The following is a 71,705-nucleotide window of genomic DNA, read 5'->3' on the forward strand; positions in this document are numbered from 1 at the left end:
CTTGAGGGAAAGTAGAAAGAAAAGTTAAATATGCAAAGCAGATATCAGTTACTGATTGGATAAACCAAAATCAAAAATACTCATGGCTTTTGAAGATTATAGAACATAAAATATGTGTTAATATAGGTGGCCATACAAATCTTTTAAAATAAATGAGTAACTAAAACAAATTATGTTGAGTTATGAAATGTTTTTGAGAAATGAGAATCCTACAATATCTCCCTATCCTTATAAGAAACCTACACAAGGACCCGAAGCCAGACTCTGAACAAAACAGAGTTAAGCAGAGTGATTCCACATCACTCTTGTGAGACAAAAATGAGACAAGACTGTATACTCCCTTTGGCAGCATTCCAAGTTTCAACCCCAACAAAAGAAGACTCCGAGGCTGGCAATTCCTAAAAGTTCCATTTTATTAGAGAAGTCATATTGACACATCTGGGAAAACCCAAATCTGAAAGCTTCCAGTTTTCCTCACCCAAAAGAAAGTCAAAGTTCCATCCCCTTCACCCACATGTCCATCACATGATCCAATCAATTCACTGTCCCAACTGGAGACAAACCCCCGGGCACGCCCATCCAGGTGCAGGCTGATTGTCCTTGGTTCCCAGAGAAAGGAATGTTGTTATGGCTAATTCTCCACCGACTCCTTGAAATCCCCCATCCCGTTTTCCCAGGCACTAAATGTGACAGCTCAGAAGCTCTAAAGAAAAAGATGGCTTCCAGGGCTGACATCCTTCTTATTTATTCAACTTGTATGCTGAATGGATATTGAAGAAATGTAGATTGGAAGACAAATAACATGGTTTTAAACTGCTGGAAGAAACATCAATAACTTTCCTATGCTATTTATTGATAGCAAGATTAATCACATGGAAGAAAGAAAAAATTCTTAGAACAAATACCAAAAAATTTGCAATTTTGCAATCTTATTGCAATTTGCAATGTCTTATTTTATTTTAGCTACCATTTGGATAAAAACAATAATTGCCAAAATCAAGAGCTCTAGTTGTTTTTCATCATTAGATGCTCCTTCATGTTCAAATCAGGTCTCAGAATGATGACGTAACATTTGGGGACAAAGATGCAGCCCAGTAAGCCCAGGCTGGAAGTCAGGATGGAGAAGATCTGCACAGCCACCATGTATTTCCCTTTGGTGCTCAGGTAGGTGGGGACAAAGGAGACCCAAACACTGCAAAAAACCAACATGCTGAAGGTGATCAGCTTGGCTTCGTTGAAAGAGCCTGGCAACCTCCGGGCCAGGAACGCCACCAAGAAGCATATGGCAGCCAGAAAGCCCATATAGCCAAGGGCACTGTAAAGCATTGTAACTGAACCTTCATTGCATTGCAGAAGGATCTGTCCTTTTTGGGAATAGAAGTCAGAATCTGGGAATGGGGGAAAGATTCCCAGCCATATGAAACAGATGCCCACCTGAACACCAGAGCAGGAGAAGATGATGAAATTGGCCAGAGATTTCCCCAGCCATTTCCTCATCCTGCTGCCTGGCTTTGTGGCCAGAAATGCCACCACCACCATGATAGTCTTGGCCAGCAAGGATGACACGGCAACTGAGAAAACAACACTGAAGGCAGTTTGTCGAAGAAGGCAGGTCGCTTTCTTGGGTTGACCAATGAAGAGAAGGGAAGTCAAGAAGGAAAGCAGGAGAAAGATCAGCAGAATGTAGGTGAGATCCCGGTTGTTGGCTTTGACTATGGGAGTTTCTCGATATTTAATAAAAATTCCTAGAACTGAGGCAGTGATTAGAGACAAAAAAAGGGCAGAGATAGCCAGAACAAGACCTAAGTTTTCTCTGTAGGACAGAAATGTCATAACTTTGGGAACACACAGATCTCGTTTGTTGTTGGAATGGTGGTCATCTGGACACTTTTCACAATGGGCTACATCTGGAAAACACAAAATACTGTTTTTTAACAAGTGATTGAGTGACATTCAGCACATCATTTTATGCTGCCCAACTCCCAAGAGTCCCTTGGGAGTTGGGCGGCATAGAAATGCAACAAAATAAATAAATATTTGCCACCAATAGCCTCCCACTGGCCAGTACGCTCCCACAGAGTGGGCCTCCTCAGGGTGCCGTCCGCCAGACAATGTCGGCTGGCGACCCCCAGGGGGAGAGCCTTCTCTGTGGCGGCGCCCACCCTCTAGAACAACCTCCCCCCAGAGCTACGTACAATAACAGACCTCCGGATTTTTCGTCGGGCCCTAAAAACCCATTTATTTCAACTAGCTGGGCTGGCTTGAGTCAAATTTTAAACGGATTTTAAATTGGAATGTTTTAATTACGGCCAAAATTATTTAATTATTTTAAACAGATTTTAGATTTTGTATGTTTTGTATGTATGTCTTGTTTTTACTTTGGCTGTTCACCGCCCTGAGTCCTACATTGGAGAAGGGCGGTATAGAAATTTAAACAAATAAATAAATAAATAAATAAAATAAAATAAATAAATCATAGCCAACTTTTCAGATATAGGATGTACACATTTATTGTTATATGATTTGTTTATTATGCAATTATATTTATAGACCACCTGTAAAACATTTTGCAGCAGTTTCGCCTTAAATTATGACTTGGGAGTGAATTTTCTATATTTTTCTTTTTGAAAACTCTTCTCATTTTTGCATTAGGATTATTCCTTTGATGTCTTGCATCCATTTTATCATACAAATGTTTATTTTTTCCATCTCCATGTTATATTGCAAAAACAATTTATATATGGCTCTAAATCATAAATCTTATTTTGTATGAGTATTTCAAATGCTGTCATCTTTCTCAAGGTCTCTCAATCTTTTTCAAGATGGTTTGTTATTGTTTCAGCAGTTTGTGAAAAAAATCCACCACCGTGAATTCTATCTTCACTGAAGTGATTTTAGTCTGCTTCCTGAGTCTGGATGTAGCATATCGGCATATGACATCAAATCTTGGTAATACCAGAACGGTGGTAGCACAGTGATTAGAATACAGTATTGCAGGCTAACTCTGCCCAGAGCCTGGAATTCAATCCTGATCAGCTCAAGGTTGACTCAGCCTTCCTTCCTTTTGAGGTTGGCAAAATGTGGACTCACTTTGTTGGGGACAATATGCTGACTCTGTAAATAGCTTAGAGGATGATATAAAGCACCCTCTAAGTCTAAGTGCAATTGCTATTGCTAATATATTGTCCTTAAAATATATGGTGCTCCTTCTTTGTTCTTGAACTACCAACCTTCCTGCACGGAGATGGTTCCTTCCATGCATGGAGAACAGTCATAACAGCAAAGTGGTTCTCCCTCCCTCAAGAGCTTGGTATATCCTGGGAGGCAACTTTCAGTACACCTAGAAAAGGGGGCCTTCTAAACAGAAAGGAAGTCAGAGAAACATAGAAATGAGGGGGTTACTTCTAGAAATGGAACTGAGCACCAAAGTGGGTTCAGGAATTCAAAAAGATACTTTCAAGATCTTTTTCCAAATATAATGAAAATAATTTTCTCTTAGTGAAAAGTCTTCACTAGCTGTTTCATTTCAGCAGGCTATGATCCCAGAGTCCCCTTAATGTTCAGAAAAGGCTGTTGATTCTCCAGTCCAGGCATCATTATCCTTCTGGGATTTTTCTGCATTTGAACTTCAGATCCCATCAGATTCAGCCAACTGGTCAATGACACAAAACTGTGGAAACTGTAGTCCAAAGCATGGAAACCACAGGGTTGCTCTCTCCTATCTTAGCAATTGCTAGAACACAATCTATCACAACATGTCCTCTGGCTTCTTTCAATATGCATTTGTTAGATCTCAATTTCCTATCAACTCAGTCTCAAAGCAGACTCTAGTTGTGAACAAACATTGGATAAGATTCAATAGAAGAGAATCTCTGTAACGCAGGATTGAACTGTAAACTCCTTGATGCTCTCTCAGTTTGGTTGTCTGCTTGCATTCATTTGACTAGATAACATTATCAGTGCTATCATCAAGCACATCAGGCATTGACGATGTTACTTAGTTCAGTAAGCAACCAATGAAATACCTGCAAACAGCAACCAAGCTCAGAGAACACCAAAGATTCCATTAACTAAGTGCCTCCAACCCCAGAACAATGCTGATATTCCCACCATAAGCAATAGATCTTTTGAGAGGTGCAGGAGAAATAGTAGTGTCTCCTTCAACTGCCTTTTTACTAGTGTAGGTCCTCCATTATAGTGAAAAGGCTGAAAAACCATAAAATCACATGGATATACAGTATAGGAATAGATAAATAATAAAACCCAAAAAGAGGCAGATTTGGTTACCTGGTTAAAAGACGTTGGCCATATGATGGCACTCTCATGGACAGAGACCTTGATATCTGAAGAGACTTCTTCTTTTCCAATATTCCCAATTACCACCCCAGCAGCAGATTTGTTGGGAAATACTGCCCAGTCCATGATATCAAAGTCGGCAGTAGGAATTCCATTCTCATCCAAATAAACATCATTTACAGAAAAATTGTAAATCTGGAAGTTTCTTAGAAAAGGATGGAGCTGAAAAGATATGGAGAATCGCACTTGCAATGTATACGTTCCCATTTCAACCCTAAATCAAAACAGGGATACTTTACCCCGGTGTTTCTGTCTGCAAATGTGGTAGGAAGATTATTTTTTCTCTCTGTAATTCCCTCTCTCCCTCTCTTTCTTTCCCACTCCCACTGTCTCTCTCTCACACACCCACATACACATACACACAAACCTTCTTCAGTTTAATATTTTTCGCCTGCTTTATGAAATTGGTAATCTCAGATTCCAAACATATTATGACTCCGGCAATCTCACCATATTCCTATGGTAGTTTTCCCACTAATTGTATTGGTATTACAAAAAGGAGTGTCCCAATTTTGCTTGACTAGAACATTAACTCCATCTTGGCTTTGAGTCAAGATGGTTGGTCCTAAATTTTCAGTCTCCTTTGGCCAATGTCCTAAGGCACCCCTGCTGCTTCCCCTTTGTTGCAAGGTTCTTGCCTGCCTCCCTGTGTCCAAGTCACCTGCTGGAAGGAAACATGCACTAATCTAGGTAGTGTGAGAAAAAAGTGAGAAAAGGAGATATATGCAATGCCTGTTAAAAAAAAGAAAGGATGGGGTTTCCATCACACTCTTTGGAAGAGAAAATATCACAAAATGAAACAGTGAGGTTTAGAAAAGCCACTAGAAATGAGAGCTAGTTATACAACCAGATGTGACATCATGATGCAACCTGACTTTCCCCCCACAACGTTGTGAATGGAAGTTTTTTTTCCCCTTATTAGCTGATATGTATCACAGTTGGAAAATTGCACAGCCAGAGAAATCACTTCTGTTCTGATGTCCTGGAAACATGGAAGAACAATGGAGGCATTTGGAAGTGAATAAAATGGTCAATAGAAACAACACATTCCTTACCAATGTATTATTATACGCTCTTTCTAAGCTCTACAAGTTTTATTCTTCTATAGTAGCTTTATGGAACCAACAGTTGGTGGTGGAATGTGAAAGGATTGGGAGAAATGATTGGGTTCGAAACAGGAGTGCTATTCAGCAGGTTCTGACAGGTTCTGTAGAACCGGTAGCGGAAATTTTGAGTAGTTCGGAGAACCGGCAAAAACCACCTCTGGCTGGTCTCAGAGTGGGGTGGGAATGGGGATTGTGCAGTATCCTTCCCCTGCCACCCCCACCAAGCCATGCCCACCAAGCCACGCCCACACAACCGGTAGTAAAAAAAATTGAATTCCATCAATGGTTCCAAATACTAAGATTTAATTTTCAAAAGAGAGGAAAAGAATCTTGGGAGATGGCAAACACAGAAGAGAAAATTGCCAGGCTATAACAAGGAAGCTGTAGTGTGCTTTCTGTAGCTTCAACCTGAAGATGGTAAGAGGAAGAAAGATTTGACTCCTCTTTGCATGGCAGGACAGGAATTCAGAACTACATGAGGCCAATGTTAGATCTTCAAGAGAACATGATGGTTTTGGTGGCATCCTACTGTTTATTTATTCAGCAATTGTGGAAAAAACCTTCCAGTTTTTCAGACATCATTGCCTATTCTCAGAAGCATCTCTTGTTTAGTCTGGAGCATTCACCAACACAATCTCTCTCTCTCTCTCTCTCTCTCTCTCTCTCTCTCTCTCTCTCTCTTTTTTTTTTTTTGTCTCCCTCCCTTCCTCTCTCTCTCTCCCTCCCTCCCTCTCTCTCTCTCCCTCCCTCCCTCCCTCCCTCCCTCTCTCTCCAAATCTCCTCATCTGCTCAGAAGAAATATTAGAAACTGGCAGTTTTTGTTGGGATCCGCCCCTCCCCCCATCAATCTCTGCTTATCTTTATCATAGCATTTAAGAACTGAAAGGGAACCATCAGCAAAATTTTGAAAAACCATTACATGACACGGCTGTACCATCTGGTTATCCCAAATATGCATCTTCCTCTTACTCCTTTGGGAGGAAAAGGCAGCACTGAGGGCCCAGGCCACAACCTGGATTGCTGTGGAAATACTGGAGCCATCCTCAGACAGGATTCTTTCAACCAGATCCTGTTGCAATATTTTCAGGATCAGACTCAATAAAGATAATAGGAGTTAGAGCTTTAAATATATTTCTTTTTAATTATGATAGGCATTCTATATTCACTGAATATTCAAGGTAGAAGCAGCGAGAATGGTGAGGGTGGCTCCTTATATATACAAGGGGTGGAGCTAGGAATGGGAGTGGTAAGTTATGAATACATTAAAGTCCAAAGAATAAGTTAACCTCTGATGTTCCATATATACATTATTTACACATTGGAGAATAAGGCATTTACATCTGACAAATCCCCCTCTAAATGCCGGTTCGTTACACAACACCAATTACATTCTGATTCAGGACAATATAATACATATAATTTAGAAGTTAAATATTTGTGTTGTTTAGAAGGTAAGGGTTTTGTTAATATGTCAGCTAATTGTTCAGAAGTATCGCAATGTATTGCTTTAATGAATCCGTCTTGGGACAGTTGTCTCACATGCTTAAACTTTATATCAATATGCCTGGACCTTTGTCCAATTGCATCGGATCTGGATATTTCAATGGCCGCTTTATTGTCTTCATGCATAATAAATGGTAAAGTGGGTTTCTTCCAAACATCAGTGATCAGATCATTGAACCATATAAGGTTATTTGCAGCCTTGGACAAACAAACATATTCCGCTTCTGTAGTAGAAGTGGCTACTAGTTCTTGTTTACCAGTATACCAGTAAACTGGACAATCATTCAATAGAAAAACATAACCAGAAGTACTCTTTCTGCATGATGTATCACCAGCCCAATCTGCATCAGCATAACAAGTAATTTTTGGTTCTCTGTCATTATTGGGTTCCAGCATTAAACAAAAATCTAATGTACCCTTCAGATATCTTAGAATTCTTTTGACAGCTTCCCAATGATACAAGGTTGGTTTACTAACATATCTTGACAGTAGATTGAGAGGTAATGCAATATCTGGCCTAGTCCAATTAGATATATAAAGGAGTGAACCTATAACTGATCTGTAAAATGTGTTGTCTTTAAACTCAGGGGAAGATTCATCAGTGTTTCTAAGAAAATCAGTTTGCATAGGGGTGTCACAGGTTTTGGCATTATTTAAGTTACATTTGTTTAGGAGTTCGATGATTTTATCTTTCTGTGTAAGTTTGAATCCCCTTTTAGTTTTGTTAATTTGCACACCAAGGTATTTATTCACTTTACCCAGAGATTTCAGTGAGAAGTGTTCATTTAACTTATTTACAAAGATTTCCCTGCTCTCTTTATGCTTTCCAATGTATAAAATATCGTCCACGTAAATTAATACAAATTCAATATGATCATTACTCTTTTTTACAAAGAAACAGTTATCAGCAGTGGTGGCGTTGAAATCCATGGTCTTAAGTACTTTTACCAAGCAATCGTACCATCTTTTGCCGGATTGCTTTAATCCGTACAGACTCTTATTTAATAACCAAATTTCGTTCTTATTAGTGTATTGACTGTGTGGTGCTCTTACATATATTTCCTTATCTAATTTTGCATGTAAGTATGCGGTCTGTATGTCATATTGGAATACGTCCAGATTGAGTGCAGATGCTACTACAAGGGCTGTTTTGACACTCTCTGTTCTCACTGTGGGTGAATATGTATCAGTATAGTCTTCTGGATATTTTTGTGCATAGCCTTGTGCAACTAGTCTAGCCTTGTATAAGGTATTGCCTCCTTCTAAGTTCTTAATTTTATAAATCCACCTGGTACCTATAATTGTTTTATCCTTAGGTGCGATCGCAGGTGTGAATACATTTAATCCTTGTAAACTTTCCATCTCTTTTTCCATAGCTAGTTCCCATTTTTCTCTTTCTTCATGTGGAAGTTTCAATACTTCTTCATATGTATTAGGTGTTATTTGTTCTCCATTCATATGCATTATGTAATCTTTGTATTTATTTGGTATTTGGTTTCTATTGTTTCTAATAGTTCTTTCAGGCTTGCTATGGTTATCATGCAAATATCTAGCTTCCTTTTTTGTTAATGTGTCTGTCTTTATTTTATGCTGACTATTAGTCCAAGTTTTGGTTTTGTTCTTACTTTTGTTAATATTTTGATTTTCTGTTGTTCCTTCCTCGCAAGATATCGTATCTTTACATTTATTAGGAAATATTTCATTAAGGTGCAATTTTGACCAATTGGCCTGTTCATGGAACACAGCTGTTCTGGATACTATAAATTTGTTATTACTATCAATAAATCTGTACCCTTTGGTTCCAGTTTCGTATCCCATGAATCTTAATCTCCTGGATACGTTTTCTCCCTTTCTCCTCAATTGTTTAGGTATGTGTACGTCTGCAGTGACTCCAAATATGTGCATGTGTGATAATTTGGGTTTTCTATTGTACATCACCTCATATGGTGTCTTATTCACAATACTGGACCAGGTTCTATTTTGAGTGTAATTTGAATAATGTAATGCCTCTGACCAAAATTGTTTGCCTAAACCAGCATCCTCTAATGTGCACCTAATCATGGTTTGTAGTGTGGAATTTTTCCTCTCTGCAACTCCATTTTGAAATGCAGAAAAAGGATTGGACGTGAAATGTAACATTCCTCTATCCTTTAACCATTGGGAGAATTCTTTAGACATGAACTCACATCCCCTATCTGTCATAATTTGCTTTATTCTGATATTATGTTGTGTTTCTATACGTTTGCAGAATTCCTTAAATTTCTGAAATGTTTCATCCTTGTGCTTTAATGTGTAAACAAAACCATATCGGCTGTAGTCATCCACTATTGTTAGGAAGTAACGTTTTCTATAGGTAATTGAGGGACTTAATGGACCAACTAAGTCCATATGTACCAAATCAAAAATATTGTTAGTTGATCTGTTAGATTTTTTTGGTCTGGGACTGGTTTTTAGTTTGGTGGATTTACATACTGAGCATTCCAAATAATTTTCACAATTTTTTATTTTGACACCTTCTGCGTGTTCAGTCATTTTTTGTACTACAGGAAAGCTTGCATGTCCTAACTTCCTGTGTAAGATGTGAGCACACTCATCATGAATTGGTTTACCTATTTTTGGTTTCTTTTCCTTGTATGTATTTTTGTGATCATGGGTTATTCTACACTCATCATTGTCACTGTTACTGACATTTTCATCATCTGCTTCAATACAATCTTCCATATTTGAATCAATGTTATGTAAACATCTTTCTTTAGTTATCAGATAGGGTAGACCTCCTTTTATCATTACAGTACCTACATTTGTTTTGTTCTTTTCTATAGTTGCTTTCCCCTTTGAGAAAACTATATTGATATCAGATTCTCTGCTTAATTTTATGGCACTTAGTATGTTGTGAGGTATTTCTGGGATTAATAATACCCCCTCTATTTTCCCTAGACCAGGCAAGGTCACATTTCCTTTGCCTAGTACTTGAACCTTTTCTTGATTAGCTACCTTTATCACAAACTTATCTTCTATAAATGAAGATAATATACTTTTGTTGGTGGTGGTGTGATTTGTTGCACCAGAATCAATAAGCCAATTGTTATTCTCATCCTGCTGTGTTCTGGTGCTGTCTTGTTTATTTAGCCCATTCAGTGACCCAGATTTCCTCTCTTTTGAATTTTCTCTACCCCCTCTACCTTCTTTGTAATTTGGTGGACTTCTATATTTGTGTCTATTTGTGGAAGATTGTCTGTAATTATATTTGCTCTTATATTCTGGCCTATGTCTCTCTCTTGAGACTTTGGGGCAGTCTCTTCTACTATGTTCCCTGGATCCACAATTGTAGCATCTAAAGGCCTCATTATGTTTATCTTGAAAGACTACTTTCCTAAAAGGTTTGTGGTCTGTTTGGTTACTGGATCGATTTTTTCTTGAATTGTCTTCTGCTATCAATTTGTTAGATAGGCTTTCTATGGATAAATATCCCAAATTAATGGTATCTAAGTGTGACATAAAGCTATCCCATGATGGATCAAGTGAATTGATAATAACACTTTTCATTGTTTGATCTGAAATCACTTCCCCCCTCAATTGTAGCTCAGCTCTTATTTTGTTTAGATTTATCAAATGCTCACTTATAGAAACCCCTGGTTTTACTCTAGAGGAAAAGAAATCCTTAGACATTCTTGTGGTTGTAGCTACGCTATCGCTGTGAAATAGATTAAACATGCATTGAATTATTTCTGATACTGTTAGGTTTGGTTTGATGCTATGATACATTGCAGGAGACACGCTAGATATTATTATGAAAAATGCTCTATGATGTAAACAATCTATTTTTAAGGTCCAAGGTCTTCTTGGAGGGCTAGTTATAAAGAATAGTAAATTTTCTTTCATGAAAATAACCTGAAGCTGTTGATACCACTCTTGTAAATTAATGCCATCAATTCTAAGTTTTGGGAAGTCACTGGGTAAGTTACCTACATTATTCTGTCCATTACTTACAACCTGGGGCAGTCCGTGATCTCTCAAGTGCAGGAAATTACAGAACGGCATTGGGATGCTTGCAATGAGTCTGCGCGGTTCTCTGGCCAGTTCAAGTCCTTCTGGGTCGTCTACGTAGTTTCGCACATGCGCGTTGCTCATTTCTTCTTTGGTGGCGTCGTGGAAGGTTCTCTCCCTTTCAGCTCTCTCGATCCGCTCCTCCTCAGATGAGTCGGTCTCTGGCTCGGTTTTTGGGGTTCTGGTGGTGGCGACGGTTCTTTTCTTCTTTTTGTGTGCGTTGGCATTCGATCTTGTCTGTGGTGTAGGGCGAAATCGGCATGGCTCTCTGGGCTCGGGCGTCGTCGCTTTCGAAGTCAGGATGGGAGCGTGCAGGTCTTGAGTCGCCGGTTTGATTTCTTGCTTCTTCGTAGATGTCTTGGTAATTTTCAGTCTTGGCCCAAAAGCAGCAAAAAGCGTTTTCATTGCTGATTTTACTTGAGATTTTGTTAAATCGTCTTCACTTTCTGATTTTGAATCATCTGAAGAGTTTGAGACTTCTTTCTCACTTTCTTCGTCTGATAGTGTTTTTCGCGCCAGAAATTTTGAACTGAGCGTTTTGATTGGCTCTGCTCCATTCTCTTTTGAAGTTCGTTGAAACCAAGATGGCTGCCATTCAAAATTTCGCGCGGGATCACATCTTTTCTTTTTAACAACTATTTTCTCAGTAGTCATCTCACTTACGGTTTTTTGATCTTTGGGTTTTTCTTTAATGACGTTTTTCTCTCTCACTGCTCCGCTGTTCTTCAGCATCTCCTGGAGGTCCGCGATGAGATTTTCATCATTCTTTTGGCTTTTTAGTATCTTTAATATCTCTGACCTGAGTTCGTTATTTTCTATTTCGATTTCTTTCTGGTCATTATTTTCACTCATTAGTTCTTCTTCTTCAGTGGTGTATTCTTCGGATTCTCTCGAAATCGCATTGGTGGATTCGTTGGTCATCTCTTGATCAGTTTCTATTTCTTTGCTGTAGGCCCTGGTGTTGGGCCTATCTTTCTTGGACATTTTTAATTACTTATTGAGTCAATTAACCATCCTCTGCTACCAGCTTGTTGCAATATTTTCAGGATCAGACTCAATAAAGATAATAGGAGTTAGAGCTTTAAATATATTTCTTTTTAATTATGATAGGCATTCTATATTCACTGAATATTCAAGGTAGAAGCAGCGAGAATGGTGAGGGTGGCTCCTTATATATACAAGGGGTGGAGCTAGGAATGGGAGTGGTAAGTTATGAATACATTAAAGTCCAAAGAATAAGTTAACCTCTGATGTTCCATATATACATTATTTACACATTGGAGAATAAGGCATTTACATCTGACAGATCCTGGGGTGGGATTTCCCAGCTCTCTTTCTCCAGGCATCTCTTCCAAACTTTCTTAGACAACAAGGGGATTGAATAGGAACACTGAAATGCTGCCTCGCCAAACTTCCCTGCAGCAGAGTAATGTGAATTAAAATCATAATATTGTGTCCTTTTCTTTGATTGAATTGAGAAGGATAATATAAGATGGTTATGCTGGAGATTAACAAACTGGTAAAATAATCTCACATTGATATCTGACAAAGCTGTAGCAATCCATACTTTTTCCTTAAACAGGATTTGATTCTTTTCAATGTGTTGTATTAACACTGCTACTATTAATGTGGTCTGAGAATCCAACTGACAAACAATACTTTTCACTCTACTGTCACTAAAATATTGAAAAAATTGCTTATCCCTCCCTATTCTAAGAACCACAGGTAAGCTTTCAGAGAAGGCAACACAGAGGCCTTTCTTTAGGGCTTCTGGCACAAAGGTTCTTCTGAACTTTTCTCCAGTTTCATTGTCCGGAGCAGCGAGGCCGATCCACGTCCATCGGAAATGCAGGAGCAGTTGGACAATTGCCAAGTGAGGAGGTTCTTGCTTTGGACTCACCCGGTAGAAAAAAGGAAAATGGTGTTTCTGCTCTGGAATGTGGCTGATGACCCCATAGTTGATCTAAGATGTAAGAGAAAAAATATGGTCAATTGTTTTGCTTTTCAGGACAAAAATAAGTCCTTACCTCAAAGGGCTTTTTTTTTTCTGATGCTAACCCTATACTCACACATCAAGTGGTCAAATATATTCACCAAGTTATACTCAGTGGCTAAGACACTGAGCTTGTCGATCGAAAGGTCGGCAATTCATTGGCTCGAATCCCTAGTGCTGTGGAACAGAGTGAGCTCCCGTTACTTGTCCCAGCTTCTGCCAACAAAGCAGTTCGGAAAGCACGTAAAAAATACAAGTAGAAAAATAGGGACCACCTTTGGTGGGATGGTAACAGACATTTGAATGCCTGATGAAAATATAGTATTTCAGGTGTCTTTAAAGCTCTGTCATCTGACACATTTTATTGATCATCTGATCCCTTTTTGACCATCAGTAGACTTTATAAAATGAAATTAGCTTCAGTATTCATTCTTACTTGTGGAATTTTGTAGGTGCCTAACGTAGTTGAAATGTAATTAAAGAGTTCTGAATCAGTCTCTTCAAACACAGCCAAAAGATTCTTTTGTCTTCCGCAACTGTAGTTTGGGACATTCTCTTGCCCTGTAGACAGCAAGTCCATCATGAATTCGGATGTGATCCTTGCATTGAAAAAGTTTTCATAGATGCTGTATCCCAGGGTGATGTTTGGTAACAGCTTTGGATTCTGGTTGACCTCATGAATGGCAAAGAAGAAGGGCAGGACGTGCCAGAAGCTCATATTCTTTATACTGCAAAATAAGAGAGTGCAGTTGGTTTTCATCCTCAATTTATAAAATGACATCATATTACCTGAAGCTGTTCCTTTATGACATTTAGCAATCAGTTGGATTGTTGTCTTATGAGACTAGCCTGGAAATTTAACAATCTAAAAATCTTAAATTAGTTATAGAATGTATCCCTAATATATGTCTAATTGTGTTGCCCAGGATGATGTTTGATAACAGTTTTGGATTCTGATTGATGTCATGAAGGGAAAAGCAGGAGGGGATCAGACCAAAAGCTCAATTCCTAGTTTTAATGATAGACTGCTAATATCACAGGTGTCAATATTAAAAGTTAAAACATAAAATTTTAACATTCATATCAGCTAACCATCCCCATTAAAAGAAACACAGTGGAAAAGATAAAATTAATCACTAGCGTTCAGGACACATCAGGAATTACCTTACAAATCTGTGGTTTGGAGGCTTAAAGAAGGTGTATGCTTGAAATACAGCGCTAGATGTAGATATGATTCCACTAATCAGGAAATCTCCTGTCTTGTAGTAATGAAATTTATGTTTGTCATCTTTCTGCACATTTAATGGACATTTGGTCATCAGCGTCCCACATGGAAAATGGGACACTAAGAGAAGCAGCAGCAGCAGCATTTCAAATATCACAATGAAGATCTTCTGTAGTTCTCTGAGACAAGACACCACTGTCTTTAGTTTCAGGGAAATCTTTAGGGGAAGCACAGCTCTCTTGCCAAAGGACACAGATACACTGACTTGATCAAGCAAGATAAAATTTAATCTGGCACATTAAAAGGACAGAATTAAAATTCGGACCTGTACAGTGTGCCTACAGGAGTCTCACCATGTGTTCTTTGTAATCCTTGAGATCCTTGTGGACCAGATCTTCAGATTTTTATAAGAATTACAAAATACTTATGAAATCTGTTGATGAGGGTTACTAAATATCTGTACCTCTGTTTCAAAATAACTGTGGGTGAGGGAAGACCCCTAGGCTATAGTGGAAGATGAAGTAATAATTGTGATTTTGATAATTATACAGGAATTTGGGAATCACAGTTGATTCTCTGTATGACTTCATTCACAAGTGTACCTGAGGGGAAAAAACTTTGCATGACTTATGGACCTAGTTAGAATTTAATCATCAAAATAACAACTGCAAACTTTTTATTCCTATTATTACTTTGGAGGAAGCAGAATATTATGGTCCTGTTATATTTGGGTTTCATGTTGAGTCATAGCACAGAGAAAACACAGATTTTTCTTGTGAATTAACTCTGGTGGACCCTGAATTAGGTGGGGTATTCATCCTGCCTCTGCTGGGTCTCTCATCAGCTTTCAATATTTGAAACACAATATATAGGTAGTCCTCGGCTTACAAAAAGTCATTTAGTGACCATTCAAAGTTACAGCATCATTGAAAAGCATGACTTACAAAAAGTCATTTAATTAACATTAAAAGTTACAGCGTCATTGAAAAACATGACTTACAACCGTTGCATCTTCCCCATGGGCACATGATCAAAATTTGGATGCTTGGCAAGTGGTTCATATTTATGACGGTCGCAGTCTCCCAGAATCACGTGATCCTCTTTTGCAACCTTCTGACAAGCAAAGTCAATGAGGAAATCAGATTCACTTATCAACCAAGTTTCTATTTTAAAAACAGCAGTGATTCTCTTAACAATTCTGACAAGAAAGGTCATAAAATGGGGCAAAATTCATTTAATAGCAACAGAAATTTTAGGCTCCATTGTGGTCATAAGTTGAGGACTCTAAGCCAATTGAGAGGGTTTGGAATGAATTTTCCCCTCCCCCAAAAATTATCAGGTTCCTCTACTCAGTCAACTCTCTTGTGATTTACAAATAAAGAGCACTGGGGAAAGTCTTTGCCACATTTCTCCCTGTGTGAAATCCCATATAACTCACTCAAGAAATTGAGGACAATGTTGCTTCTCGTATTCTAAACTTTGTAATTAAATTACAAAGTTACTATGGCAACTGTGATATCTTTGGGAAAGAAATTTTGAAAGTATGCCTTCATAAATTGAGTAGATTTTTAGCAGGCCAATTTTTTTTATTTTATTTTTTTGTATTGATATGAAAGAGTATCACACTTTCCTGATGGAAATGAACTGGTCTCCTTTCTTTCCTAATGCAAAAGGCAATTCTTCCAAATGTTCAGCTTAATCCAAAACAACATGTCCTTGAATTAGTTGTCCACATGTAAAGCATTCCTGGCCTGCTCTTGAGTTGCCATAGGCAGGAGTGGGGTGGGGGAAACCGATGGAGCAACCAGAAGCACATTCCACGCATACCTTCTCAAGGCCACAGCCTAGGTTACCAAGAGTCAGCTGGAGAGGCATGTTCTCTATGGCCCGCGAAAGTGCTCCGTTGGAGAATGTGATTTATGACACACCCTGGGAGGAGGGAGAAAACAGGGTCATAGTTGGGACGTAAATTACGTGAGGCAGAACTGACTCCATTTGGGTATGTGCCGATACGTTGCTCCTAATTAACAACTGGTACTTGGCTCGAGGCTCATGAATTAATTAGGGCACCCATCGGAACCCCGACATTAGTGCCTTCATATCAGCACTCAGTATTTTCACATTAACAATCAGGAGAGTCTAGATCACAGGCGTCAAACTCAATCGCATCACAGGCCATATTATGATGTATCATGTTTTATGCCTATGCAGAGCCTGGATGGGTATGGCCTACACATGATGTCTCCAACCAATGGGGCATCCGTTTTTTCAGACCTGGCTCTAAATCAGAGGTGTCAAACTCGTGTCGCCACAGCATCTTCAAGTGATGTATTGCGACTTTTTCCCCCTTCGCTAAACCAGGCATGGGCATGGCCAGCGGGTGACACATCCGGCCTGCGTGCTATGAGTTTGACACCCCTGCTCTAGATCACCTGAAGAAAAGAGCAGAAGGGAATGAAAAAATAATATCCCCATGAACAAATAACTAAATAAGTAAATCAGAGGTGATAATTGTCCAACTATAGAAGCTTAACAATATGAAATGAAATATGACAAAACAACTCACAAGGAACCCTCATCATCAATCAATCAGAATAGAGCTGGAAGGGACACTCGAGGTCTTCTAGACCAGCCCCCTGCTCAAGCAGGAGACCCTATACCATTTCAGACAGGTGGCTGTCCAGTCTCTTCTTAAAGACCTCCAGTGATGAAACACCCACAACTTCTGAAGGCAACTTCTGTTCCACTGGTTAATTGTTCTCACTGTTAGAAAGTTTATCCTTAATACTAGTTTGCTTCTCTCCTTAATTACTTTCCATCCATTTCATTTATTATCTTGTCTTCTGGTGCTTTGGAAAATAAGTTGACCGCCTCGTCTTTGTGGCAGTTCCTCAAGTACTTGAATACTGCTATCATGTCACCCCTAGTCCTCCTTTTCTATACACCAGCGATACCCAATTCCTGCAATCGTTCTTCATATGTTTTTGTCTCCAGCCCCTTAATCATCTTAAGTGCTCTTCTTTGCACTTTTTCCAAAGTCTCAGCATCTTTTTTTATAATGTGGTGACCAAAACTGGATGCAGTATTTGTGGTCTTGGAAAGTTTTTATACAGCGGTACTAATACTTCATGTGATTTTGATTCTATTCCTCTGTTTAGGCAACCAAGGTTTATATTAGCTTATTTGGCTGCTGACACACACAACTGGCTCATATTTAAATGATTGTCCATGAGGACTCCTAGGTCTATCTCAAAGTTACTGATTTTGAGCCAGGTACAAGTCTCTACTTGTAACTTTGGTTTTTCTTGCCTAATTGTACAACCTTGCTTTTCTCCGCATTAAATTTTATTTTGTTGGATAGGACCCATTGTTCAAGTCTGTCATAATCCTTTTGGATCCTGAACTTGTCTTCCGGGCGGTTGGCTATTCCTGCCAGCTTTCTGTCATCTGCAAATTTGATCAGTTCTCCTTCTATTCCCTCATTTAAATATTTTATGAAAAACTTGAAGACTACGGGATTTAAGATGAAAACTTGTGGTACGCCACTGCTTACTTCCCTCCATGTAGATGTACTACTATTACTACTCGCTGAGTATGGTTTGTCAGCCAATCTGTTGGTTATGCTGTCTATCCCATATTTTTCCAGCTTATCAAGAAGTAGATTGTGGTCTACTTTGTCAAATGCCTTATTGAAATCTAAGTATATTATGTCCACAGCATTTCACTCGTCTGCTAATTTAGTTACTGTCAAAGAAGGAAATAAGCGGGGTTTGGCATGATCTGTTTTTAACTGGCTCCTACTTATAACTTTATTTGTTTCTAGATGTTCACAGATCTATTTTTTGATGATCTTTTTCAGGAACTTCTCAGGTATTATATCAGGCTGATTGATCTGTAGTTTTCTGCGTCTCGTTTTTTTCATCATTTTTCATCATTTTTTTCATCATGATTGGCAAGAGATTTGTATCTCATCTAAAAATTATATTAAAAAAAACTCCCTGACAAAACTTCTCTAAATTGGTTTCAGAAACTTGTTTCTGATTTTATTTGCCTGGCATTTTTGTTATTCTGCTGCTGTGAGCCAACCTTTGTAGTGAGTAAAAGGAGAAAAAGCAATTCAGTTTTGATTTTTGAAGGTCAGTTGTGTTGTCATGAGGGCTGATGAACTGACCTGATTGCTGATTTTGGAGATAGCAGTCCCACTGGGCCAGCTAGTATGTAGGTGTCAGCAACTAGAAACCTGAGGGAGATCATATACTCATTCTCCTGTTAAGAACCAGAATTCTGAGGAAGTGTGAGGACCAGCTTCCCCACCCCCCTTCCAAGAAAGTATGAACTTTTGAGAACTTTGTATTTCAAAAGGAGTCTTTTATTGAAAGAGATGAAAGCAAGTCAAAACTCAAAGCAGGCTCTGGGGTCCCTCAGGGTGTGCAGTTCAGGATAAAGGAAATTAGGAACCCCCTCCCCACCTTCCGATGTGGATTGTGACCAATCCACTAGTATGAATACGAATTGCACTAGCCTCTCTGAGAAACAGATATTAAGAGCTTCTCCGGGTCATCATGCAATCAATTAGTCCCCCCTCCACCTTCCCTTTCCTTTCCTGAAGTGTGAGAATATTCCAGGTATTCCTGGCGCCAGGCAACGGTTATAAATCAGGGTAAATTCATACAAAGAGGATCAGGCAGGAAATAGGATACTTAGGACACATAGGAAAAGAACTAAACGTAACAACTCCAAATCCCCCCTCCCCTCTTCTTCCATGAAGAATGGCAGATACACAGATCTAGCAGGGAGATTCCTATCCCCACTCTGTTTGTCTAGCTTAATTTTTCAAGAGAATGGGGGCAAGAGGAGAGAAATATATGCATATTGGCAGAGTTAATGGACTGGCTGGAGGGAAAGTGGAAAGAAAAGTTAAATACGGAAAGCAGATATCAGTTCCTGATTGGATAAACAGAAAACAAAAATACTTGTGAAGATCATGGCTTTAAACAGAGTGATTCCAGATCAGAAAAGAAATGAGACAAGACTGTATACTCCATGTTTATTCAACTTGTATGCTGAATGAATATTGAAGAAGTATAGTTTAGAAGACAAATAACATAGTTTTAAATTGGTGGAAGAAACATCAATAAGCTTCCTTAGGCTATTTATTGATAGTAACATTAATCACATGGGAGAAAGAAAGAATTTTTAGAACAAATAATAAAAGGTTTTCAATTTCTTATTTTATCTTAGCAATAATTTGGATAAAAACATAACTGCCAAAATCAAGAGCTCTAGTTGTTTTTCATCATTAGATGCTCCTTCATGTTCAAATCAGGTCTCAGAATGATGATGTAACATTTGGGGACAAAGATGCAGCCCAGTAAGCCCAGGCTGGAAGTCAAGATGGAGAAGATCTGCACAGCCACCATATATTTCCCTTTAGTGCTCAAGTAGGTGGGGACAAAGGAGACCCAAACACTGCAGAAAACCAACATGCTGAAGGTGATCAGCTTGGCTTCGTTGAAAGAGCCTGGCAACTTCCGGGCCAGGAAAGCCACCAAGAAGCAGATGGCAGACAGAAAGCCCATATAGCCAAGGGCACTGTAAAACATTGTAACTGAACCTTCATTGCATTGCAGAAGGATCTGTCCTTTTTGGGAATAGAAGTCAGAATCTGGGAATGGGGGAAAGATTCCCAGCCATATGAAACAGATGCCCACCTGAACACCAGAGCAGGAGAAGATGATGAAATTGGCCAGAGATTTCCCCAGCCATTTCCTCATCCTGCTGCCTGGCTTTGTGGCCAGAAATGCCACCACCACCATGATAGTCTTGGCCAGCAAGGATGACACGGCAACTGAGAAAACAACACTGAAGGCAGTTTGTCGAAGTAGGCAGGTCGCTTTCTTGGGTTGACCAATGAAGAGAAGGGAAGTCAAGAAGGAAAGCAAGAGAAAGATCAGCAGAATGTAGGTGAGATCCCGGTTGTTGGCTTTGACTATGGGAGTTTCTCGATATTTAATAAAAATTCCTAGAACTGAGGCAGTGATTAGAGACAAAAGAAGGGCAGAGATAGCCAGAACAAGACCTAGGTTTTCTCTGTAGGACAGAAATGTCATAACTTTGGGAACACACAGATCTCGTTTGTTGTTGGAATGGTGGTCATCTGGACACTTTTCACAATGGGCTACATCTGGAAAACACAAAATACTGTTTTTTAACAAATGATTGAGTGACATTCAGCACATCATTTTATGCCGCCCAACTCCCAAGAGTCCCTTGGGAGTTGGGCGGCATAGAAATGCGACAAAATAAATAAATAAAATAAATAAATCATAGCCAACTTTTCAGATATAGGATGTACACATTTATTGTTATATGATTTGTTTATTATGCAATTATATTTATAGACCACCTGTAAAACATTTTGCAGCAGTTTCCATTTAAATTATAACTTGGCAGTGAATTTTCTATATTTTTCTTTTTGAAAACTCTTCTCATTTTTGCATTATGATTATTTCTTTGATGTATTGCATCCATTTTATCTTTCAAATGTTTATTTTTTCCATCTCCATGTCATATTTCAAAAACAATTTATATATGGCTCTAAATCATAAATCTTGTTTTGTATGAGTATTTCAAATGCTGTCATCTTTCTCAAGGTCTCTCAATCTTTTTCAAGATGGTTTGTTATTGTTTCAGCAGTTTGTGAAAAAAATCCACCACCGTGAATTCTACCTTCACTTAAGTGATTTTAGTCTGCTTCCTGAGTCTGGATGTAGCATATCGGCATATGACATCAAATCTTGGTAATACCAAAACGGTGGTAGCACAGTGATTAGAATACAATATTGCAGGCTAACTCTGCCCAGAGCCTGGAATTCAATCCTGATCAGCTCAAGGTTGACTCAGCCTTCCTTCCTTTTGAGGTTGGCAAAATGTGGACTCAGATTGTTGGGGACAATATGCTGACTCTGTAAATAGCTTAGAGGATGATATAAAGCACCCTCTAAGTCTAAGTGCAATTGCTATTGCTAATATATTGTCCTTAAATATATGGTGCTCCTTCTTTGTTCTTGAACTACCAACCTTCCTGCACAGAGATGGTTCCTTCCATGCATGGAGAACAGTCATAACAGCAAAGTGGTTCTCCCTCCCTCAAGAGCTTGGTATATCCTGGGAGGCAACTTTCAGTACACCTAGAAAAGGGGGCCTTCTAAACAGAAAGAAAGTCAGAGAAACACAGGAATGAGGGGGTTACTTCTAAAAATGGAACTGAGCAACAAAGTGGGTTCAGGAATTCAAAAAGATACTTTCAAGATCTTTTTCCAAATATAATGAAAATAATTTTCTCTTAGTGAAAAGTCTTCACTAGCTGTTTCATTTCAGCAGGCTATGATCCCAGAGTCCCCTTAATGTTCAGAAAAGGCTGTTGATTCTCCAGTCCAGGCATCATTATCCTACCGGGATTTTTCTGCATTTGGACTTCGGATCCCATCAGACTCAGCCAACTGGTCAATGACACAAAACTGTGGAAACTGTAGTCCAAAGCATGGAAACCACAGGGTTGCTCGCTCTCATCTTAGCAATTGCTAGAACACAATCTATCACAACATGTCCTCTGGCTTCTTACAATATGCATTTGTTAGATCTCAATTTCCTATCAACTCAGTCTCAAAGCAGACTCTAGTTGTGAACAAACATTGGATAAGATTCAATAGAAGAGAATCTCTGTAACGCAGGATTGAACTGTAAACTCCTTGATGCGCTCTCAGTTTGGTTGTCTGCTTGCATTCATTTGACTAGATAACATTATCAGTGCTATCATCAAGCACATCAGGCATCGATGATGTTACTTAGTTCGGTAAGCAACCAATAAAATACCTGCAAACAACAACCAAGCTCAGAGAACACCAAAGATTCCACTAACTAAGTGCCTCCAACCCCAGAACAATGCTGGTATTCCCACCATAAGCAATAGATCTTTTGAGAGGTCCAGGGGAAATAGTAGTGTCTCCTTCAACTGCCTTTTTACCAGTGCAGGTCCTCCATTATAGTGAAAAGGCTGAAAAACCATAAAATCACATGGATATATAGGAATAGATAAATAATAAAACCCACAAAGAGGCAGATTTGGTTACCTGGTTAAAAGACGTTGGCCATATGATGGCGCTCTCATGGACAGAGACCTTGATATCTGAAGAGACTTCTTCTTTTCCAATATTCCCAATTACCACCCCAGCAGCAGATTTGTTGGGAAATACTGCCCAGTCCATGATATCAAAGTCAGCAGTAGGAATTCCATTCTCATCCAAATAAACATCATTTACAGAAAAATTGTAAATCTGGAAGTTTCTTAGAAAAGGATGGAGCTGAAAAGATATGGAGAATCGCACTTGCAACGTATACGTTCCCATTTCAACCCTAAATCAAAACAGGGATACTTTACCCCGGTGTTTCTGTCTGCAAATGTGGTAGGAAGATTATTTTTTCTCTCTCTAATTCCCTCTCTCCCTCTCTTTCTTTCCCACTTCCACTGTCTCTCTCTCTCTCACACACACACACACACACACCCATACACATACACATACACATACACATACACATACACACAAACCTTCTTCAGTTTAATATTTTTCGCCTGCTTTATGAAATTGGTAATCTCAGATTCCGAACATATTATGACTCCGGCAATCTCACCATATTCCTATGGTAGTTTTCCCACTAATTGTATTGGTATTACAAAAAGGAGTGTCCCAATTTTGCTTGACTAGAACATTAACTCCATCTTGGCTTTGAGTCAAGATGGTTGGTCCTAAATTTTCAGTCTCCTTTGGCCAATGTCCTAAGGCACCCCTGCTGCTTCCCCTTTGTTGCAAGGTTCTTGCCTGCCTCCCTGTGTCCAAGTCACCTGCTGGAAGGAAACATGCACTAATCTAGGTAGTGTGAGAAAAAAGTGAGAAAAGGAGATATATGCAATGCCTGTTAAAAAAAAGAAAGGATAGGGTTTCCATCACACTCTTTGGAAGAGAAAATATCACAAAATGAAACAGTGAGGTTTAGAAAAGCCACTAGAAATGAGAGCTAGTTATACAACCAGAGGTGACATCATGATGCAACCTGACTTTTCCCCCACAATGTTGTGAATGGAAGTTTTTTTTCCCCTTATTAGCTGATATGTATCACAGTTGGAAAATTGCACAGCCAGAGAAATCACTTCTGTTCTGATGTCCTGGAAACACGGAAGAACAATGGAGGCATTTGGAAGTGAATAAAATGGTCAATAGAAAAAACACATTTCTTACCAATGTATTATTATACACTCTTTCTAAGCTCTACAAGTTTTATTCTTCTATAGTAGCTTTATGGAACCAACAGTTGGTGTTGGAATGTGAAAGGATTGGGAGAAATGATTGGGTTCGAAACAGGGGTGTTATTCAGCAGGTTCTGTAGAACCGGTAGCGGAAATTTTGAGTAGTTCGGAGAACCGGCAAATACCACCTCTGGCTGGTCTCAGAGTGGGGTGGGAATGGGGATTGTGCAGTATCCTTCCCCTGCCACCCCCACCAAGCCATGCCCATCAAGCCACGCCCACACAACCAGTAGTAAAAAAAAATTGAATTCCATCACTGGTTCCCAATACTAAGATTTAATTTTCAAAGGAGCAGGAAATGAATCTTGGGAGATGGCAAACACAGAAGAGAAAATTGCCAGGCTATAACAAGGAAGTTGTAGTGTGCTCTCTGTAGCTTCAACCTGAAGATGCTAAGAGGAAGAAAGATTTGACTCCTCTTTTCATGGCAGGACAGGAATTCAGAACTACATGAGGCCGGACTTCCGGTTTCCTTGTCTTCGGCGACGGCGGCGCTCTTTGAAGCTCCGCCAGCCCCGCCGCCTGTAGAGCCGCTTCGCGATCGAGAAGCGGCTCGAAAACTTCAAAATCCTGAGGATTGTTGGAGGAGAGATAGCAGGGCACAGGTCGAGCCCCTGTAACCCCCCAGGGAATTGTTTCTGGGGAGGAAACAGGCGCGGCTCCCTTCCAACCTGCTGAGACTCCGGGCGGCGTGGGACGATTCTGCTTCTGCAGAACAAGCCGGCTGCAGGAAACTTAAAGCGAAAGAACCAGCTTTAATAAACAGCGAAACTACCTGAATCCTGAAATTTGGAAACGCAAGTATTAGCACTTTGTTGACTTTTCAATCTGAGAAAATGCAAATGAGTGAAAGTGCTTTGAAAAAACATGGCGCCTAGCTTCAGAGTTAACGAGCCAGCGAGTGTGGATTGGTGAAGTTACTTTGTTTTGCTACAAAGTTTCCAAGTTGCTACTAAGCTGCCTTGCTTGTTATAAGAGAAATAACTGGGAAATTTTTTCCCTTTTCAATATTGGACTTTGCTTTATTTTAACCCTTGTTTGATCAAATCTGGGGGACTTTTTTAGAAGTCTTTGTGCAGGAGGGAAAGGAAAAGGAACCTCCCTCTTTAGAAAAACTAGATCACGAGCCAGGATGGCTTCAAAGAAGCAGGAAGGGAAGGCATTAGGGGGGGGATCCCCCACACACAAACAGCAAACGCAACTTCCCCCTGCTCAACAGTTACAAACTCAGAAAAAAGAATTTGATGTGGCAGATTTAAAAGAATTTATTTCTAAAACTTTGGATGATAAATTTCAAGAATCACAACAGGAACTTCAAAAATCACATCAGGAATTTTTGCAGGAAATTAATGAAATTAAAGACATGGTGAAACAGAATCAAATTATGGTGACCAAAAAAATATCAGAAGTGGCGTCTGGCCTGGCAGATTTTATTGGGAAAGTTGATTTTAAAGTTGAAGAATTTAAATCAGAAGTTAATGTTAGGATGAAAGACAATGATTATAAAATTGATGAAGTTGACAATAAAATGCAGAGAATTGAAGATGAGATTGTTATGATACAATTCCGGGCGATGGAATTTGCCATACGGCTTCGGGGAATTCGAGAGGAGGAAAGACAGGACTTGAGACAAGTTTGCTCTGAAGCCCTGGCTAAGATTCTACAAGTTAATCCTGATTTGGTATTTCATAAAATAGATAAAATTTACAGAGTGAACTCTTGGGTGGCCAGGCAAAGACAATTACCCAGAGATGTGGTCATATACTTTACTGAGAGAGAAATTAGAAATGATATCCTGCAAAAATCTTTCCACACCTCTATACAAGTGGGGGGCTCACGGCTTGTAATTTTTAAAGAGTTACCTCCTAAAATGCTGAAAGCTAGAAAAGAATTTGGTTTTCTTGTTAAGGAATTGAAAAATTTACAGATACCCTTCCGGTGGGATGCACCAGCTGGGGTAATTTTCAGATATAAGGGAGAAGGATATCGGTTGAATACCGTGGAGAAGGCGCAACACTTTTACAGTACTATTCTTATGGAAAGAACACCATCTCCACGTACATCTACAGTTTTGGAGATTAAGGAGAGTGAAGAGAGGCAATTGAAAGAACAGTCTAAGCAGGAATTAGAAAACGTGCAAGGTGCAGAAGGAGGTATTCTGAGTGAGCCATCGCTGGATTCTTCTCCAATTTTGGATTTGATTCAGTTGACTGAAGTTAAAGATCAACGTATAACTAGAGCTCAATCCAAGCTACTTAAACAGAAGCAACAACAACAACAGGAAAGACAAGACAAGAAGGCAGTTAAGAGCACTGCACAAGAGATTGGCGCTATGGGAGGAGCGAGATCGAAGCTTGTGGATGAACTTCAAGCATATTGCTCCGCGCTCCATGAAGAGGCTAATGACCTTTAAGTGTTTATCTTGGAATGTCAATGGGTTGAATTCAGCACAGAAAAGGAAAAAATTATTTACATATTTGAAACAATTTAATAATGATATAATATGTTTACAAGAAACGCACATTACAACTCAAGATCAAAAATATTTGATAAACTCAAAACTAGGAGCACATTATATATCTTCAACTTCGCAGAAAAAGAATGGTGTGGTTATTTATGTAAATAAAAAATTAACAGCAAAAGTTATAGAAGTAGATCAAGATGGTAGATTTGTAGCAATTGAATTGTTTACAGTAAATGGTCAAATTCTTTTGATTGGAATTTATGCTCCCAACCAACAACAGGATTATTTTTACAAGATGTTACATACTAAAATATTGCAATGGGACTACAGATCTATTTTAATTATGGGAGATTGGAATGGAGTAATTGATTCTAAATTAGATAAAAAGAGCTTGGCAAAGTTTAGAATTAGATTACCACAGACCTTTTTTGATATGAAAGAAGATATGGAACTAAAAGATGTTTGGAGAATACATAACCCAAATGAATTGGATTACACTTTTTTTTCTGATAGACATAGATCTTTTTCTAGGATTGATTTTATCTTGTTGTCAAATGATCTACTTGTTAAGACAAAAAGAACAAAGATTTTTCCAAGAATTTTGACTGATCATAGTCCTGTATGGATAGAAATCGAGATGGATAAGGTTGAGAGACGTTCTTGGAGATTAAACGAGAACCTGTTTAGACATGAAAAAAATATAATAGAACTTAAAAAGCATTTGAAAGAATTTTTTGAAATAAATTTGAATAAAGGTACCCCAGTTGAAATTGTTTGGGATGCAAGTAAAGCTTATATGAGAGGGGTACTTATCTACATGAACTCTAAACATAGACTGTTCCGACAAAAGAAAAGATCTGAGTTGGAAATGGAAATAAAGAATAAAGAACAGTTACTTATTAAAAACCCAACAGATGAAAGAATACGAAGTGCTATAAAACTTTTGAAAGACCAATTCCAAATGCTTATGGCGGAACAAGTTGCAACAAGTTTACAATACGCGAAGCATAATACATTTTGCAATGCTAATAAACCGGGCAGATGGTTGGCTTACACATTGAGGAAAAAACAAAGTATACGGACTATTGATAGTATTGATATTGGAGGGAAAGAAATCTTTCAACAAAAACTAATTAAAGAAGCTTTTGTGGATTATTACACTAAACTATATGCCAAAGATGAGGTGCAGAATGGACTTATAGAAAAATATTTAAAGGATAAGAGAGTTACAAAAATTACTGATCAACAAAAGGAAAGAATGAATTATCCTATAACAGAGGAGGAGATAACAGCAGCAATTAAACAGCTAAAAACAGCCAAAGCTCCTGGCACGGATGGTTTGACTGCAGTGTATTATAAAACTTTACAAGCTGAAATGGTGGGACAACTTAGAGATTTATTTTGCAATATTCAACAAGGGGGTAAAATACCCCCATCCTGGACAACTGCTTATATATCTTTGATACCAAAAGAACAAGTTGGTCCTAAAAAACCAGAGAACTACAGACCAATATCTCTTTTGAATACAGACTATAAAATTTACGCGAAGGTATTAGCCAACAGGTTGATGCCAGTAATCCAAAAGGTGATTCATGAGGACCAAGCGGGATTTATTGAGGGTAGATACATGAAGGACAATGTAAGGCAAGTAATAGACTTATTGGAATATCTTGATAAGAATAAACAGATTTCTGCAGTGCTGGTCTTTTTGGATGCGGAGAAGGCCTTTGATAGAGTGGATTGGAATTTTCTACTAAAGACTTTAAAAAAGATGGGCTTTGGGGACCAGTTTACACAGGCAATTTCAGCAATTTATCAAGAGCAAAAAGCACAGATTATTATTAATGGAAGTTTGACGACAGAGTTTAAAATTGAAAAAGGAACAAGACAGGGATGTCCGTTGTCCCCACTTTTATTTATTTTAACATTGGAAGTCTTGCTAAATACAATACGGGACTCAAAAATTTTGAAAGGCATAATGATAAGGCAAGAGGATTATAGAGTAAAGGCATTTGCAGATGATCTGGTGGTTACCCTATCACAACCAATGGAATCAATAATCTTGATGAACGACATTATACAAGACTATGGTAGAGTTTCAGGTTTCAGAGTGAACTCAAAAAAGACTAAAACGATAGTCAAAAATATGACACAAGATCGTAAACATGAGTTTGAAAGGAGGGCAGGTTTTGAAATTGTACCTAAGGTAAAATATCTTGGAGTTCAGGTTGCAGAATCAAACATGAAATTGTTTCAAAATAACTATGAGGTGTTGTGGCGAGAGGTTCAGAAAGACATGGGGACTTGGAAAAAGCTGCAACTGTCTTTACTTGGAAGAATAGCAGCAGTTAAGATGAACATTTTGCCAAGATTTCTGTTTTTGTTTCAAATGATTCCGGTGCTTAAAAGTGATAAACAACTGAAAGTTTGGCAAACTGGACTTAATAAGTTTGTCTGGAACGAGAAAAAGCCGAGAGTGAAATTGAAAATTATGCAAGATGTTCCAGAAAGAGGAGGCCTTAAACTTCCAAACCTACAGTTATACTATGATGCAGCAGCTTTAACTTTAACAAGTGATTGGTTTGGAAGTAAAAAGGCTGGAATATTGAATGCAGAAAGTTTTGATCTTGAATTTGGATGGCATGCTTACCTATTTTATGATGACAAAGTTGATAAAGTATTTAAAAGTCATATACTTAGAGACTCTTTGATGAGAGTTTGGAAGAAGCACCGACTCAAATGGGATTATAAAATACCGCTATGGCTGGATCTTGGTCATACCTTGTGGAATACAAATATAATGTCACTCGGGGGGTTTTTATACAAAGAGGTTCTTTTTACAGATGCGGGCAGATGGCAGTTGAAGACATTGCAGACACTGTTGGACGAAGGGATTAATTTAACCTGGTTACAATATAATCAATTACAATTGAGATGGAAAGAGGACCAAAAAACTGGTATTATGTTGCATGAGGAAGAATTGGTTAGACATATAAGAGAGAAAGGTCCAATGCATATTAAAAGGCTTTACAATGTTTTGCTAGAAAGGGATTCAGAAACGGAATTAGTTAAAGATTGTATGATTAAGTGGGCACAAAATTTTGAAGAACCAGTGATGTTGGAAACATGGGAAAAAATTTGGGTTCAGAATGTTAAATTTACACAGTCGCAGAATTTGAGGGAAAATTTTTATAAAATGTTTTATAGATGGCATCTAGATCCTAAAAAGCTGTCATGTATGTACCCTAATGTTCAGCCAAAATGTTGGAGATGTGAATGTTTGGATGCTACGTATTATCATGTTTGGTGGACCTGTAGGAAAGTTAAGGCTTTTTGGATAAAAATATGGTGGGTCATGCAGAATGTTTTGAAGAAAAAAATTCAAATTTCTCCACAATTGTTTTTATTGGGCATAGTTAAGGGTTTTACACGGGATGAAACAAAATTAATATTGTATATGATAACAGCAGCAAGATTGTTGATAGGTAAATATTGGAAGAATGAAGCTTTGCCTACTATCGAGGAATGGACTTCGAAGATGGCTAGCTTTGCAGAGATGGCGAAGATTTCAGCATATTTAAAAGATTGTTCACAAGAGACTTATGAATGGGAATGGAAAAGGTGGATAGAATATGTTCAGAACAAATACCAAATTAGAAAGTATCAAATAGCTTTTATTTGAAAACAATGTATTAGAAATATTTTAATATAAAGAGACAAAGAGGGAAAATTATGTAGGGGGAGGGATGGGTTCAGGTATATATATCAGTGTTATTAGTTATGAGTACATAATAGGGAAGTCTGGGGGGGGAGGGTTAGGGAGGGTTAGGGAGGACGGGAAGTTTGGGGAGGGAGGTGGGGGGGTGAAAAAAAGGGGTGAAAATGTAATTGTAAAACTTTTGCAATAAAAAAAAAAAAAAGAACTACATGAGGCCAATGTTAGATCTTCAAGAGAACATGATGGTTTTGGTGGCATCCTACTGTTTACTTATTCAGCAATTGTGGAAAGAACCTTCCAGTTTTTTCAGACATTATTGCCTATTCTCAGAAGCATCTCTTGTTTAGTCTGGAAGATTCACCAACACAATCTCTCTCTCTCTCTCTCTCTCTCTCTCTCTCTCTCTCTCTCTCTCTCTCTCTCTCTCTCTCTCTCTCTCTCTCTCTCTCTCTCTCCCTCCCTCCCTCCCTCCCTCCCTCCCTCCCTCTCTCTCCAAACCTCCTCATCTGCTCAGAAGAAATATTAGAAACTGGCAGTTTTTGTTGGGATCCGCCCCCTCCCCACATCCATCTCTGCTTATCTTTAACATAACATTTAAGAAATGAAAGGGAACCATCAGCAGAATTGTGAAAAACCATTACATGACACAGCTGTACCATCTGGTTATCCCAAATATGCATCTTCCTCTTACTCCTTTGGGAGGAAAAGGCAGCACTGAGGGCCCAGGCCACAACCTGGATTGCTGTGGAAATACTGGAGCCATCCTCAGACAGGATTCTTTCAACCAGATCCTGGGGTGGGATTTCCCAGCTCTCTTTCTCCAGGCATCTCTTCCAAACTTTCTTAGACAACAAGGGGATTGAATAGGAACACTGAAATGCTGCCTCCCCAAACTTCCCTGCAGCAGAATAATGTGAATTAAAATCATAATATTGTGTCCTTTTCTTTGATTGAGTTGAGAAGGATAATAAAAGATGGCTTTGCTGGAGATTAACAAACTGGTAAAATAATCTCACACTGATATCAGACAAAGCTGTAGCAATCCATACTTTTTCCTTAAACAGGATTTTTTCAATGTCTCGTATTAGCACTGCTAGTATTAATGTAGTCTGAGAGTCCAACTGACAAACAATACTTTTCACCTTATTGTCACTAAAATATTGAAAAAATTGCTTATCCCTCCCTATTCTAAGAACCATGGGTAAACTTTCTGAGAAGGCAACACAGACGCCTTTCTTTAGGGCTTCTGGCACAAAGGTTCTTCTGAACTTTTCTCCAGTTTCATTGTCCGGAACAGCAAGACCGATCCACGTCCATCGGAAATGCAGGAGCAGTTTGACAATTGCCAAGTGAGGAGGTTCTTGCTTTGGACTCACCCGGTAGAAAAAAGGAAAATGGTGTTTCTGTTCTGGAATGTGGCTGATAACCCCATAGTTGATCTAAGATGTAAGAGAAAAAATATGGTCAATTGCTTTGCTTTTCAGGACAAAAATAAGTGCTTACCTCCAAGGGCTTTTTTTTTTCTGATGCTAACCCTTTACTCACACATCAGGTGGTCAAATATATTCACCAAGTTATACTCAGTGGCTAAGACACTGAGCTTGTCGATCGAAAGGTCGGCAATTCAGTGGTTCGAATCCCTAGTGCAGTGGAACGGGGTGGGAAGGTAACAGACATTTGAATGCCTGATGAAAATATAATATTTCAGGTTTCTTTTAAGCTCTGTCATGACACATTTTGTTTATCATCTGACCCCTTTTGGACTATCAGTAGACTTTATAAAATGAAATTAGCTTCAGTATTCATTCATACTTGTGGAATTTTGTAGGTGCCTAACATAGCTGAAATGTAATTAAAGAGTTCTGAATCAGTCTCTTCAAACACAGCCAAAAGATTGTTTTGTCTTCCGCAACTGTAGTTTGGGACATTCTCCTGCCCTGTAGACAGCAAGTCCATCATGACTTCGGATGTGATCCTTGCATTGAAAAAGTTCTCATAGATGCTGTATCCCAGGGTGATGTTTGGTAAAAGCTTTGGATTCTGGTTGACCTCATGAATGGCAAAGAAGAAGGGCAGGACGTGCCAGAAGCTCATACTCTTTATACTGCAAAATAAGAGAGTGCAGTTGGTTTTCATCCTCAATTCATAAAATGACATCATATTACCTGAAGCTGTTCCTTTATGACATTTAGCAATCAGTTGGATCACTGTCTTATGAGGCTAGCCTGGAAATTTAACAATCTAAAAATCTGAAATTAGTTATAGAATGCATCTCTAATATAGCTCTAATTGTGTTGCCCAAGATGATTTTTGATAACAGCTTGGGATTCTGATTGACCTCATGAAGGGAAAAGAGGAGGGAATCAGACCAAAAGTTCACTTCCTGCATTATAATGCAGGAAATATTCTCAGAAATTCCTTCTTCAATTAAACAAAGTCAGATGATTGTATGAGTCAATTACGGGACCTTGCCAGGTGATTGGGTGTTGCTCTTAGAAGGATAGTCCTATTGACTACAGAGGACTTTCTTTCCAATGCTTTTCTTTGGGCTCAAAATCATCCCAACTGGAAATTCTAGATAGTTTTAATCATAGACTGCTAATATCACAGGTGTCAATATTAAAAGTTAAAACATATAAAATTTTAGCATTCATATCAGCTAACCATCCCCATTAAAAGAAACACAGTGGAAAGGATAAAATTAATCACTAGCGTTGAGGACACATCAGGAATTACCTTACAAATCTGTGGTTTGGAGGCTTAAAGAAGGTGTATGGTTGAAATACAGCGCTAGATGTAGATATGAGTCCACTAATCAGGAAATCTCCTGTCTTGTAGTAATGAAATTTATGTTTGTCATCTTTCTGCACATTTAATGGACATTTGGTCATCAGCGTCCCACATGGAAAATGGGACACCAAGAGAAGCAGCAGCAGCAGCATTTCAAATATCACAATGAAGATCTTCTGTAGTTCTCTGAGACAAGACACCACTGTCTTTAGTTTCAGGGAAATCTTTAGGGGAAGCACAGCTCTCTTGCCAAAGGACACAGATACACGGACTTGATCAAGCAAGATAAAATTTAATCTGCCACATTAAAAGGACAGCATTAAAATTCAGACCTGTACAGTGTGCCTACAGGAGTCTCACCATGTGTTCTTTGTAATCCTTGAGGTCCTTGTGGACCAGATCTTCAGATTTTTATAAGAATTACAAAATACTTGTGAAATCTGTTGATGTGGGTTACTAAATATCTGTACCTCTGTTTCAAAATAACCGTGGGTGAGAGAAGTCCCCTAGGCTATAGTGGAAGATGAAGTAATCATTGTGATTTTGATAATTATACAGGGATTTGGGAATCACAGTTGATTCTCTGTATGACTTCATTCACAAGTGTACCTGAGGGGAAAAAACTTTGCATGAGTTATGGACCTAGTTAGAATTTAATCATCAAAATAACAACTGCAAACTTTTTATTCCCATTATTACTTTGGAGGAAGCAGAATATTATGGTCCTGTTATATTTGGGTTTCATGTTGAGTCCTAGCACAGAGAAAACACTGATTGTGCTTGTGAATTAACTCTGGTGGACCCTGAATTAGGTGGGGTATTCATCCTGCCTCTGCTGGGTCTCTCATCAGCTTTCAGTATTTGAAATACAATATATATGTAGTCCTCGGCTTACAACAACTCATTTAGTGACCATTCAAAGTTACAGCATCATTGAAAAGCATGACTTACAAAAAGTCATTTAATGAACATTAAAAGTTACAGCGTCATTGAAAAACATGACTTACAACAGTTGCATCTTCCCCATGGGCACATGATCAAAATTTGGATGCTTGGCAAGTGGTTCATATTTATGACGGTCGCAGTCTCCCAGAATCACGTGATCCACTTTTGCAACCTTCTGACAAGCAAAGTCAATGAGGAAATCTGATTCAATTAACAACCAAGTTTCTTTTTTTTTTTAATAGTTTTTATTAATAATAAAAAGAAAAAACAAAACCAACATAAATACATTGAAACAACATACAAAACGAACACACATCAATTCAGTCCAATGACTGACTCTTAGAAGATATTACAACGGTGGGTTATTTTTCATATTTCTATTTGTATCAATATCTACAGTCACCTATTTACTTAGTTATATATGTACATATATAGTTGACTCCTTATTTGCTTCTATACATTTCTATTGAATAGTCGAAAATCATCTTTATATTCCTATTTTTGCCTCCAACCAGCTGTACCATCTTTGCCATACTAAATAGTAATCAGTATCATCTTTCTCTTGTATTTCTTTTGTGAGCTTATCCAATTCTGCACATTCTGTAATTTTAGCTATTATTTTGTCTTCTGTGGGTAACTGTTCAGATTTCCAATGTTGGGCAAAGAGTATACGTGCTGCTGTGAGGATATGGATGATCAGATATTTTATTTCTTTGGTATATTGTGCTGTGATTATTCCCAATAAAATGGTTTCCGGCCTCATTTCCAGTTTTTGTTTCGTGATTTCTTCAATCATTGTTTTAATTTGTTGCCAGTATTGTTTTGCCCTTCGGCATAGCCACCAGAGAGGATAACATGTCCCTTTCTGTGATTTACATTTCCAGCACATCGGAGATGTATTTGGGAACATCTTGGCTAGGCGCGCCGGTGGGAGATGCCATTGGTAGAACATTTTGTAAAGGTTTTCCTTGTAGGGTATAGACAATGTCATCTTGTAATTTATCTTCCACAGATTCTCCCACTTATCCAATTCAATAGTATATCCTATATTTTTGGCCCATATTATCATATTCTCTTTGAGAACCTCCTCTTCTAATTTGTATTTTAATAGGTACTTATAAATTTTGGTAATCATTTTCTCATCTGTACTTTGTAATATTTTATCCAATTCATTTGGTTCATTTTGGAATCCGAATTGTGCCCGATCAGTTTTATATCTTGATTCTATTTGCATGTATGGCCACCAATCAATGTCAAACAAGTTTCTAATTTAACTTAATTCACTTAACAATTCTGACAAGAAAGGTCATAAAATGGGGCAAAATTCGTTTAACAATCAGCAACAGAAATTTTAGGCTCCATTGTGGTCGTAAGTTGAGGACTCTAAGCCAATTGAGAGGGTTTGGAATGAATTTTCCCCTCCCCCAAAAATTATCAGGTTCCTCTACTCAGTCAACTCTCTTGTGATTTGCAAATATAGAGCACTAGGGAAAGTCTTTGCCACATTTCTCCCTGTGAAATCCCATATAACTCACTCAAGAATTTGAGGACTATGTTGCTTCTCGTATTCTAAACTTTGTAATTAAATTACAAAGTTACTATGGCAACTGTGATATCTTGGGAAGGAAGTTTTGAAAGTATGCCTTCATAAATTGAGTAGATTTTTAGCAGGCCAATTTTTTTTATTTTATTTTTTTGTATTGATATGAAAGAGTATCACACTTTTCTGATGGAAATGAGCTGGTCTCCTTTCTTTCCTAATGCAAAAGGCAATTCTTCCAAGTGTTCAGCTTAATTCAAAACAACATGTGCTTAAATTAATTGTCCACATGTAAAGCATTCCTGGCCTGCTCTTGAGTTGCCATAGGCAGGAGCGGGGGGGGAACTGATGGAGCAACCAGAAGCACATTCCACGCATACCTTCTCAAGGCACAGCCTAGGTTACCAAGAGTCAGCTGGAGAAGCATGTTCTCTACAGCCCGTGAAATTGCTCCGTTGGAGAATGTGATTTATGACACACCCTGGGAGGAGGGAGAAAACAGGGTCATAGTTGGGACGTAAATTACGTGAGGCAGAACTGACTCCATTTGGATATGTGCCGATATGTTGCTCCTAATTAACAACTGGAACTTGGCTCAAGGCTCATGAATTAATTAGGGCACCCGTTGGAACCTCGACATTAGTGCCTTCATATCAGCACTCAGTATTTTCACATTAACAATCAGGAGAGTCTAGATCACAGGTGTCAAACTCAATCGCATCACAGGCCATATTATGATGTATCACGTTTTTTGCTTTGGCAGAGCCTGGATGGGTATGGCCTACACATGATGTCTCCAGCCAATGGGGCACCAGTTTGACAGGCCTGGCTCTAAATCAGAGGTGTCAAACTCGTGTCGCCACAGCATCTTCAAGTGACGTATTGCGACTTTTTCCCCCTTCGCTAAACCAGGCATGGGCATGGCCAGCGGGTGACACATCCGGCCTGCATGCTATGAGTTTGACACCCCTGCTCTAGACACCTGAAGAAAAGAGCAGAAGGGAATGAAAAAATAATATCCCCATGAACAAATAACTAAATAAGTAAATCAGAGGTGATAATTGTCCAACTATAGAAGCTTAACAATATGAAATGAAATATGACAAAACAACTCACAAGGAACTATCATCATCAATCAATCAGAATAGAGCTAGAAGGGACACTCGAGGTCTTCTAGACCAGCCCCCTGCTCAAGCAGGAGACCCTATACCATTTCAGACAGGTGGCTGTCCAGTCTCTTCTTAAAGACCTCCAGTGATGAAACACCCACAACTTCTGAAGGCAACTTCTGTTCCACTGGTTAATTGTTCTCACTGTTAGAAAGTTTCTCCTTAATACTAGTTTGCTTCTCTCCTTAATTACTTTCCATCCATTTCATTTATTATCTTGTCTTCTGGTGCTTTGGAAAATAAATTGACCACCTCGTCTTTGTGGCAGTTCCTCAAGTACTTGAATACTGCTATCATGTCACCCCTAGTCCTCCTTTTCTATACACCAGCGATACCCAATTCCTGCAATCGTTCTTCATATGTTTTGGTCTCCAGCCCCTTAATCATCTTAATTGCTCTTCTTTGCACTTTTTCCAAAGTCTCAGCAGCTTTTTTTATAATGTGGTGACCAAAACTGGATGCAGTATTTGTGATCTTGGAAAGTTTTTATACAGCGGTACTAATACTTCATGTGATTTTGATTCTATTCCTCTGTTTAGGCAACCAAGGTTTATATTAGCTTATTTGGCTGCTGACACACACAACTGGCTCATATTTAAATGATTGTCCATGAGGACTCCTAGGTCTATCTCAAAGTTACTGATTTTGAGCCAGGTACAAGTCTCTACTTGTAACTTTGGTTTTTCTTGCCTAATTGTACAACCTTGCTTTTCTCCGCATTAAATTTTATTTTGTTGGATAGGACCCATTGTTCAAGTCTGTCATAATCCTTTTGGATCCTGAACTTGTCTTCCGGGCGGTTGGCTATTCCTGCCAGCTTTCTGTCATCTGCAAATTTGATCAGTTCTCCTTCTATTCCCTCATTTAAATATTTTATGAAAAACTTGAAGACTACGGGACTTAAGATGAAAACTTGTGGTACGCCACTGCTTACTTCCCTCCATGTAGATGTACTACTATTACTACTCGCTGAGTATGGTTTGTCAGCCAATCTGTTGGTTATGCTGTCTATCCCATATTTTTCCAGCTTATCAAGAAGTAGATTGTGGTCTACTTTGTCAAATGCCTTATTGAAATCTAAGTATATTATGTCCACAGCATTTCACTCGTCTGCTAATTTAGTCACTGTCAAAGAAGGAAATAAGCGGGGTTTGGCATGATCTGTTTTTAACTGGCTCCTACTTATAACTTTATTTGTTTCTAGATGTTCACAGATCTATTTTTTGATGATCTTTTTCAGGAACTTCTCAGGTATTATATCAGGCTGATTGATCTGTAGTTTTCTGCGTCTCGTTTTTTTCATCATTTTTCATCATTTTTTTCATCATGATTGGCAAGAGATTTGTATCTCATCTAAAAATTATATTAAAAAAAACTCCCTGACAAAACTTCTCTAAATTGGTTTCAGAAACTTGTTTCTGATTTTATTTGCCTGGCATTTTTGTTATTCTGCTGCTGTGAGCCAACCTTTGTAGTGAGTAAAAGGAGAAAAAGCAATTCAGTTTTGATTTTTGAAGGTCAGTTGTGTTGTCATGAGGGCTGATGAACTGACCTGATTGCTGATTTTGGAGATAGTAGTCCCACTGGGCCAGCTAGTATGTAGGTGTCAGCAACTAGAAACCTGAGGGAGATCATATACTCATTCTCCTGTTAAGAACCAGAATTCTGAGGGAGTGTGAGGACCAGCTTCCCCACCCCCCTTCCAAGAAAGTATGAACTTTTGAGAACTTTGTATTTCAAAAGGAGTCTTTTATTGAAAGAGATGAAAGCAAGTCAAAACTCAAAGCAGGCTCTGGGGTCCCTCAGGGTGTGCAGTTCAGGATAAAGGAAATTAGGAACCCCCTCCCCACCTTCCGATGTGGATTGTGACCAATCCACTAGTATGAATACGAATTGCACTAGCCTCTCTGAGAAACAGATATTAAAAGCTTCTCCGGGTCATCATGCAATCAATTAGTCCCCCCTCCACCTTCCCTTTCCTTTCCTGAAGTGTGAGAATATTCCAGGTATTCCTGGCGCCAGGCAACGGTTATAAATCAGGGTAAATTCATACAAAGAGGATCAGGCAGGAAATAGGATACTTAGGACACATAGGAAAAGAACTAAACGTAACAACTCCAAATCCCCCCTCCCCTCTTCTTCCATGAAGAATGGCAGATACACAGATCTAGCAGGGAGATTCCTATCCCCACTCTGTTTGTCTAGCTTAATTTTTCAAGAGAATGGGGGCAAGAGGAGAGAAATATATGCATATTGGCAGAGTGAATGGACTGGCTGGAGGGAAAGTGGAAAGAAAAGTTAAATACGGAAAGCAGATATCAGTTCCTGATTGGATAAACAGAAAACAAAACTACTTGTGAAGATCATGGCTTTAAACAGAGTGATTCCAGATCAGAAAAGAAATGAGACAAGACTGTATACTCCATGTTTATTCAACTTGTATGCTGAATGAATATTGAAGAAGTATAGTTTAGAAGACAAATAACATAGTTTTAAATTGGTGGAAGAAACATCAATAAGCTTCCTTAGGCTATTTATTGATAGTAACATTAATCAAATGGGAGAAAGAAAGAATTTTTAGAACAAATAATAAAAGGTTTTCAATTTCTTATTTTATCTTAGCAATAATTTGGATAAAAACAATAATTGCCAAAATCAAGAGCTCTAGTTGTTTTTCATCATTAGATGCTCCTTCATATTCAAATCAGGTCTCAGAATGATGATGTAACATTTGGGGACAAAGATGCAGCCCAGTAAGCCCAGGCTGGAAGTCAAGATGGAGAAGATCTGCACAGCCACCATATATTTCCCTTTAGTGCTCAAGTAGGTGGGGACAAAGGAGACCCAAACACTGCAGAAAACCAACATGCTGAAGGTGATCAGCTTGGCTTCGTTGAAAGAGCCTGGCAACCTCCGGGCCAGGAACGCCACCAAGAAGCAGATGGCAGCCAGAAAGCCCATATAGCCAAGGGCACTGTAAAACATTGTAACTGAACCTTCATTGCATTGCAGAAGGATCTGTCCTTTTTGGGAATAGAAGTCAGAATCTGGGAATGGGGGAAAGATTCCCAGCCATATGAAACAGATGCCCACCTGAACACCAGAGCAGGAGAAGATGATGAAATTGGCCAGAGACTTCCCCAGCCATTTCCTCATCCTGCTGCCTGGCTTTGTGGCCAGAAATGCCACCACCACCATGATAGTCTTGGCCAGCAAGGATGACACGGCAACTGAGAAAACAACACTGAAGGCAGTTTGTCGAAGAAGGCAGGTCGCTTTCTTGGGCTGACCAATGAAGAGAAGGGAAGTCAAGAAGGAAAGCAAGAGAAAGATCAGCAGAATGTAGGTGAGATCCCGGTTGTTGGCTTTGACTATGGGAGTTTCTCGATATTTAATAAAAGTTCCTAGAACTGAGGCAGTGATTAGAGACAAAAAAAGGGCAGAGATAGCCAGAACAAGACCTAAGTTTTCTCTGTAGGACAGAAATGTCATAACTTTGGGAACACACAGATCTCGTTTGTTGTTGGAATGGTGGTCATCTGGACACTTTTCACAATGGGCTACATCTGGAAAACACAAAATACTGTTTTTTAACAAGTGATTGAGTGACATTCAGCACATCATTTTATGCTGCCCAACTCCCAAGAGTCCCTTGGGAGTCGGGCGGCATAGAAATGCGACAAAATAAATAAATAAAATAAATAAATCATAGCCAACTTTTCAGATATAGGATGTACACATTTATTGTTATATGATTTGTTTATTATGCAATTATATTTATAGACCACCTGTAAAACATTTTGCAGCAGTTTCGCCTTAAATTATAACTTGGAGTGAATTTTCTATATTTTTCTCGTTGAAAACTCTTCTCATTTTTGCATTAGGATTATTCCTTTGACGTCTTGCATCCATTTTATCATACAAATGCTTATTTTTTCCATCTCCATGTTATATTTCAAAAACAATTTATATATGGCTCTAAATCATAAATCTTATTTTGTATGAGTATTTCAAATGCTGTCATCTTTCTCAAGGTCTCTCAATCTTTTTCAAGATGGTTTGTTATTGTTTCAGCAGTTTGTGAAAAAAATCCACCACCGTGAATTCTACCTTCACTGAAGTGATTTTAGTCTGCTTCCTGAGTCTGCATGTAGCATATCGGCATATGACATCAAATCTTGGTAATACCAGAACAGTGGTAGCACAGTGATTAGAATACAGTATTGCAGGCTAACTCTGCCCAGAGCCTGGAGTTCAATCCTGATCAGCTCAAGGTTGACTCAGCCTTCCTTCCTTTTGAGGTTGGCAAAATGTGGACTCACTTTGTTGGGGACAATATGCTGACTCTGTAAATAGCTTAGAGGATGATATAAAGCACCCTCTAAGTCTAAGTGCAATTGCTATTGCTAATATATTGTCCTTAAAATATATGGTGCTCCTTCTTTGTTCTTGAACTACCAACCTTCCTGCACAGAGATGGTTCCTTCCATGCATGGAGAACAGTCATAACAGCAAAGTGGTTCTCCCTCCCTCAAAAGCTTGGTATATCCTGGGAGGCAACTTTCAGTACACCTAGAAAAGGGGGCCTTCTAAACAGAAAGAAAGTCAGAGAAACTTAGAAATGAGGGGGTTACTTCTAAAAATGGAACTGAGCACCAAAGTGGGTTCAGGAATTCAAAAAGATACTTTCAAGATCTTTTTCCAAATATAATGAAAATAATTTTCTCTCAGTGAAAAGTCTTCACTAGCTGTTTCATTTCAGCAGGCTATGATCCCAGAGTCCCCTTAATGTTCAGAAAAGGCTGTTGATTCTCCAGTCCAGGCATCATTATCCTTCTGGGATTTTTCTGCATTTGGACTTCGGATCCCATCAGATTCAGCCAACTGGTCAATGACACAAAACTGTGGAAACTGTAGTCCAAAGCATGGAAACCACAGGGTTGCTCTCTCCTATCTTAGCAATTGCTAGAACACAATCTATCACATCATGTCCTCTGCCTTCTTACAATATGTATTTCTTAGATCTCAATTTCCTATCAACTCAGTCTCAAAGCAGACTCTAGTTGTGAACAAACATTGGATAAGATTCAATAGAAGAGAATCTCTGTAACGCAGGATTGAACTGTAAACTCCTTGATGCTATCTCAGTTTGGTTGTCTGCTTGCATTCATTTGACTAGATAACATTATCAGTGCTATCATCAAGCACATCAGGCATCGATGATGTTACTTAGTTCGGTAAGCAACCAATGAAATACCTGCAAACAACAACCAAGCTCAGAGAACACCAAAGATTCCACTAACTAAGTGCCTCCAACCCCAGAACAATGCTGATATTCCCACCATAAGCAATAGATCTTTTGAGAGATCCAGGAGAAATAGTAGTGTCTCCTTCAACTGCCTTTTTACCAGTGCAGGTCCTCCATTATAGTGAAAAGGCTGAAAAACCATAAAATCACATGGATATATAGGAATAGATAAATAATAAAACCCAAAAAGAGGCAGATTTGGTTACCTGGTTAAAAGACGTTGGCCATATGATGGCGCTCTCATGGACAGAGACCTTGAAATCTGAAGAGACTTCTTCTTTTCCAATATTCCCAATTACCACCCCAGCAGCAGATTTGTTGGGAAATACTGCCCAGTCCATGATATCAAAGTCGGCAGTAGGAATTCCATTCTCATCCAAATAAACATCATTTACAGAAAAATTGTAAATCTGGAAGTTTCTTAGAAAAGGATGGAGCTGAAAAGATATGGAGAATCACACTTGCAATGTATACGTTCCCATTTCAACCCTAAATCAAAACAGGGATACTTTACCCCAGTGTTTCTGTCTGCAAATGTGGTAGGAAGATTGTTTTTTCTCTCTCTAATTCCCTCTCTCCCTCTCTTTCTTTCCCACTCCCACTGTCTCTCTCTCTCTCACACACACACACACACATACACATACACACAAACCTTTTTCAGTTTAATATTTTTTGCCTGCTTTATGAAATTGGTAATCTCAGATTCCAAACATATTATGACTCCGACAATCTCACCATATTCCTATGGTAGTTTTCCCACTAATTGTATTGGTATTACAAAAAGGATTGTCCCAATTTTGCTTGACTAGAACATTAACTCCATCTTGGCTTTGAGTCATCAACAAAAGGCTGGTCCTAAATTTTCAGTCTCCTTTGGCCAATGTCCTAAGGCACCCCTGCTGCTTCCCCTTTGTTGCAGATTTGTTGCCTGCCTCCCTGTGTCCAAGTCACCAGCTGGAAGGAAACATGCACTCATCTAGGTAGTGTAAGAAAAAAGTGAGAAAAGGAGATATATGCAATGCCTGTTAAAAAAAAGAAAGGATGGGATTTCCATCACACTCTCTGGAAGAGAAAATATTACAAAATGAAACAGTGAGGTTTAGAAAAGCCACTAGAAATGAGAGCTAGTTATACAACCAGAGGTGACATCATGATGCAACCTGACTTTTCCCCACAACATTGTGAATGGAAGTTTTTTTCCCCCTTATTAGCTGATATGTATCACAGTTGGAAAATTGCACAGCCAGAGAAATCACTTCTGTTCTGATGTCCTGGAAACACGGAAGAACAATGGAGGCATTTGGAAGTGAATAAAATGGAAGTGAATAAAATGGAATAAAACAACACATTCCTTACCAATGTATTATTATACGCTCTTTCTAAGCTCTACAAGTTTTATTTTTCTATAGTAGCTTTATGGAACCAACAGTTGGTGGTGGAATGTGAAAGGATTGGGAGAAATGATTGGGTTTGAAACAGGGGTGCTATTCAGCAGGTTCTGACAGGTTCTGAAGAACCGGTAGCAGAAACTTTGAGTAGTTCGGAGAACCAGCAAATGCCACCTCTGGCTGGTCTCAGAGTGGGGTGGGAATGGGGATTTTGCAGTATCCTTCCCCTGGAGTGGGGTGGGAATGGGGATTTTGCAGTATCCTTCCCCTGCCACCCCCACCAAGCCATGCCCACCAAGCCACGCCCACACAACCGGTAGTAAAAAAAAAATGAATTCCATCAATGGTTCCAAATACTAAGATTTAATTTTCAAAGGAGAGGAAAAGAATCTTGGGAGATGGCAAACACAGAAGAGAAAATTGCCAGGCAATAACAAGGAAGCTGTAGTGTGCTTTCTGTAGCTTCAACCTGAAGATGCTAAGAGGAAGAAAGATTTGACTCCTCTTTGCATGGCAGGACAGCAATTCAGAACTACATGAGGCCAATGTTAGATCTTCAAGAGAAGATGATGGTTTTGGTGGCATCCTACTGTTTATTTATTCAGCAATTGTGGAAAGAACCTTCCAGTTTTTTCCGACATCATTGCCTATTCTCAGAAGCATCTCTTGTTTAGTCTGGAAGATTTACCAACACAATCTCTCCCTCCCTCCCTCTCCCTCTCCCTCTCCCTCTCTCTCTCTCTCTCTCTCTCTCTCTCTCTCTCTCTGTCTGTCTTTCTCTCTCTCCAAACCTCCTCATCTGCTCAGAAGAAATATTAGAAACTGGCAGTTTTTGTTGGGATCCGCCCCTCCCCCCACCCATCTCTGATTATCTTTAAAATAACATTTAAGAACTGAAAGGGAACCATCAGCAGAATTGTGAAAAACCATTACATGACACGGCTGTACCATCTGGATATCCCAAATATGCATCTTCCTCTTACTCCTTTGGGAGGAAAAAGCAGCACTGAGGGCCCAGGCCACAACCTGGATTGCTGTGGAAATACTGGAGCCATCCTCAGACAGGATTCTTTCAACCAGATCCTGGGGTGGGATTTCCCAGCTCTCTTTCTCCAGGCATCTCTTCCAAACTTTCTTAGACAACAAGGGGATTGAATAGGAACACTGAAATGCTGCCTCGCCAAACTTCTCTGCAGCAGAGTAATGTGAATTAAAATCATAATATTGTGTCCTTTTCTTTGATTGAGTTGAGAAGGATAATATAAGATGGTTATGCTGGAGATTAACAAACTGGTAAAATAATCTCACACCGATATCTGACAAAGCTGTAGCAATCCATACTTTTTCCTTAAACAGGATTTGATTCTTTTCAATGCGTTGTATTAGCACTGCTACTATTAATGTGGTCTGAGAATCCAACTGACAAACAATACTTTTCACTCTACTGTCACTAAAATATTGAAAAAATTGCTTATCCCTCCCTATTCTAAGAACCACAGGTAAGCTTTCAGAGAAGGCAACACAGACGCCTTTCTTTAGGGCTTCTGGCACAAAGGTTCTTCTGAACTTTTCTCCAGTTTCATTGTCCGGAGCAGCAAGGCCAATCCACGTCCATCGGAAATGCAGGAGCAGTTTGACAATTGCCAAGTGAGGAGGTTCTTGCTTTGGACTCACCCGGTAGAAAAAAGGAAAATGGTGTTTCTGCTCTGGAATGTGGCTGATGACCCCATAGTTGATCTAAGATGTAAGAGAAAAAATATGGTCAATTGCTTTGCTTTTCAGGACAAAAATAAGTCCTTACCTCAAAGGGATTTTTTTTTTCTGATGCTAACCCTATACTCACACATCAAGTGGTCAAATATATTCACCAAGTTATACTCAGTGGCTAAGACACTGAGCTTGTCGATCGAAAGGTCGGCAATTCATTGGCTCGAATCCCTAGTGCTGTGGAACGGGGTGAGCTCCCGTTACTTGTCCCAACTTCTGCCAACAAAGCAGTTCGGAAAGCACATAAAAAATACAAGTAGAAAAATAGGGACCACCTTTGGTGGGAAGGTAACAGACATTTGAATGCCTGATGAAAATATAATATTTCAGGAGTCTTTAAAGCTCTGTCATCTGACACATTTTATTTATCATCTGACCCCTTTTGGACTATCAGTAGACTTTATAAAATGAAATTAGCTTCAGTATTCATTCATACTTGTGGAATTTTGTAGGTGCCTAGCATAGCTGAAATGTAATTAAAGAGTTCTGAATCAGTCTCTTCAAACACAGCCAAAAGATTGTTTTGTCTTCCGCAACTGTAGTTTGGGACATTCTCCTGCCCTGTAGACAGCAAGTCCATCATGACTTCGGATGTGATCCTTGCATTGAAAAAGTTCTCATACATGCTGTATCCCAGGGAGATGTTTGGTAACAGCTTTGGATTCTGGTTGACCTCATGAATGGCAAAGAAGAAGGGCAGGACGTGCCAGAAGCTCATACTCTTTATACTGCAAAATAAGAGAGTGCAGTTGGTTTTCATCCTCAATTCATAAAATGACATCACATTACCTGAAGCTGTTCCTTTATGACATTTAGCAATCAGTTGGATTGCTGTCTAAATCTGAAATCTAAATCTAAAAATCTGAAATTAGTTATAGAATGCATCTCTAATATATCTCTAATTGTGTTGCCCAGGATGATGTTTGATAACAGCTTTGGATTCTGATTGATGTCATGAAGGGAAAAGCAGGAGAGAATCAGACCAAAAGCTCACTTCCTGCAGTATAATTCAGGAAATACTCTCAGAAATTCTTTGTTCAATTAAACAAAGTCAGATGATTGTATGAGTCAATTACGGGACCTTGCCAGGTGATTGCTGTTAGAAGGATAGTCCTATTGACTACAGAGGACTTTCTTTCCAATGCTTTTCTTTGGGCTCAAAATCATCCCAACTGGAAACTGAATTTTAACATTCATATCAGCTAACCATCCCCATTAAAAGAAACACAGTGGAAAGGATAAAATTAATCACTAGCGTTGAGGACACATCAGGAATTACCTTACAAATCTGTGATGTGGAGGCATAAAGAAGATGTATGGTTGAAATACAGTGCTAGATGTAGAAATGAGTCCACTAATCAGGAAATCTCCTGTCTTGTAGTAATGAAATTCGTGTTTTCCTTCTTTCTGCTCATTTAATGGACATTTGGTCATCAGCGTCCCACATGGAAAATGGGACACCAAGAGAAGCAGCAGCAGCAGCATTTCAGATATCATAATGAAGATCTTCTGTAGTTCTCTGAGACAAGACACCACTGTCTTTAGTTTCAGGGAAATCTAAAGGGAAGCACAGCTCTCTTGCCAAAGGACACAGATACACTGACTTGATCAAGGAAGATAAAATTTAATCTGGCACATTAAAAGGACAGCATTAAAATTCTGATCTGTACAGTCTCTACAGGAGTCTCACCATGTCTTCCTAGTAATCCTTGATGTCCTTGTGGACCAGATCTTCAGATTTTTATAAGAATGACAAAATATTTGTGAAATCTGTTGACGGGGGTTACTAAATATCCCTATCTCTGTTTCAAAATAACTGTGGGTGAGAGAAGTCCCCTAGCCTTCAGTGGAAGATGAAATAATCATTGTGATTTTGATAATTATACAGGGATTTGGAAATCACAATTTATTTTCTGTATGACTTCATTTACTAGTCTGCAGGAAGGGAAAAGTTTGCCTGACTTATGATGCAATGCCAATGTAATCATCAAAACAACTCAGGATACTTTTTAATGCTGTTATTCAAGAAACTTTCTGTACAATGAATATATTTGGGTTTCATGAAGAATCATAGCTCAGAGGAATCACTGATTGTGCTAGTCAATTAATTCTGGTGGACCCTGGACCTCTGGCAGGGTAAACATCTTGCCTTGGCCTGATCTCTCAGCCACTTTCCATATTCAGTCACAGTATACCTCTAGGCCAGGGGTGTCAAACTCGTTTTCATTGAGGGCCACATCAGGCTTGTGTTTGACCTGGGGGGGTTGGGCATGGCTGGGGGGGGCGTGGCCAGCTTGACATCACTCGTGTCACGGGCATCTGTGGTGGCCCGGGTGCTCTGCCAGCGAAAACAGGCTCCTGAGCTCTGTTTTTGGCTGCCACAGCCTCTTGCAACCCTCTGCCAGCAAAAATGGAGCTCAGGACGGGAGTGTGAGCAGAGGTGCTATTCAGCAGGTTCTGACAGGTTTTGGAGAACCAGTAATGGAAATTTTGAGTACTTCAGAGAACCGGCAAATACCACCTCTGGCTGGGCCCAGAGTGTGGTAAGAATGGAGATATTGCAATATCCTTCCCCCAGGAGTGGGGAGGGAATGGAGATTTTGCAGTATCCTTCCCCTGCCATGCCCACAAAGCCACGCCCACAGAACCAGTAGTAAAAAAAATTGAATTCCACTACTGCGTGTGAGGCCCTCCCGAGCTCCATTTTTGCTTTCAGAGGCACTGTAGGCCAGTCCTTCGCTGTTTCCAGGGCAGCCCCATGGGCCAAATCTAAGCACCATGTGGGCCAGATCTGATACTGAGTCAACTTTCTTGTGATTTGTGAGTACAAACCACCAGGGAAAGTCTTTGTCACATTTCTCCCTGTGTGAAGTCCCTTATAACTCATTCAAAGAAACTGAGAACATAAAATAATAAGAGTTGGAGGAAACCTTGGAGGTCTTCTCATCTACCCCCCTGCTCAAATAGGAGGCCCAACACCATTTAAGATCAATGGTTGTTCAGTCTCTTTTTGAAAACCTCCTGCGATAGAGCACCCACAACTTCTGAAGGCAAGCTGTTCCATTGGTTGATTGCTCTCATCATTAAGAAATTTCTCCTTAATTTTAGGTTGCTTCTCTCCTTGGTTAGTTTCCAACCATTGTTTCTCATTTTGTCTTTTGGTGCTTTGGAAAATAGTTTGACACGCGCATACCATTGCCTATGTAGGAGCCTCTCAAATATTGGAACACTGGTATCATGTCTCCACTAATCCTTCTTTTCATTACACTAGACATACCTAATTCTTTAACTGTTGTTCACGTGTTTTAGCCTCCAGCCCCCTAATCATTCTTGTTGCTCTTCTCTGCACTCTTTCCAGAGTCTCCACATCTGTTTTATACTGTGGTGACCAAAACTGGATGAAGTATTCCAAGTGTGGTGTTACTAAGGTTTGTAAAGCAGTACTAGAAGTTCACATGATTTTGATTTCATTCCTCTATTAAGGCAGCCTAGGATTGCCTTGTCTTTTCTGGCTGTTGTTACACACTTTTGACTCATATTTAAGTGATTGTCCACTAGGACTTCAAAATCCCTCTCACAAGTTACTGGCCTTCAGCCAAGTTTCACCTAGCCTGTTCCTATAGAATTGTTTTTTTCTTGCCTAAGTGGAAAACCTTACTTTTATTTACATTGAATTTGATTTTGTTAGATAGGGCCAGGAATAATATTAGATAGGCCCCAGAATAATGTTGCTTCTCATAGACTAAACATTGTAATTAAATTACTTACGATTGATTCTGAAATGTATATCACTGAGAAAGAAATTTTTGAAATTATGGCTTAATAAATGGAGTAGACTTTTAGCAGACCAAAAATGTTTTATTGATACTGTAGGAAGTTAGCACCCACCCCTCTCCTAGGAAAATGAGATATTGTAGGAAATATTAAAAGGGCAGAATATTTCCCCTAAAAGGGAGGCAGAAACTCACACACCCCCGTTTGTTAATCGGCCATTAAGACCTGGGCCAGTCTATTCTACATAACAAAAATCTACCTCCTTCAGGCAGAGCCATAGTAGGAATTGCTCGAAGCCCTTTCATTACATCATCACCCAGCAAGAGTCAACCAAGTCTGCATGGCCTCATGGGAGTCTGACAACCAAGCAGAACACAAGCTCAAATTCAAAGCCCAACAGAGGGCATAAAACCCAGGCACTCTCATCATCTCTGCCCTTTTTGCCCAGGATCTCAAGCCATGTGATCCTGTTCATCAATAAACCTTCTTTCCAAGCAACTTCCATTCATCCAGTATCTTTTTCCCCACTTGGAACTGAACCCAAATGGACATTTCTTCCAACAATACAAACGAGTATCACAGTTTCCTGATGGAAATGAGCTGGTCTCCTTTTTCTCCTAATGCAAAAGGCAATTCTTCCGAATGTTCTGCTTCATTAAAAACAATGTGGATTTGGATGAGTGCCTTCATAGCAGCACTCAGTATTTTCACACTAACAATCAGAAGAGTCTAGATTGTCTGCAGAAAAGAACAAAAGAATGAAAAAAAATATTTTCATGAGCAAATAAGTAAATCAAAGGTTATAATTGTCTAATTAGAAAAGCTCAACCAACAATATAGAAATTCAATAAATAAGAAGAAGAAGAAGAAGAAATGAAAAATAATGAAACAACACACAGCCACTCCTCAATATCATTGGCAACTGATTTTCATCTCATCTAAAAACTATGTTGAGCAAAGCTCCTTGATAATGCCATTTTTAAATTGATTTCAGAAACTAAAGTTTTAGTTGATGTTGCATTTCCGTATGCTATACCCATACATCAATCCATGATAAATAAATCCATTTCCACTTATTCTCTATACCGATCCAGAGAGGAAAGTATTCAGAAAAATTTTTCATTAAAAAAAAAAAAAAAACAGTTGCTGTTAGCAGTACAGCACTGTGGTGGTGCAGTGGTTAGAATGCAGTATTGCAGGCTAACTCTGCTGACTGCCAGCAATTCGATCCTGACCGGCTCAAGGTTGACTCAGCCTTCCATCCTTCCAAAGTCGGTAAAATGAGGACCCAGATTGTGAGGGGCAATATGCTGACTCTGTAAACTGCTTAGAGAGGGCTGTAAAGCACTGTGAATGCTGTATGTAAGTCTACGTTCTATTGCTATATCATGTTCTGGAATAGCTGACCTTCACTGAGATACACACCAGATAGAATAAGAATAAATTATGATATCCCCACTACCTAGTTAAAAAGTATTCTATTGTTTTACCACAGGACACTCTTTAACATTTTACAAATATAGTTCTAGAGTAAGAGGCAAAATTTTCTGAATTGTTCCCCTTCTGACTCTAAAATTAGGACAATGCCTCTGAGTCATGTCAAATTGTTTTCTCCAACTGCACACCTCTGTTGCAACAGTCATTCCCAATTCCCCATCTAATTATTAAAATCACGGTTATTTATTCTGTTTTTTTAAAAAAAATATTTATGAGATTTCCACCATCTTTATTTTTAAAGCAAATTAGGCAGGGACTGTGCTAGATTGAAATTGCAAGTGTCTCTTCCAGATGTATAGCAAACTCCAACATCTTCACTGCCGGTGAGCTATTTTGTGAGCTCTGGGATCAACTGTACTTCAGAGAGAGAAATATAGGAAGGATCTCAATTGATATTTGCAAAATGCTGCTGCTGCAAATGCAGCTCTTTCTGATGCTGATTCTGTCCCAATTTCCCTGTGCCACGATGCGCTTGAAATGTCCACTAAAGGTGATAACAGAAGAATTGAAAGGGTTTAATTACTACAAGCCAGGAGACTACCTGATTGCTGGAATAACATCTAAAATATTTTCTCGACATTACCCCTATGTTTTCTCTGAGGCTCCAACCCACAGATTGAGAAGGTATTTGTGGACAAGTACAGGATTCTAGTGACAGGTTTTATCCACTTTGATGTTTTTTCCTTTTCCTAATTCCTCACCATGAGGAAGGCATGGGGCCTAGTGGTAAAGACGCTTGCCTCCCCATCAGAAGGTTGAGAGTTCAATCCTAGGTAGTGACAGATGTTTCTCTACTAGGGCACAGAGAAAAAATATCTGCTGCAAACTCCACATGACATCAGGAAGGGTCAGTAAATGCTTAGCAACGTTCAGTCACCCTGACTCTACCTTGAATTAAGGGATTGCTGGGTTATAAAAAGGGAGTTAATGTTTTCTCTTTTCCCAATTTCTCGCTTGAGAAAGGCATTATTGCTTCTCTCAATTTGCTTTAAGGAAAGTGCTCCTGAGGTACATGACGGTTTGTGAAAAGCTGAGCATGCAAAGCTCCTTGTAAGCTCTTCTGCCTCAACAGTATAGACAGCTTTGGCAAGATTCTTCCAAGATAAATTTCCTGAGTAGGTTCTGCCTGTTCTCAAACGATTGGTGGGAAAGCAGGAAATATGTACGTTTTCACTCTTTATATATAAATGGTAGTTATATAGTGGGCAATGTTATAATAAAGCTACTCAAAACTTTTGAGCAGAAGGCAATCTTTTGAGGTTCCTCAACATTGTGTCATCTATTTCCCTCTGTTGCACTCTATCCTTCTTTCCACCCTTTCCAATATTTCTTTCCAACCAATGCCTTTACCTATTTTGTAAGACGTTGTGGCTTCAGTTTTACCTTTGCTTCAAATAAAGGAATATATTGTAAAAGAATTCAAGGAGGACAGAAACCTTATGTGATAAGTTAATGTTTCAGCTGTAGACGATCATATTAAAGATTTTTGAAGATAGAGCAGTAACTCCAAAGCCAATAATATTCTGCAAATGGATTTTACAGGAGCTAGAAAATACCACTTGTTCAAGACTGAATCCAGTACTTGAATCTGGCCATTAATTGTCTCCTAGGTGATCCAGTAGGAAGAAATCATAAAATATTGTGAGTAATATATGTATGTACACTTAATAACACTCTACTTTCAGCATTCCAGATGGTTGCAAAGATCTGGTTCTTCCTATAAGGTTTGAGCTTGGATGAGGGATTCAGCTGAGAGGATGTTTGGTCTGACACCTTGGAGGAATGCTATGTTTTCATTTGTGTTTTATCTATGATATGCTTTATGGATGGATGTGAGCTACCTAATGACATTGTACAAATAGGCTATTATTTTGCAGTAATTCGATGATGTTCCACCTCACCCTGCTCTTCTTCTTGACTGTTCATAAAATCAACCAGAGCCCAAGAGTGTTACCCAATATCACACTGGGTTACAACATCTACGATAACTTCCTCAATGCCAGGATCACCTATGAGGTCATGATGGACTTGCTGTCTACAGGTCAGGAGAATGTCCCAAACTACAGATGTGGAAGACAAAAGAACCTGCTGGGAGTTCTTGAAGAGATGGATACTGAATTCTTTGATCACATTTCTACTTTCTTGGGCATCTACAAAATTCCACAGGTATGAAGCTAAAATGAACTTAATTCCATGTTGTATAATCTTCAAATTAGCCCAGACTGCAGACCTCATATTATCTCCAAAAGGTAATTAGATATTAAAATACCTGAAATAAATTTGTTTCCCCCAAAAAATGCATAGATATGACTTTAGTCTCCCTGCCACAACATGGCTTTGAAACAATATCTTTAGTTTGTGACTTCTCAGTTTCTGCCACTAAAGAGCCTTTCTTCAAAGAATTAAAAAAGCATGTAAATGAACTCAGGTCCCATGGTAGAATGTCTACTAATGTCGGGGAAACGATAGAGAAATATTTTGGCACACACATATTTCGAGAATGGGAATAGTAAAATGTGGCCTGTTGCAAGATTTTTTTGCTGAAATACCCACAATAGCTGTTTTGGAAAATAAAAGTGTGAGTTTTTCAAAAGTGATAATAAAATGAGTTGGAGATGATAGTTGTTGGGTATTTTAAAAATGGGCATGACAAAGAAAGACAAATGAGGATCAAGGATGTATAAGTGATGAATGAGACAAATACCAACCCATTACTTCTATTAGTCTGGCCAAACAATTCTCTTGGCAAAAGAGAATGGATGTGGATGTAAGCACGATGATACTGTCAGTCTATGCCCAGAGCATGATTGTTATTTGGATGACCCAATTTCAAGTGATTCCCTCTGCTTGAATGGATCAGTACTGAAAAGCCACATTTTGGTACCAGGTCAATCAACAGCATCTGCTCTTCTAGTAGCAAAATCCTCCCCATAATTACTAAAGGTCCATAGAAAAACCAATAGATGTTTCTTCTATTTACATGGGAGCATACCAGCAAAATCAATCTGTTTCATCTAGAAAAGGTACATTTTTGTACCTTTTTGAAGGACATTGGAAGGGACATAGCTTTAGTCCTTATCCCCTGGGTTAAATAGACTGCATATCCTTTATATGAATTCAATCAGGAGGCTGTGAGTTCGATCGTAGGTAATGGCAAAATGATTCCCAAAATGTTCTTTAATCTATCCTTGGAATAATTACATTCTCTTTCAACTTCCTCTTTGAAATCCTACCTTGGCATTGCTGCTGCTAGTGTAAAAGAAAAAAAACAGTTCTGATACTCTGTAATGAGAGGAAGGAAATATTCAACTGGGTTCTTAAGAGGAAATTTATAAATTGTTGCCCTTGGAATCTGCAAAAGCTACATGTCATAAGATAGAAGGAGTAGTTCAGAGATGGATAAAAGATTCTCACAGATCGAGATGGAGGCAATGGAAATACAAGGAGTCACAGGGGACTATAAAGCTAAAGATCAGCGTATAACTCTTTCAGCCTACAAACATATTCTAGAAAAACAACAGCAGAGACCCAAGCCACCACATAAGAAGGGAGTCAAGGGTAAAACACAAAAATTCGAAGCCATGGGAGGAGCCAAGCTGAACATAACAAGGGGTTAAAATACCCCCTTAAGAGGAAGCAGGTTCTACAAAATCAGAAAAAAATTTAGACTAATATTTCTCTTGAATACGGATCAAAAAATTTTTGCAAAAGTATTAGCCAACAGATTTGCAAGTTATTTAAGAGGTGATTCATTATGACTAAGCAGGACTTATAGAAGGCAGATATATGAAAGATAATGTGAGGCAAATTATAGATTTATTGGACTATTTTGAGAGGAATAAACAGATCACTGCAGTGCTGGTGTTTTTGGATGAGGAGAAGGCCTGTGATCGAGTGAATTGAAACTTTCTATTACAAACTTTGTGAAAGATGGACTATGAGTGCGTTGAAGGGAATAGCTATAAGGCAAGAGGAATACAGAACAAGGGCACTTGCAGACGATCTGGTTGTTACCCTAACATGGTTGATGGAATTAACAATTTAAATGAAAGACATTACAGAAGAAAAATCAAAGACGACCGTTGTGGTTGGATTTTGGTCATATCATATGGAATATAAATATAAAGTCACTCGGGGGGGGGGTTTATATATGGAAGTATTCTTCAATGATGGGGGCAGATGGTAATTAAAGACATTAAATATACTGTTGGAAGAAGGGATTAATCTGAAGTGATTGTTTGGATGTTACTATTATCATATATACCTGCAAGAAAGTGAAGGTTTTTTGGATAAAAATTTGGTGGGTTATATAAAATGTTTTGAGGAAAAAACTCCAATTTTCTCCTCAATTGTTTTTATTGGGTATAGTTAAGGTTTTTTTATTGGATGAAATAAATTTGATATTGTATAAGGTGATAGTATATAATAGCCAGGTTATTGATTAGTTAATACTGGGAAAGGGATGTTATGTTTACTATCGAAGAATGGACTCTGAAGACGGCCAGTTTTTTGGCGAAGATGTCAGCATATCTAAAAGACCGGATCCAAGAGATTTATGTACGGGAGTGGAGAAATGGAAGTACCAGATAATTTTTAGCTGAATGTTGTGTAGAAATGCATAGTATATATGGGGTAGAATAGTTGTATGTTAGGAAGAAATGTATAGTACACAGGGGGTAGAGTAGATGGGCGGTAAAGTATTATATAATGTGATTTGGATTTGGATTTCACCCTGGGGAAGTTATGGGAGTAGGGGAGGGTAAGGGAGGGTTAGGGAGGGAAAGGCGGGGGAAGGGGGTAAAATCTGTATCTGTAAAACTCTTTCAATAAAAAAAAAAGATTCTCATGACTGAGAAAAGCTTGTACTTTATGTACGTACATAATGACATCATACTGTGTAACAGAATGTCCTTGCATGGTCAGTAACTAACTTGTTGCTGACAATGTACATAAAAAAGGTGAGTACGCCTGTGCAACTGCATCCCATCTATAGGAGTCTCCATGTTGTTGAGTTAAAACACCATGTCCAAAGTCCTTTCTATATTGTAAAAGTCCCAAAGCCAAGTACTTTTTAAGGTCTGCCTTCAACTGCTCAAATGCCTGTTGATGTATAGAGCCCTAAGCAAAAGGATCAGTCATTGTACTTTCATAGGGTAGCTGGAGTTTCGCACTAGAGTGTCTGATTTAACAGTCACTTAGAATCTGAATGTGGTTCTCTCTGTGTGTATCCCTTTTAAATCATAAGCTTTCTCTATTCTAATATATTAAGATTCTCTTATCTGACCTGAACCACTTGCAGCCCTAAGCAAAAGGATCAGTCATTGTACTTTCATAGGGTAGCTGGAGTGTCTGATTTAACAGTCACTCCTAATCTGAATGTAACTTTTTCTGTGTGTATCCATGTTAAATCAGGAGAGTTCTCTATTCTAATATATTAAGATGCTCTTATCTGACCTGAACCACTTGCAGAACCTGATGATCTACTATGTAGCTGATCCACAGAGTGTGTAGTGCTCACTCAATTGAGCCTCAGTTGTTGACAGCAATAGTGCCTCACTGCATCCATTTCATCACCCAGACATAGCTGTATGGATAGGGTTTGGCCAGAAATGTAAGCAGCCTGGGGATCACCCATGTTGATCACCCATAGATTAAGTCAGAGTTCCCTCGCCTCAGAGGAAACAAAGAGGAGCAGAGTAATAATAATAATAATAATAATAATAATAATAATAATAATAATAATAATAATAATAATAATAATAATAATAATAATAATAATAATAATAATAATAATAATAATAATAATAATAATAATAATAATAATAATATTTTATTTCTATACCGTCCTTCTCCTGAAGGACTCAGGGTGGTGTACAGCCTATTAAAAGAGTAGAAAACATTAAGGGACCGAGCTAAAATTATACAGATACTTTTTTCTATAAAATTCTCTCAACATTGGAGAAAGGCCCTTATACAGTATTTAAACATCTATCTTTTAGGATTAGGATTAGGAGCCGCAGTGTTGCAGTGGTTGGAGTGCAGTACTACAGGCTACTTCTGCTGGCTGCTGGCTGCCTGCAATTTGGCAGTTTGAATCTCACCAGGCTCAAGGTTGACTCAGCCTTCCATCCTTCCAAGCTGGGTAAAATTAGGAGCCAGATTGTTGGGGGCAAAATGCTGACTCTGTAAAACCACTTAAAGAGGGCTGTAAAGCACTATAAAGTGGTATATTAGTCTAAATGTTATTACTATTAAAAGTGACACTAACTGCCAATATATTCTCTTTCATCTTAGATCAGCTTTGGTATTTTCAGCCACATACCTGAGCCAAAGCATCATTTTCCTTTTTTCTACCAGATGACCCCAAAACAAGAACCTCCTAACTCAGCAATTGTCCAGCTGCTCCTGCATTTCCAATGGACATGGATCAGCCTCCTTTCTCAGGACAACGAAAGAGGAGAAAACCTTAAAAAAAGTTTGGAAACTCTAGCTGTAAAAAATGGGATTTGCATTGTCCTCTCAGAGGTCATCCCAGCAACAAATGTGGATATCCGTACCGGAAACATGTTTGAGGAAGAAAAAAGGAAAATAGTAGACCTTCTTATCAACACTGAAGTAAAAATTGTAGTTTTTCAACTGGATTTTCAGGCCACAGCAATGCTATTATCAGTAATAGATGTTAGCGAAAGGAAGAATACATTCATTGCAGAAAAAGTGTGGATTGCAACAACTTTGTCATATTTATGTGTAAAACTGTTTTCCAAATATCTGGATCTCCAACATAAACATGTTTTGTTTTCCTTCCTCACCCAGACAAACAGGGGACAATATTATAATTTTAGTTCATATTCCTCTACCGAGAAACAGTTTGTAAATGAAGCGTTTCAGTGTTCCTTTTCAAGGTCTGTGTTGTCTAAGAAAGTTTGGGAAAGATGCACAGAAAAAGAGAGCAGCCTATTACCACCCCATGATGTGCTTGCAGGAAGGGTGACTGAGGATGGCTCCGGTATTTCCAAAGCAATCCAAGCTATGGCCTCAGTCCTCAATGTTGTCTCTTCCTCCCAACTGAGTAAGAGGCGAATGCAGGTTGGAGACCATCGGTCACTCCAATGTATACAGCCATGGCAGGTAAGACTTCTTCTTTGAGATTTCACTGATACTCCCAGTGGTGGGATCCTACCGGCTTAACAACCAGTTTGGTGATTGTGAGCTTCGCTACACATGCTTGCGCAATTGAATGAAAAATCACTTCCGCATTGGTGCTAGGGAATTAAAACAGCTGAGGCGTAGCAATCCGTTCTGCCACGCTAATCAGCTGTGAAGATATAGGTACATAAAGCTCCGGGGTGGTCGGGCGGGCCCAGCTGATCATCAGTGAGAACAGGTTCGCTCCCAGCTGATCATCTGAGCCACCAGTTCCGCCGAACCAGTCCAAACCGATAGAATCGCACCCCTGGGTTCTCCCCTTTCATTGTGTGAAATTGGATGCAGAGAAAGGTGAAACACTCCAAACAGCAATTGTCCAGTTTATATTATTTGAGAGTGACAGAGACATTATGGGAATAACTCTTCCAAACTGAAACTACCTGGACTGGTTTGTGACAGAGACACCTCAATAGTGACAAAGCAATTTTTCTCATTTGCAAACTAAATGAGCTTCAAGATACCCTAGCAATCCTCCAATCAGGTTCTTATGGGTAGCTAAAATGCAAATATGTCAATATTCAATCACCCAATCAGAGTAGAGCTGGAAGGGATCTTGGAGGTATTCTGGTCCAACCCTCTGCTCAAGCAGGAGACTCTATACCATTTCAGACAGGTGGCTACCCAGTCTCTTCTTACAAACCTCCAGTGATGAAGCCCCCACAATTTCTGAAGGCAATCTGTTCCACTGGTTAATTGTCCTCACTCTATGGTAATCTTTGTATTTATTTTGTGTTGTCAAATGTTGGCATGTTTGGTGTTGGGGGGGGCAGTGTAGGATTTCCATATCTAGAGGGGATTTCTTTAGTTATGATTATGTTTTCTGTGTTTGGCAATTTCTTAGTGGGAGAGACACTAAGCTGGTTTCAGTTGTTGTGCCAAAAATGTGATTCTTCTTTGCAGCTTCATTGGTTTCTGAGAAACTTTCAGCTTCACAACACTTCCAGAGATGGGATTTATTTGGATGAAAATGGCATTCCGACTGCTGACTTTGACATCGTGAACTGGAAACCATCTTCCAAAAATTCTGTTCCTTGGGTGAAAGTTGGGAGTGTAGAAAGAGAAGCCTCCTCTGAAGTCAAGGTCTCCATCAATCAGAGTGCCATCCTGTGGCCAATATCATTTGGTCAGGTAGGTAAAACTGCTTGGTTTGAAATCTTCTATTTTTCTCCCCACATTTTCTGCTCCAAAATAATTCTTGTTGATGATAGTCTACATACCCTCCAAATAAGGAAAGCTAAAGCCGTATAATTCATAGTATATTATGTATCTTTAGAGGTTTTTTAGTAGTTACCCACAAATTGAAAACTGCTACATCACCGGTTGTGTTGGGGCCCTTACAATCTACAGTTTCCTCCCTCCACACCCACAAAAAAAGAAGAAAGTAGATATAGCATTTAACACATGCAGTAAGGACCTTTTGCAATGGAACCGTTTTCCTTCAGAATGTAGAAAACTGTATCATCGTTAACTCACTATGCAGCCCTGCTTGCAACAATAATGGGAGAAGGGAGGGAAGGCATTGGAATTTAAGGGGAGGCTTGAGAGGGAATTTTGGAATGCAAGAATGCAGCCTGGAAATGTGAGAAAAACCCCCCAAGGTCATTGACTGGAAATGTCTGAAGTAAACAGGCTGTGTCCAAAATAAAGCAAGTACAATTGAGTAGTGGAAAATGGGAGGCCCAGGGGCAGGGTGAAAAAAGGTTTTCCTATACTGTTTGTGCGCAAAAACATCTGAACTGGCTTTTCTACTTCCGTTCCCATATGGCTTTTCAGTAAAGTTATACTCCTGGGGGAAAAATGTCCCATGAGTTTGTTTGGCTGTTTAATGCAATGGGATAATTGACACAATGTTTCTGAATTGATAGTAAAGATTTACAGAGAAAGAGAATCAACTTTCATTTACCATTTCTGTGGAGAGTCTTATTCCATAAAGGTCACTATTAGATGATACCTCCAACAGAGAGAAAGGATAGAAGATGGGGGTATCCATCTATAATTGCTATGCCACTATTCCATGGCTGAGTTTGTTGTTTTCCAGAAACCAGTTCATTGAAATAAACCCATATAATTCAAATACTGCTCTGACTGATCTTTATTGTTATAATTAGATAGTGCCTTCTTCTAGATGTACAGAAAGTTGTTACCTGGGACATGCCAAGGTTATGATTGAGGGAACACCAGTTTGTTGCTATGACTGTTCTCTGTGTATGGAAGGAACATTCTCTGAGAAAGAAGGTAGGTGGCTTTGGAAAAGAAGAGACATATTCACGATGCAGTCAAAAGTCACTCTTGCATTTCTATCAGTGTTTGGTAAAGATGTTTTTTCCCTACTATTTATCAACCTAATTAGTAGCATAGTATGCTGATGATTCCACAAAGTAAGAAAAATGGAATTTCTGAAAGTTCCACAAACTTTTTAAGGATTGGTTACTATCACCCAATTTTGCATGAAGATTTGGCTATTAAATAAATAATGAAAAACCGCTGAAATCTCTCAGATAATTATCTTCTTACCTGGTATCAGGAAAGAAGAAGTCTTCTGGTCAGCAGAAATGTTGAATTATTTCTTTTATTTATTTATTAAATTTTTATTTATTAAATTTATATCCCGCCCTTCTCCCCGAAGGGACTCAGGGCGGTGAACAGCCGAGAATTAAAATAACCTACAATATAAAAGTTAAAATAATTAAAAATAAATTAAATTAAATGGCTGCCCCAATTTAAAACCCCTAGCAATACAATTAAAAAACTAACCCATAAAGCCTATTCAGGCCAGGCCGGCTTGCTGAAATAAAAATGTCTTCAGGGCCTTATGGAAAGTGCGGAGATCCGGAATCAGTCGTATTCTTGAACATGATTTGGCCTGATTGTGGTGTAGGCCGCCCTGGAGATGTACTGAGCTCCAGCATGGGTTGTTTTCTAGCCCCAGGTCAGCCTTGGGGTCTTAAGAGCCACACTCCATAATGAACATGAAGTGGAGATAAAAATTGGTTCTAATTAATACCATTTCAATCAATGTACAATAACCTCTCTTTGTTGGAACAATCAAGTGAGCAAACATGATATAAGAGCCCAGAGTGCATCCTTTGCCGTTATGAAATATGCAATGTAACAAGACAACAATTGCATTCCAACAACAATTTAGTTAATTAAAGCCAAAATTCTAAATTTGTATCCATCCGATGTAACTCATTTTCCATAGCACTTCCTCACTATCTCTCATAGATCATATAGAATAGAATAGAATAGAATAGAATAGAATAGAATAGAATAGAATAGAATAGAATAGAATAGAATAGAATAGAATAGAATAGAATAGAATAGAATAGAATAGAATAGGATGGGACGGGACGGGACGGGACGGGACGGGACGGGACGGGACGGGACGGGACGGAACAGAACAGAACAGAATAGAATAGAAACTTTATTTGGCCGAGTGTGATTCTGTCTCTGGACCAGAAGCAACACAGTAATAATAATAGAATATAATATAGTATCAATAAATGAGTAGTAGAGAAGATGAAAACGATTAATGAAGGATTTATCCATTAATATATTTTCTCACATTTCCTACTTAGGTTTGACTAAGTATGATGGATAAGTATTTTCCAATATGTTCTCCACTTCTGTCAATATCTTCTCTCACCCCATCATTTATAAAAACATTTTTATGTAGTGTAGTAGTAATTGATTTCATTTGTATTTCCTATAATTCTATAGCTGCAGAAACAGACACGTTTTTCTGTTTTTCAGATGCAGCCCATTGTGAAAAGTGCCCAGATGATCAGCATTCCAATGAGAAGAGAGATCAATGTATCCCCAAGGTTATAACTTTCCTGTCCTATAAAGAAAATTTGGGTCTCATCCTGATTCTTTTTGCCTTTGCCTTATCCATAACTACTGCCTTTGTTCTGGGAATCTTCATTAAGTACCGAGAAACTCCCATAGTCAAAGCCAATAACCGGGACCTCACCTACATACTCTTGATCGCCCTCCTGCTTTCCTTCTTGACCTCCCTTCTATTTATGGGTCAACCTAAGAAAGTTACCTGTCTTCTTCGACAAACCACCTTCAGTATTATTTTTTCAGTTGCTGTTTCTTCATTGCTGGCCAAGACTGTCATGGTGGTGGTGGCATTTCTGGCCACAAAGCCAGGCAGCATGATGAGGAAATGGCTGGGAAAGAGTTTGGCTGTCTCTATTGTCCTGTCCTGTTCTGGGGTTCAGGTGGGCATCTGCCTTGTATGGCTAGGAATTTCTCCTGCATTCCCAGATTTTGACCTGCATTCCCAACCAGGACAGATCATCCTGCAGTGTAATGAAGGCTCAGTTACCATGTTCTACACTGCCCTTGGCTACATGGCGTTTCTGGCTACCATCTGCTTCATGGTGGCTTTTCTAGCCAGAAAACTCCCAGGGACCTTCAATGAAGCCAAGTGGATCACCTTCAGCATGCTGGTTTTCTGCAGTGTTTGGATCTCCTTTGTCCCCACTTACCTGAGCACCAAAGGGAAATACATGGTGGCTGTGCAGATCTTCTCCATCCTGGCCTCCAGCCTTGGTTTACTGGGCTGCATCTTTGTCCCCAAATGCTACATCATTATTCTGAGACCTGATATGAACACTAAGGAGCATCTAATGATGAAAAGCTATGCGGGCTCCTGATTTTAGAAGCTATTTTTGTATAGGTTGCAGGTATAAAATATTATGTCTTGTAAGTAATCTCCTTTTTGTGTGCTTTAAACAAGCTTTGTCCATCAATGTGAGTGCTGAGTTATAATGGCTATGATCACCATTTGTGAGCTTCCCTGCTAGCTTCTTATAACCCAAATCAATAAACTGACAGGTTATTCCCCATTACTTTTCTACCCAAGGAACTTCCCCACTGACTTTGTTTGTGGGAACTTGGAAGCCCCTGTCATGTGATTTCTTTTCTTAATGATCCATAATCCTATTTTAATAAGAGCTTGCTCTTCCTTTGCACTTTAATTATGTGAAACTATCGGCATCACTTGTTGGGTTGTGGGCAAAACCAATCAGTTACTGAAGACAAAGAAAAGCACAGAGGATCTGAAGAATCTGCCACCAATTTCTGACTGGATGTTAGTGGTGCCATCATGTCCACGTGAAGACTTTTTCTTGCTGTTATGATGCCTACCTTGGCAGAGATGACAATGACTATTTGATAACATGGGACTCAGCGTTTCAGAGTTTCCAGTCATCTGAGAATTGGCAGTGAGTGGATATAGGAGGTGACCAGACTGAGCCCAAGGGAGGGGTCAAACATGTCATATGTTATGAGTCCCTGTATTCTCGCAAGAGATCTAAGTCCAGCCCACCTTGAATACTTACTTAATTCCCACCCATTTCCTTTGACCATTGGAACCTTAGATATTTGTGGAGAGCTTAACCTTGCAATAAGTCTTTATATTCATTTGAATTGCTTGAATCTCCTGATTTCCCTGGTGCTTGACAGTAGCAGAGGTAGTCGATTGATTGATTGATTGATTGATTGATTGATTGATTGATTGATTGATTGATTGATTGATTGATATGGTAAAGGAACACCTTAGATTTGGGTGCTGCTACAAACCACCTCACGTGGAATATAGTCCATCCTGTTTCCCTCATGTGGTAATAATAAATAACACAAAAAATTGTGTGTTCATGCATTCTATTTTTTGCAGTCTGGTTTTGTCATTTTTGATCAGTTTTTAACTAGTAAGTAGGAATAATATGAATCTTCCTCATTCTGGCCTCATGTGGGTGAGGATTTCTTCTTTTTCCTAAATTCAAGAGAAAAAGCCACTCAATGGCTTCCAATATTATTGACCATGGCATTCTTTTAGGCTAGCTGTCAATTTAGAACTGGGCAGCATAGTGTTACGCTTGTTTGTTAATTTTTCCATGGCTGGTTCCAATCATTATTAATAGGGGTTGAAAGGCCCAGCCCATGGATTTTTCTTTGTGGGTCATCACAAGGCTTGTTACACTCTCCACTCCTTTGTATCATCTACAAAAAACTGTTGGGTGAGATCATCAAACACTATGGGATGAAATATGGGTGGCCTATAAATGTAATGAATAAAAATCAAATAAACAACCTACATTTAGGAGGAAGATTCCCATGCATACCAAGACAGAGTAAGGAGGCATAATCTCCCTACTGGATAGTTAAAATCCACAGCTCCCACGCATATGAAGATGAGCTGGTCGGCACGCCAGAACCTGAAAGACCAACAGACAACAGCTTGCGTGCCCAGAGAGACGGCTTTGCATGCCACTTCTGGCATGCGTGCCATAGGTTCGCCATCATGGCTCTATACCAACCCAAAGAGGAGAGTATTCAGAATTTTTTTCCAAAAAAAACCCCACAGTTGCTGTTAGCAGTACAACACCATAGTGGTGCGGTGATTAGAATGCAGTATTGCGGGCTAACTCTGCTGACTGCCAGCAGTTCGATCCTGACCAGCTCAAGGTTGATTCAGCCTTCCATCCTTCCGAAGTCGGTAAAATGAGGACCCAGATTGTGAGGGGCAATATGCTGACTCTGTAAACTGCTTAGAGAGGGCTGTAAAGCACTGTGAAGCTGTATGTAAGTCTACGTTCTATTGCTATATCATGTTCTGGAATAGCTGACCTTCACTGAGATTCACATCAGACAGAATAAGAATAAATTATGATATACCCACTAGCTAGTTAAAAAGTATACTATTGTTTCACCACAGGACAATCTTTAACATTTCATGAATATTGTTCTAGGGTAAAAGGCAAACTTTTCTGAATTGTTCCCCTTCTGACACTAAAATTAGGATGATGCCTCTGAGTCATGTCAAATTGTTTTCTCCAACTGCACACTTCTGTTGCAACAGTCATTCCCAATTCCCCATCTAATTATTAAAATCATGGTTATTTGTTCTATTTTTTAAAAAAACATATTTATGAGATTTTCACCATCTTTAATTTTAAAGCAATTAGGCAGGGACTGTGCTAGACTGAAATTGCAAGTGTCTCTTCCAGATGTATAGCAAACTCCAACATCTTCACTGCCGATGAGCTATTTTGTGACCTCTGGGATCAACCGTACTTCACAGAGAGAAATATAGGAAGGATCTCAATCGATATTTGCAAAATGCTGCTGCTGCAAATGCAGCTCTTTCTGATGCTGATTCTGTCCCAATTTCCCTGTGCCACGATGCGCTTGAAATGTCCACTAAAGGTGATAACAGAAGAATTGAAAGGGTTTAATTACTACAAGCCAGGAGACTACCTGATTGCTGGAATAACATCTAAAATATTTTCTCAACGTTATCCCTATGTTTTCTCTGAGGCTCAAACCCACAGATTGAGAAGGTATTTGTGGACAAGTACAGGATTCTAGTGACAGGTTTTATCCACTTTGATGTTTTTTCCTTTTCCTAATTCCTCACCATGAGGCAGACATGTGGCCTAGTGGTGAAGACACTTGCCTCCCTGTCGGAAGGTTGAGAGTTCAATCCTAGGTAGTGACAGATGTTTCTCTACTAGGGCACAGAGAAAAAATATCTGCTGCAAACTCCACATGACATCAGGAAGGGCCAGTAAATGCTCAGCAATGTTCAGTCACCCTGACTCTACCTTGAATTAAGGGATTGCTGGGTTATAAAAAGGGAGTTAATGTTTTCTCTTTTCCCAATTTCTCGCTTGAGAAAGGCATTATTGCTTCTCTCAATTTGCTTTAAGGAAAGTGCTCCTGAGGTACATGACGGTTTGTGAAAAGCTGAGCATGCAAAGCTCCTTGTAAGCTCTTCTGCCTCAACAGTATAGACAGCTTTAGCAATATTCCTCCAAGATAAATTTCCTGAGTAGGTTCTGCCTGTTCTCAAACGATTGGTGGGAAAGCAGGAAATATGTATGTTTTCACTCTTTATATATAAATGGTAGTTATATAGTGCGCAATGTTATAATCAAGCTACTCAAAACTTTTGAGCAGAAGGCAATCTTTTGAGGTTCCTCAACATTGTGTCATCTCCTTCCCTCTGTTGCACTCTATCTTTTTTTCCACCCTTTCCAATATTTCTTTCCAACCAATGCCTTTACCTATTTTGTAAGATGTTGTGGCTTCAGTTTTACCTTTGCTTCAAATAAAGGAATATATTGTAAAAGAATTCAAGAAGGACAGAAACCTTATGTGATAAGTTAATGTTTCAGCTGTAGACGATCACATTAAAGATTTTTGAATATAGGGCAGTAACTCCAAAGCCATTAATATTTTGTAAATGGATTTTACAGGAGCTAGAAAATACCACTTGCTCAAGACTGAATCCAGTACTTGAATCTGGCCATTAATTGTCTCCTAGGTGATCCAGTAGGAAGAAATCATAAAATATTGTGAGTAATATATGTATATACACTTAATAACACTCTACTTTCAGCATTCCAGATGGTTGCAAAGATCTGGTTCTTCCTATAAGGTTTGAGCTTGGATTAGGGATTCAGCTGAGAGGATGTTTGGTCTGACACCTTGGAGGAATGCTATGTTTTCATTTGTGTTTTATCTATGATATGCTTTATGGATGGATGTGAGCTATCTAATGACATTGTACAAATAGGCTATTATTTTGCAGTAATTCGATGATGTTCCACCTCACCCTGCTCTTCTTCTTGACTGTTCATAAAATCAACCAGAGCCCAAGAGTGTTACCCAATATCACACTGGGTTACAACATCTACGATAACTTCCTCAATGCCAGGATCACCTATGAGGTCATGATGGACTTGCTGTCTACAGGTCAGGAGAATGTCCCAAACTATAGATGTGGAAGACAAAAGAACCTGCTGGCAGTTCTTGAAGAGATGGATACTGAATTCTTTGATCACATTTCTACTTTCCTGGGCATCTACAAAATTCCACAGGTATGAAACTAAAATGTACTTAATTCCATGTTGTATGATCTTCAAATTAGCCCAGACTGAAGACCTCATATTATCTCCAAAAGGTAATTAGATATTAAAATACCTGAAATAATTTTGTTTCCCAAAAAAAATGCATATATATGATTTTAGTCTCCCTGCCATAACATGGCTTGGAAACAATGTCTTTAGTTTGTGACTTCTCCAATTCTGCCACTAAAGAGCCTTTCATCAAAGAAATAAAAAAGCATGTAAATGAACTCGGGTCCCATGGTAGAATGTCTACTAACATCAGGGAAAGGATGGAGAAATATTGTGGCACACAAATGCTTGTACAAAGTGAATAGTAAAAATGTGACCTGTTGCAAGATTTTTTTGTTGAAAAACCCACAATAGCTGTTTTGGTAATTGAAAGTGTGATATTTTTCAAAAGTGATAATAAAATGAGTTTGAAGACGGTAGTCATTGGGTATTTTAAAAATGGGTATGACAAAGAAAGACAAGGGAGAATCAAGAATGTATAAGTGTTGAATGAGTGAGTTATAAATTGAAAAGTTAATGACCGGTATGAAAAAGATGGGCTTGGTCATAAAAACATAGAATGAAAAAGTTAAAAGGGTCTGTAAAGATCTCCTAGCCCCGTGATGGCGAACCTATGGCACACGTACCAAAGGTGGCATGCGGAGCCATATCTGTGGGCACGTGAGCATTGCCCTAGCTCAGTTCCAGCGCACATGCACGTGCCGGCCAGCTAATTTTCTGGCCTTCTTGGCCCACTGGAAGTTGGGAAACAGGCCATTTCCAGCCTCTGGAGGGCCTCCGGGGGGCTGGGAAAGGCCTTTTTCGCCCTCCCCAGGCTCCAAGAAAGCCTCTGGTGCCTGGGGAGGGCAAAAAAACAGGCCTATTGGGCCCACCGTGCCATCGCGTGCCAAAAGCGGGGGGAGTGTGGGGGGTGGGACGCATTGAATTATCGGTGTGGGCACGCATGCACACTTCCCCCCCACAGTCCCCCCCCCCGCATTTGGCATGCAATGGCAAAAAGGTTAGCCATCACTGTCCTAGCCAATCCTGTTGTGGCCCCACCCTCTGAGCCTGTCCCATCGGAGGAAGAAAGCTCCGAGCATGAGGAAGAGGAGTCAGCCAGGCCTCCCTCTCCAGGACCCTCCCCTCTGGCATTGTCTCAAGTGCCGGCCGAGGGAGAGGAGACAGCTGATTCGAATCAGAGTGATGAAGAAACATCATTCCTGGACGCACGCCTCCGAAGGCGTGATAAACGTTTGCAGCAGCTTAGGAGGCGTGCTAGGGATTAGAACTGAGTCACTGGACCACACCCCAGAGACTATATAATAGAGGGTAGTGGTAAAGGATCCTTGTAACGAACAAAGCAAACCTTAGATAGTCACTAAAGCCTCGTCCGGAACTGCTGAGAGAAAGATTTAAAGTGTCGGACATTTGGACTCTTGAGTATTTATCTTTCTGTTTTACTTTGAAAATAAAGTCACTTGGCAGACGGTGTGTCTATCGCTGCCAAGTGGAAGATAAGACCTGGGTGCGTTCCAAAGTGTTTCCTTAACCCTTGACTGGCTGTGTTTGTGTGTGTGTGGGTACGGGGACAGATCAAATCCCTCAGACCTGACCAGCGATCCTCAGACCACTGCAGACAAATACCAATCAATTACTTCTATTAGTCTAGCAAAGCAGTTCTCTTGGCAAAAGAGAATGGATATGGATGTAAGCACGATGGTATTGTCAGTCTATGCCCAGAGCATGATTGTTATTTGGATGACCCAATTTCAAGTGATTCCCTCTGCTTGAATGGATCAGTACTGAAAAGCCCAATTTTGGTACCAGGTCAATCAACAGCATCTGCTCTTCTAGTAGCAAAATCCTCCCCATAATTACTAAAGGTCCATAGAAAAACCAATAGATGCTTCTTCTATTTACATGGGAGCATACCAGCAAAATCAATCTGTTTCATCTAGAAAAGGTACATTTTTGTACCTTTTTGAAGGGCATTGGAAGGAACATAGCTTTAGTCCTCTTCCCTTGAAGTAGGTTAAATAGACTGCATATCCTTTATATGAATTGAATCAGGAGGCTGTGAGTTCAATCCTAGGTAGCGGCAGATATTTCTCTCTCTGGGCACAATGAGTAATTATCTGCTGCGAACTCTGCATTGGCAACAGGAAGGGCATCCGGCCTGTAAACACTCAGGTCCATTCAGTTGGCCTGACGCCACCCCAATGTAAGGAATTACAGGATCATTAAAAGAAAAAAAATATCCTTTATATGAATTCCGTGACCTGTCCAACTCTGCTTGAACTTCTGAGCTAGTGGTTATTGGGGATTCCCAAAATGTTCTTTAATCTATCCTTGGAATAATTATATTCTCTTTCAACTTCCTCCTTCAAATCCTACCTTAGCATTGTTGCTGTTAGTGTAAAAGACAAAACAGTCCCGAGGCTCTATAATGGAAGGAAGAAAAAGAGCCTTGGTAGTACAGTGGTCTAGGGCACCCTGTTATTAAGCTGGTTATTAAGACCAGCTGCCTGCAATTACTGCAGGTTCGAATTTCCCCAAGGCTCAAGGTTGACTCAGCCTTCCATCCTTTCTAAGGTAGGTAAATTGAGGACCCAGTTGTGGGGGCAATAAGCTGACTTTGTATACATATACAAAAGGATGAAGGCTATTGCTGAGCACATTGTAAACTGCCCTGAGTCTCCAGAGAAGGCCGGCATATAAATCAAAAATTAAAAAAAAAAATTCAACTGAGTTTTTAGGAGGAAATTTATAAATTCTTACCCTAGGATTCTGCAGATGCTGCATGTCATAAGATAGGAGTAGTACAGAGATGGATAAAAGATTCTCAAGCTTGTACTTTATGTATGTATATAATGACATCATACCAGTGGTGTGATTCAAGTAATTGAACAACCGGTTCTCTGCCCTAATGATTTCTTCCAACAACCAGTTTACCAAACTGCTCAGAAAGTTAACAACCGGTTCTCCCAAAGTGGTGCGAACTGGCTGAATCCCACCACTGCATCATACTGTGTAACAGAATGTACTTTGCATGGTCAGTAACTAACTTGTTGCTGAAATGCACATAAGCAAGGAGAGTAAGCCTCTGCAACTGCATCCCATCTATAGGAGTCCCCATATTGTTGTGTTAAAACACCAAGTCCAAGGTCCTTTCTATATTGTAGAAGTCTCAAAGCCAAGTATTTTATAAGGTCTGCCTTCAATTGCTCAAATGCCTGTTGATGTATAGAGCCCTAAGCAAAAGGATCAGTCATTGTATTTTCATAGAGTAGCTGGAATTTCGCACTAGAATGTCTGATTTAACAGTCACTCCTAATCTGAATGTAGCTTTTTCTGTTTGTATCCATGTTAAATCAGGAGAGTTCTCTATTCTAATATATTAAGATGCTCTTATCTGACCTGAACCACTTGCAGAACCTGATGATCTACTATGTAGCTGACCCATAGAGTATGTAGTGCTCGTGTGAGCCTCAGTTCTTGATTGTGAGCAATAGTGCCTCACTGCATCCATTTCATCACCCAGACATAGCTGTATGGGTAGGGTTTGGCCAGAAATGTATGCAGCCTGGTGATCACCCATGTTGATCACGCATAGATTAAGTCAGAGCTCCCTCACCTCAAAGGCAGCAAAGAGGAGCTGAGTAGAAAACATTAAAGGACCAAGCTAAAATTATGCAGATACTTTTTTTTCTATAAAATTATCTCAGCATTGGAGAAAGGCCCTTACATTTAAGAATCCATCTTTTAGGATTAGGATTAGGAGCTGCAGTGGTGCAGTGGTTAGAGTGTAGTACTGCAGGCTACTTCTGCTGATTAGTGGCTGCCTGCAATTTGGCAGTTTGAATCTCACCAGGCTCAAGGTTGACTCAGGCTTCCATCCTTCCAAGGTGGGTAAAATGAGGACCCAGATTGTTGGGGGCAATAGGCTGACACTGTAAACTGCTTAGAGAGGGCTGTAAAGCACTGTAAAGCACTATATAAGTCTAAGTGCTATTGATATTACTATTAAAAGTGACATTCACTGCTAATATATTCTCTTTCCTCTTAGATCAGCTTTGGTGTTTTCAGCCACATACCTGAGCCAAAGCATCATTTTCCTTTTTTCTACCAGATGACCCCAAAACAAGAACCTCCTAACTCAGCAATTGTCAAGCTGCTCCTTCATTTCCGATGGACATGGATCAGCCTCCTTTCTCAGGACAACGAAAGAGGAGAAAACCTTAAAAAAAGTTTGGAAACTCTAACTGTAAAAAATGGGATTTGCATTGTCCTCTCAGAGGTCATCCCAGCAACGAATGTGGATATACGTACCGGAGATATGTTTGAGCAAGAAAAAAGGAAAATAGTAAACCTTCTAATCAACACTGAAGTAAAAATTGTAGTTTTTCAACTGGATTTTCAGGCCACAGTAATGCTATTATCAGTAATAAATGTTAGTGAAATGGAGAACACATTAATTGCAGAAAAAGTGTGGATTGCAACAACTTTGTCATATTTAAGTGTAAAAATGTTTACCAAAAAACTTGATCTCCAGTGTAAACATGTTTTGTTTTCCTTCCTCACTCAGACAAAGAGGGGACAACATTATAATTTTAATTCATATTCCACTACTGAGAAACAGTTTGTAAAGGAAGCATTCCAGTGTTCCTTTTCAAGGTCTGTGTTGTCTAAGAAAGTTTGGGAAAGATGCACAGAAAAAGAGAGCAGCCTATTACCACCCCATGATGTGCTTGCAGGAAGGGTGACTGAGGATGGCTCCGGTATTTCCAAAGCAATCCAAGCTATGGCCTCAGTCCTCAATGTTGTCTCTTCCTCCCAACTGAGTAAGAGGCGAATGCAGGTTGGAGACCATCGGTCACTCCAATGTATACAGCCATGGCAGGTAAGACTTCTTCTTTGAGATTTCACTGATACTCCCAGTGGTGGGATCCTACCGGCTTAACAACCAGTTTGGTGATTGTGAGCTTCGCTACACATGCGTGCACAATTGAATGAAAAATCACTTCCGCATTGGTGCTAGGGAATTAAAACAGCTGAGGCGTGACAATCCGTTCTGCCGCGCTAATCAGCTGCGAAGATATAGATAAGTAAAGCTCAGACGGGTGGCCCCAACTGATCGTTGGAGAGAACCGGTTCGCTCCCAGCTGATCGTTGGAGCTACCAGTTCAGCTGAACTGGTCTGAATCAGTAGAATCCCACCCCTGGGTGCTCCCCTTTCACTGTATAAAATTGGACGCAGAGAAGGGTGAGACACTCCAAACAACAATTGTCCAGTTTATAGTATTTGAGAATGACAGAGACATTATGGGAATAACTCTTCCAAACTGAAACTACCTGGACTGGTTTAGGATGCTGTAGTGACAGAGACACCTCAATAGTGACAAAGCAATTTTTCTCATTTGCAAACTAAATGAGCTTCAAGATACTCTAGCAATCCTCCAATCAGGTTCTTATGGGTAGCTAAAATGCAAATATGTCAATATTCAATCACCCAATCAGAATAGAACTGGAAGGGATCTTGGAGGTCTTCTGGTCCAACCCTCTGCTCAAGCAGGAGACTCTATACCATTTCAGACAAGTGGCTGTCCAGTCTCTTCTTACAAACCTCCAGT

At 39.3% G+C, this 71,705-nt stretch overlaps 4 protein-coding genes across 4 annotated transcripts; 1 reads left to right on the forward strand and 3 right to left on the reverse strand.

Annotated features, from left to right (window-relative positions):
* Positions 1 to 401: 401 nt before the first annotated feature.
* On the reverse strand, positions 402 to 16,105 carry LOC148115650 (vomeronasal type-2 receptor 26-like). The gene is made up of 8 exons (XM_087885206.1): positions 16,058 to 16,105; positions 14,170 to 14,447; positions 13,442 to 13,733; positions 12,913 to 12,975; positions 6,397 to 6,531; positions 4,288 to 4,518; positions 3,231 to 3,357; positions 402 to 1,907 (listed from the first exon to the last, which is right to left on the reverse strand). Exons 1-8 carry the CDS (start codon positions 16,103 to 16,105, stop codon positions 1,006 to 1,008), a joined length of 2,076 nt encoding a protein of 691 aa, XP_087741332.1. The 3' UTR covers positions 402 to 1,005.
* A 3,158-nt stretch (positions 16,106 to 19,263) lies between these two features.
* Positions 19,264 to 21,396, reverse strand: LOC132712322 (vomeronasal type-2 receptor 26-like). The gene is made up of 2 exons (XM_060693355.2): positions 21,311 to 21,396; positions 19,264 to 20,414 (listed from the first exon to the last, which is right to left on the reverse strand). Exons 1-2 carry the CDS (start codon positions 21,336 to 21,338, stop codon positions 19,513 to 19,515), a joined length of 930 nt encoding a protein of 309 aa, XP_060549338.2. The 5' UTR covers positions 21,339 to 21,396; the 3' UTR covers positions 19,264 to 19,512.
* A 17,488-nt stretch (positions 21,397 to 38,884) lies between these two features.
* LOC148115651 (vomeronasal type-2 receptor 26-like) lies at positions 38,885 to 39,832 on the reverse strand. Its single transcript, XM_087885207.1, has one exon. It carries the CDS (start codon positions 39,830 to 39,832, stop codon positions 38,885 to 38,887), a length of 948 nt encoding a protein of 315 aa, XP_087741333.1.
* Positions 39,833 to 51,841: 12,009 nt separating this feature from the next.
* On the forward strand, positions 51,842 to 62,451 carry LOC117667897 (vomeronasal type-2 receptor 26-like). Its single transcript, XM_087885208.1, has 5 exons — positions 51,842 to 52,120; positions 56,312 to 56,569; positions 58,061 to 58,288; positions 59,269 to 59,395; positions 60,881 to 62,451. Exons 1-5 carry the CDS (start codon positions 51,842 to 51,844, stop codon positions 61,822 to 61,824), a joined length of 1,836 nt encoding a protein of 611 aa, XP_087741334.1. The 3' UTR covers positions 61,825 to 62,451.
* Positions 62,452 to 71,705: the final 9,254 nt, after the last annotated feature.

Source organism: Pantherophis guttatus, chromosome 2 (genome assembly GCF_059756535.1).
Source record: "Pantherophis guttatus breed Tessera chromosome 2, ASM5975653v1, whole genome shotgun sequence".
In the NCBI taxonomy this organism is placed as follows: domain Eukaryota; kingdom Metazoa; phylum Chordata; class Lepidosauria; order Squamata; family Colubridae; genus Pantherophis; species Pantherophis guttatus.

Bases quoted from the DNA above. Each gene is read 5' to 3' on its own strand.
- LOC148115650 (XM_087885206.1), bottom strand. From the start codon at position 16,105: ATGCCTCTCCAGCTGACTCTTGGTAACCTAGGCTGTGGCCTTGAGAAG. The intron at 3,358-4,287 runs GTAACCAAATCT...CTTTCTGTTTAG, and splicing joins GGCCAACGTCTTTTAACCAG to AAGGCCCCCTTTTCTAGGTG. The intron at 1,908-3,230 runs GTTGGTAGTTCA...TGTGTTTTCCAG, and splicing joins AACCATCTCCGTGCAGGAAG to ATGTAGCCCATTGTGAAAAG.
- LOC132712322 (XM_060693355.2), bottom strand. From the start codon at position 21,338: ATGGAAGGAACCATCTCTGTGCAGGAAG. The intron at 20,415-21,310 runs GTTGGTAGTTCA...TGTGTTTTCCAG, and splicing joins AACCATCTCTGTGCAGGAAG to ATGTAGCCCATTGTGAAAAG.
- LOC148115651 (XM_087885207.1), bottom strand. From the start codon at position 39,832: ATGTCACTCAATCACTTGTTAAAAAACAGTATTTTGTGTTTTCCAGAT.
- LOC117667897 (XM_087885208.1), top strand. From the start codon at position 51,842: ATGTTCCACCTCACCCTGCTCTTCTTCTTGACTGTTCATAAAATCAAC. The intron at 56,570-58,060 runs GTAAAAATTGTA...TCTTCTTTGCAG, and splicing joins ACCTTCTTATCAACACTGAA to CTTCATTGGTTTCTGAGAAA. The intron at 59,396-60,880 runs GTAGGTGGCTTT...ATAATTCTATAG, and splicing joins AACATTCTCTGAGAAAGAAG to CTGCAGAAACAGACACGTTT.